Source organism: Balaenoptera musculus, chromosome 1 (genome assembly GCF_009873245.2).
Source record: "Balaenoptera musculus isolate JJ_BM4_2016_0621 chromosome 1, mBalMus1.pri.v3, whole genome shotgun sequence".
NCBI classification, from domain to species: domain Eukaryota; kingdom Metazoa; phylum Chordata; class Mammalia; order Artiodactyla; family Balaenopteridae; genus Balaenoptera; species Balaenoptera musculus.
In genome coordinates, this window is record NC_045785.1 from 89,046,534 (window position 1) to 89,118,622 (window position 72,089).

At 36.3% G+C, this 72,089-nt stretch overlaps 1 protein-coding gene across 3 annotated transcripts; it reads right to left on the reverse strand.

The window, feature by feature from the left end:
* Positions 1-5,115: 5,115 nt before the first annotated feature.
* DPH5 (diphthamide biosynthesis 5) lies at positions 5,116-41,598 on the reverse strand. Of its 3 annotated transcripts, none has more exons than XM_036834331.1 (9): positions 41,511-41,598; positions 40,795-40,952; positions 39,341-39,388; positions 33,327-33,451; positions 26,736-26,844; positions 14,133-14,253; positions 9,113-9,152; positions 7,528-7,631; positions 5,116-6,028 (listed from the first exon to the last, which is right to left on the reverse strand). In XM_036834331.1, the coding sequence occupies exons 2-9, from the start codon at positions 40,927-40,929 to the stop codon at positions 5,805-5,807; spliced, it is 906 nt and encodes a 301-aa protein (XP_036690226.1). In that variant the 5' UTR covers positions 40,930-40,952; positions 41,511-41,598; the 3' UTR covers positions 5,116-5,804. The 3 variants fall into 3 exon arrangements, with proteins under 3 accessions (XP_036690226.1, XP_036690217.1, XP_036690234.1); XM_036834322.1 differs by lacking the exon at positions 41,511-41,598 and adding an exon at positions 41,178-41,299; XM_036834339.1 differs by lacking the exons at positions 39,341-39,388; positions 41,511-41,598 and adding an exon at positions 41,178-41,299.
* Positions 41,599-72,089: the final 30,491 nt, after the last annotated feature.

Sequence of the window (72,089 nt, forward strand, 5' to 3'; positions counted from 1 at the left end):
CTATACATGAGACTACTACTTAGCAATAAAAAAGAATGAACTTTTGATACATGCAATAACTTGGATGAATTTTAAAAGCATTTTGTTTTGAAAGAAGCCGGTTTCATTTATATGACACGCTCAAAAAGACAAAACTATAGAGAAAGATCAGCTCAATGGTTACAAGGGATTATAGGTGGGTAGAGGGGTGAATATGAAGGGATAAGGCGAAGGAGTTTTTCTGGGTGATAGAACTATTCTGTGTCTGGATTATGAGAGTGATTTCACTGTATGATAGTTTAAAATAGCATTAAAAATAATAGTATTAATAGTATTAAAGGGCTAACAACTATTAAACAAACAAATGAATGTAGTGTTTAGGTGTTTCAACTTTAATGGCCAAAACACTGGCATTCCACAATAGTAGACCAAAACCAATATCATTCATCCTTTTTCTGCTGATGAATAGTGCACATTTTTCATTTTACAATTTCATTTAAATTGAGGTTAAATTACATACAGATTAGAGTTACCAGATTTAGCAAATAAAAGCACAGGCACTCAATTCAATTTCAAATAAATAATCTTTTTTTTTTTTTTAGTATAAATGTGTCCCAAATATTGAATGGGACATATTTGTATTTAAAAAAATTACTCATTGTTTATCTGAGATTCAATTTAAATGCGTACCGTTTTATCTGGTAATTATAACACAGAAAAATGCACAGATCCTATATCTATATAACTGAGTGAATTCTGATAAATGTTTATACTCATACAACCAAAACTCCATCAAGATACAGAAACTTTCCATGACCCTGGTTCCTTTCTGTCCCTTTCCAGTCACTCTTCACTCTCTCCATAAGTAACCACTATTTTCTTTTAATTAGTTTTGCCTGTTGCTGTACTTCATGTAAATGGAAGTGTACAGTACTATTTTGTATCTGGTTTCTTTCTTTTTTTTTTTTTTTAAACATCTTTATTGAAGTATAATTGCTTTACAATGGTGTGTTAGTTTCTGCTTTATAACAAGGTGAATCAGTTATACATATACATATGTTCCCATTGGTTTCTTTCACCTAACATGTTTTTGAAATTCACTCATGTCTGTGTGTGAGTCAATAGCTCATTCTGTTTTATGGCCAAGTAATATTCCATCGTAAAACACACAGTTTTTAAATGCATTCTCTTGTAATGGACACATGGCTTGGTTCCAGTTTGGGGCTATAAATGAATAAATATACAAAATTATAAACATTCACAGACTATTTTTTGTCATATGTTTTCATTTCTTTTGAGTCAATACGTAGGACTGGTTTTGCTAGTTCAGGGGGCAGTTGTATGTTTAATTTATAAGAAACTGGCAGTTATTTTCCAAAGTAGTTGTGCCGATTTATATTCCTACCAATACTGAGATTTTCAGTTACTCCATATCCTGGTAGCTTTCACTACTGTTAGCCTTTAAAAATTCTGACATTCTATTGGCTTTAATTTTCTTTACTGTTTGTTTGTCCATTTCCTATTTCACCAATTTCTGCTCTTATGTTCAGTATTTGCTTCCTTCTAGTTAGTGCTTAATACGCTTTTCTTTTTCTAGCTTTCTAAAATGAAAACAGATCGTTGACTTTAAAACTTTCTTTTCTATTCTAAAGCAATAAATTTCTAAGCACTGCATCTGCATAAATTTCTAAGGTCTGCATCCCAGAAATTTTCACATTTTACGTTTGTTTTTATTCAGTTAAAAATAAATACTGTTTTATCTCCAAGTATTTGGGACTTTTATAGACATCTTTTTGTCAGCAATTTAAAATTTAATTCCATTGTGGTCAATGGCCAAGTATATGGTCTACTTAGGTGAATGTTTCATATGTGCTTGAAAATAATGTCTAGTCTACCACTGTTAACTGTAGTGATCAGTTTGACCCAAATTGTTGGTGTTGTCCAATCAATATTTTTACTGGTTTTGTTTACTTCTATCAGTTGCTGAGAGAAGATTGTTAAAATCCCCAACTTTGTAGATTTGTCTATATCGTCCTTCAGTTTTGTCAATTTTTGCCTCATGTATTTTCAAGCTGGTATTCAATGCATACACATTTAGGATATGGCTTCATGTACTGCACCTTTCCTCTTTATGAAAAGTCTTTCTTTATTTCTAGTATACTCTTTCTTTTGAAGTCCATTTTGTTTTATGTTAATACAGCCCTTTGTTTTCTTATGCTTACTGTTTGTATGGTCTATTTTTTCCCCATTCTTCTACTTTCATCCTGTATCTTTATATTTAAAGTTTAACGCTTATAGACATTTAGTTGAGCCTTTAAAAAAAAAAAACCTAGTCCTTTTCATCAGACTACCTAATTTACATTTAAGCAATTATTGGTTTGTTTGAATTTAACTCTACCATTCTACTATTTGTTTTCTCTTTGTCCTATGTTTTTTGACCTTTATTTCCTCCTTTCCTGCCCTCTTTTGGTTAACCATATATCTTTCAGTATTCAATTTTAATTCCTTAATTTTTTCTTTTTTATTTCTGCCATGTGTGTTTTTTTGATAGTAGTTGACAAGGGATTACAATACATACCCTTATCAGTCTACTTACAGTTAGTATTCTACTACTTCAAATAAAATGTAACAACCTGCATAATTATAATTATGCAACTGTATAATTCCCTTTACCCCCTGCAACTTGTGTTATTGTTTGCATATACTTTACAGCTACATATATGCCACAATGCTATGTTAAACTGTCAGTTGTCTTTTAAAAACATGAAGCAAAGAAAACCTGATGATAGTCATTTATACTTACATACTTATTATTTCCTTCCTTCTAGCTGATGCCATTTACCTTCAGCCCAAAAATTCTCCCTTGGCTTTCCTTGCAGTGCAGGTCTGCTAGTGACAAATTCTGTTTTCATGAAGATTGCTTTATTTTGCCTTTATTTTTGAAGGATATTTTTACTGGATATAGAACACTGGATTGATAAGAGTTTTGTTTTGCTTTTGAATTTGTGTAAAGATTTTGTCTTTCCATTGTCTTATGACCTCCACTATTTCTGATGAGAAGTAGTCAATTTTTATTATTCCCTGGTGGGTTCCCCAATACCACTTTTGGTGGTTTTTAAGATTCTCTCTTATCTTTGGTTTTCATCAGTTTTAACTATGATGTGTTAGGTGTGGTTTTCTCTACATTTATTCTGCTTGGAGTTCACTAAATTTATTGGATCTGTATATTCATAGTTTCACCAAACTTGGGTAAACTTTGGCCTTTACTTACTCGTATTTTTTCTACCCTATTTCCTTTCTGTTCTTCTTCTGGGGATCCAGTTACATCTTTGTTGGACTGCTTGATATTGCCCCACATGGCACTGAGGTTCTTTGCTTTTTTTTTCCTTCCCTCCGACCTTTTTTCTTTATTCCTCAGATAGATAGCAATAATTTCTATTCATCTATCATCTGCACTCTGTTGTTAAGTCCAACCGTTTGGGGTTTTTTGTTTGTTTGTTTCCAATTCTCTGCTGAGAGTACCATTTATATTAATTCATTACAACCACTTTTCCTTTTCATCCTCAAACATAGTTCTAATAGCTGCTTTGAAATCCTTGTCTGCGAATTCCAATATCTGGATTATGTTGGGATCTCTTTTTACTGTGTGCTTTTCTCTTTTTGACCATAAGTCATATTTTCCTGTTTCACTGCATGCCTCATAATATTTTATAGTATTCTAGGCATTGTCGATATATTGATTCATTTTGTTATGTTCCGGAAGTAATAAGCTTTGTTCTAGTAGGCAGTTAAATTATTGGCTAATCACCTTGATTTTATGGAAGCTTGATTTTACATTATGTTAAAGATTTTGTCTTTAGTTTTAGCACAAATCCTCAGTGCTGGGCACAGCCTTTACTGATAATACACAACCATTCTAGGGATTTGAGGGAAAGCCTAAGGTACTTACCAAGCCTTCTAGCTTGTTGGGATTCAAACTCTGTTTTCTCTTGCAACTGAGAGCAACAATCTTTGCTTAGCTTTTTCAGCCTTCCAGCTATGGCTTTCCACCTGGTTCACTAGAATCTTCCCTGCACATGCACAATGCAGGAGTTAGTCAAAGACTTAAGAGGAAATCATACGCAGATTGGAAGTCTCCTCCATCAGTGCCACCTTCGTTTCTAGAATTTCCTCCTTCAATTTACAGCTCCTCAAGCAGCCCCCAATTCCTCCAATACCTCAAGTCATTAAGACTGCAACTTTCTCTTCAGTTCTAGCCACCCCCTCACCAGACAGACTGGTGAATGCCTTGAGGGAAAAGTCATATAAGCATAGTTCTCAGGCTGCTTCTGGTCACTTCCCAGTGCCTTTAGACACTTATTTATTATATTTTTCCAAGTTTATAATTGGGAGGGTTTGTACATTACAAGCTATTCCACCACTACCAAAACCAGAAGGCCTTCACCTTATAATTCTTCATTGTTTAATTTAACACCTTAGAAAAAAACAATACAGAACTGGTACTTAAATGTCCTTGTCTCTCTCCTCTTTTTCATCCAACAGAGTGAAAATAGAATGTTTCACATACATTAAAATATCTTTTATCTCAAATGAAATGAAATAACTCAAAATAATCTCTTCTTAATTGATGCTTCCAGAAAGTAGGGAAGTAGTTGCTCAACTTCCTATGAATCTACTGAACAGAGTTCAGATAAGTTGATTAGGCCATGAAAACACAGTTGATTGACCTTGAACAATGTCAGGGTTAGGGACACTGACCCTCCATGCAGTTGAAAACATCCCTGGTTCCACATCCATGGATTTAACCATCTGAGGATTCAACCAACCATGGATTGTGTAGTACTGTAGTATGTATTTAGTGAAAAAAAAATCTGCGTATATGCAGACCTACACAGTTCAAACCTGTGTTGTTCAAGGGTCAACTGTACTCAGAGTTAGACCAACTAAACTAACATGTAGCAAAGTTATTTCTGTTATAAACTGATAAAAGTATGAGACTTCATAGTCATGAAACATAATAAATGGAGTGTGATTTACAACTAGGAAGAAGAATGTGGCTACTTGCATACATACAGAGGCATATTAACTGTTAAGTGATATGATAAATCTTGACCAATCCACTGTTGTTTTCAAACCTAAATTTTTAAAAATTTTATTTTGCAGTCAGCAAGTTTTCCATTTGTCAGCTTGGATGTGAAAGATGCTATTTAAAACCAAACAGCAACTCTACATGGCTGGCTGAACATTTATAATTCAACAGTTATATAACCTCCAAAATACAGCAGAATATGAGGCACATAATTAGGATGTCAGCTAAACAAGACAAGGCAATTCAAAAGGATGTCATTTTGTGGCATGTGCTCAGCTGAGCTTTAAGTAAGTAGGGCTGTTGGGTGGGGACTTATTCTTCCCACCTCTGTTTATATGCATTAATACCAAATGCTGTCAGGACAACTTATCTTGCAGTCAGGACATCTGACTTTTTAAGAAAGAAGAAAGTTCCACCTTGTATAAACTGATTTCATAAACAAAAATTGCTTTTAAATGATTCTGTCGATGGATGTCTATCTGTAAGTTTTCCAGCTTGGTCTGCTCCATGTATGTACATCCTGAAAAACTGCCAAAATAGCAGCAAAAACTGATGATATCATAGGGAAAAAACTCACTGACAAAGGAAACCAAGCACTGTTGAGTCAGCATCTTTCTTCTTGGTCACTCGTTTTATACTTATTAGGTAAACCAAAAGACCTGTTTGATTTGTTACACAAATATGTGTATGTGCATATATAACTGAAATTAACATCTAACAATAGAAATGCCTATGTTCAGAGTCCATCAGTGCTTTGGGATTCTGAGCTATTTTCTGGTACAGAAAACAGACTTAGCATCTCCATCTCCAGTGGATGTAAGCTGCCTCCTGTGATAATCAAGGAATGTAATGGTCCTCCCAAGTCCACAGTACACATTTGCTGCAAAGTGCCTGCTGCAATTTTCTGGTCTTCAGCTCCAACCCTGGCTAAGCCAACACAGAGTGTCTCCTCGGTGACTGCTATTAAAACAAAAAAAAGATACCACCATTCAATTCAGCAAATGCGTTATCCTGAATCCATTCAAACTAACACTAGTACCAAAAATACATTTAAATAAGACCCAAATATATTAAATCCCCTTAGTCACTCATTATGGACACACTATCTATTGATTTATCTAAGGCTTTTCTAAATTATTTGTACTACCTGACATATAAAGTAAAGTAGTACTTCCTAACTTTACCCTTTCAAAATTCCAAAGACTTACCTTAGTTTAAATTTTTAGGACTTGAATAATTCCTGTATCCATACTCTATTGCATAGCATATGTCTTTAAGTAGATTCTGAGTGAACAATGTTTATTACATGCTTATATTTTAAATAAAATGTTTGAGATATATTCACATTGGCCAAGATATACTGGAAAAACCAGGGGATTATGAGCTAAATACACAGATTTGAGTCTGTGCTTGGCCACCTAGCTATGTGACAAACTTCAGTTTTTTCATTTATTTATTTTTTTTAGTGGAATACTATCTGTCATAAATGGTGGTTTAAGGGCTAAGATAATAGATATGAAAGTACTTAGTAAAGTACATAGCCCTTAACAAATAATAGGCATTATGACATTCCTTATGCTTTTAAGTTCAAAATAACCAACATTAGTGAACTTTAGTATTATTCACTCTGGCCTGACAGCTGAAGGGCTGACCCTCTTGTGGTTTTGTTTAGCTGGGAAAGCTGTCCTGATTGAAAAATGGTCAAAATGGGGCAAATGATTTCTACAAGGACAAGCAGGCATGTAAGGCACTCTGTGCAAAGGTGTGGATATAGAGCACCCTTGCAGATTATTTGTTGCATGACTTTAACAAGGCCTACTGAGGCCAATGTTATTCAAGAATCTCTTCATGTATCTTTTCTATCAAGAAATAGGTGCTCAAAGCCAGTCAGCACCTTACAACAGAATATAATGACAGATTCATTTAAGAACGTCTCAATAAAAATCTACTGACGATGAACATTTTATTATATACCACATCTATTAATACTATGTCTAGATATTAGGAATATAAGTATAAATTCTCTTGTCTTTATCCTGAAGAAAACTATACCTGGTCTCAGTGTTGAGAATGAGAAAAAGTAGAATAAGTATACTTTTACAGGACAGAGTTTACCATAGATTTGGGCTAAAATGGAAGTTCTGTATTTTACCAAAATATTTATATGTTAACATATTTACATAAAAGCTGATTTATAGTTAATTTGTAAAAAATCCTTACTTTCTAGAATGATATTAATTTACTAGACGCAACTCCATTATTTTTCTTTCAGCAGAACATTCAGCTTATGAGATTTAAGGTGAAGTTGAAAAAAGTGACAAGGAAAAATACAATGCAAACACACTGACTCTCACTTCAGTGGTGTTGGAATATATATGTGTGTGTGTATGGCAGACGTTACATACGCATCTCAGTGTAACAGTAGGGGATACGAGAGCCCTTTTAAGGTTCTTCAGTACCTGGTTCTTCTCCTCGTATTCGCTGATTCTGAACAATCTCCAGAAGTTGCTGGGCCGCTTGGTTTACACTCATATAACGAGGAGGTTCATAGATCTTTCTTCCCCTGTAAGTGTAAAACTAGATGCCACTGTTCTTAGCCATGAGATTACACAATACATTTTTAACACAGTTACTCCCCCAGGTATACTCAATTACCATAGTCTACATTATGTTTGAAGCAGTCACTTGTTACCCACTTTAAGTATACATTAAAGCATGGATACAGTGATCATTTATCTTAAGTTTCTTAAGCTTTTTTCATTGTTCTACTTCAAATGCCCTCTCATCTCACTGAAATGCTGGCAGAAATAAAAGTCCACCAACTTAAAAGATAAATGTTTAAATCAAAGTTACTTTTATTCAAAGTGATACTTCAGGCAAAAATAATTCAAAATAAGTGGCAATTTGTTCTATACCTTAGTTTAATCAGGTTCCACAGTGTTCATTTTTATTACCATGTTTAAACCACATATCCCTCTTTTCACATCTTCCTCTAAAAACAGTAAACTAAAGCGATAAATATCTCAAAATCTTGGAGGATAAGATATGTTTACTTCCATATGCCTCAAAAGCCTACCACATTTGCCCAATGATCAAAATAAAAACACTGTTTTTGCAGTTTACAAAACAGTTCATATAGATTATTTTACTGACTCTCAGAACAATTCTATAAGTCAGCACTCTCCAAGAGGAATATAACGCAAGCAGTAAACATAATTTAAAATTTTCTATAGTCTCTACATTAACAAATGTAAAAAAAAAAGAAAAAATTAACTTTAGTATGTTTATTTAACCCAATAGATCCAGAATGTTATATTTCAACATTTATTCCTATAAAAATTATTAAAGATTGTTTTTGTACTAAGTCTTTGAAATCTGGAACGTATTTTATATTTTAGCACATCTTAATTCAAATGTTAAATTTTCATTGGAAATATTTGATCTGTATTTAGATTTCATAAAATTCATGGTTGTAAAAGTAGATTTACATACTGAATTGTTCTAAATATACTTAAATGTTTTCTATTAACTAAGTTGAGTATGTTTTAATTTAATTAAAATTAAATTATAAATTCAGTTCCTCAGTTACATTAGCCATACATATTTAAAGTGTTCATTAGTTACATGTGGGTAGCAGCTACTGTATGGGACACTGCATCTATAAGCAAAAGGGGTTAGTACTCCCATTATACAAATGAAGAAAATACAGCTCAGAAATGGAAGTAACTTGCCCAAGAGCACATAACCAGAGGCCAACTCAAGACTCAAACCCGTGTCTTCTGACTCCCAATTAACTCATTCCACAAATATTTACTGAGTGCCTATCAGGTGCCAACCACTGTTCTCAGTACTGACCCAAGAAATCTATTGCTGTTTCCACTCTATCTATCACACTACTTATCATTTCATAAGACTGAAAGTATTTAATTTTGCACTGTTACTGAAAACTGATTTTCAACAATCTTTAGAACTCATGTTATTTAAGTAGAACTTATTGTTCACGGAATTAAAGTAGATGTAAGCATTCTCAGAATAAGAACTTACTTGATTAGATTTTCCAAAGACTGCTCCTTTACTTTGATGTCTGTAGGAAGTAAAACATAGTTCTCTTTTAATTAACTACTTTATCCAAAATCCTACGTGTAAACTTCAACTGAGTCACCTAAGTTTGTGGTAGACATTATTCTCAAGTCTCCAAAATGCTAATTTGATTGAGTCTACGACAATCGTTCCTCACACTTGTATCTGGCCACTTTTTAAAGGAAATATGAAGAAAAAGGGAAGCTTGTGGTTGTGTAAAGGTCATTAGTTAGAAAACAAACATGAAGTTGGCCCTGAGACCATCCTGAAAGGATTGAATTTCCTCTTGGAAAAGAAGACACAGGAAAGAGTTAGATAAATATTGGCATATACACTACCAAACAGCTAATCAAAATTTTTGTGTTCATTTCTATTAGGTGGTAACTGCATAGAACCAACTGAAAAGTCTTGTTATGTTCCTCTTCTTACCTATTTTCCAGGCACTAGAATATAAGCTTCAATGCATGTAACATAAATAAAAGAAAATTCTTACCACATTTTGAAAAGAGACTTTTGCTTTCTTGTGAATGGTAAGACATGCCTAATAACTTATGAATAATACCAAGTATTCATACTTTAATTGGGATTTCCTGAGCACTGACGGGTAGCCAGGTACAGGGCTACCACAGCGGCCAAAACCCACGTAGTCTTTGCTCTAATAAAGCTTTACAATGCAAGCATCACAAAGATTTGATCCTTTACACTTTTTAATCACTGATGCTCAGCTAAACAATTCAGTAGAAGGTAAAAAAGCAGAATCACTCTACATCCTCACAGGAACTCAGCACACAACAGCAAGAGCGACAGCTGCTTCCTGTTCTACATGCTGAAAACAAATGGTTCGGTCAAAGTTTGTTTTTGCAAAAATAAATATAGTGCAACTGAGGGGTCTTTCTGATAGACTTCTACAGCTTTCCCAAGTGATTATAAAAGTTTTTCTTATAAAGGATACTAAGTATTTGCTTGGAAAATACTCCAGAGATAATCCCTTACATGTATTTCTAAATGTTCTTGGAACCAGCAGTGAATATATTTTTCAGGTTCGAAATATCATTAATTATTTAATATTTCCACTTGTCTGGCACATATAGGAAAAAAATGTATATCTGTTATTGAAATATGGCCTGCAATACAATTAATGATATATAAGTCAACTTTGAGCTCCTTTACTCAATAGTTGTAATATTTTTAAAAAATTAAACACATTTATTAATGTATTCACCTTGAGCTTCTGAAATGTTGTCATACTTAAGTTTTTAATTTAATGTCTGCAATATTTTTACATTTTTACTGATATGCTCTACAGAATTTGATTTTAAAAATTAAGCGGGTTGGGGAGACTTTTTACAGGCAAATGCTTTTTAATTGAACATAAGACTGCATTAGTGAATTAATCTCAAGCCAGACCTATCTTGATACTTTTCCCTTGTCTTCACACAGGCCATAATTATTCCTTTCTACTTCTACTTGCTAGAATGTAAGCTTCTCCTATTCATCTTAGTACCAGCACCTAGCATAATGCGAAGTACCTAGTAGATACTCCATAAATTCTACTGAATAAATTTGTTCACATGGTTCTACTACCACCAGCCCATCTTAAACTATCTACCCCTTCAGTAGAGTAAAAGTCCCAGCTCCTTCAGAAAGCCTTTACTGACTTCCTCTTAAATGCTCTTTGTCCTCTGAAATATCCATACAATTAATGCTGTATTTTATTAATCTCTAATTACATTATATATATCAGTCTTATCCTTCCAAGTAAATTTTAAATTCTCTATGGTTTCTTACCATGACATAGTCTCACTAATCCCTACAGGGCATGGCCCACAGCAGGCATTCAATAAATACGTACTAATTTGAATAATGAGAATTCCAGGTGATTAAATGATGAGATCTATGGTTTGAGAATTTGGAATCATGATATCTTATACTTCACACCTTGTTCCTGTTTTTGTTAATGGAGCAAGGAAGATATATTGTTTAACCTTGTTTGTCTTTTCCCAGGAAAGCCAAGAAAAGAGGCAGCTCTTAGAGAGAGTTCAAGAGCCAAAGTTCTGGTTTGTCCTTCCTGCCTCTCCATACAATAGAACTTAACTGTTCTATAAACTTTCATGTACACAGCACATTAGTTCCAACTAGATTTCAAAACCCTGAGGGCAGGACCTATGTCTAATACTTCCTTAGTATTCCAGAAGAACCTAACTCCACATTGGGCATACAGTAAATACTCAATAAATACTGTAAACTGATTTTCTGTCCTTCCAAAGCTTCCAAAAGATAAATCCTATTTTTCCTCCTTTCCCCCATTTTTTATGATACATGAAGATGTTATCAGGTAGCTTGCCTCTTAAGACTACTTTTCTCCCCGTTCTGTTTTAAAACCTCTCAGTTCTGTTGTAAAACACACACACACGTGCTTTTTAGTACCTGAGCTCCAATGAATCCCTATTTTTTATCCCTCAGTTGCATATACTTCTACTTCTGCCTTTAATAAAAGTCCTTTTAATGGCTGTCCTTCTCACATCCTTCTACATACTGCTGGCCTTAATTGGATCTAAGTTTAAGATAACATGATGGATATATCTAATGGCATATTCCACATGAATTAACAAGTGTGTTACAGTCGGTCTGCCAGTAGGAACTACAAAAAAAGGAAAACTAGTATCTTTCCACATGGAATATCCAAACATAAAACTATAAAGCTAATTAATAATGAATTACTAAATTGCCCTGATAATAAACTAAAATAAGAAAACATTATTATACCAGTTAATTGTGGGACATAGGCATAAGCCAAAAAAATGTTAGAGAAGCATGCATGGCCTGATCTAGATCTAGAATTAATTAGGTGTCAATGTTAATGGAGTAAAAGGAATGTATTCCAGCTGGAACTGAATGAGCTAGCAAGAGTTAAACATTTTCTGTGCCAATGGGTAATAAGATCAAGTCTGAGAAAATACGCTAAAAGTAAACTTCAACCAATTACCTTCCATTACATATTTGTTGAACAGCTACACTGTGCCAGACTTCTAGACATTTGGAAGAGGGGAATGAGCAAGATAAAGTCCCTGCTCTTATGAAGCAGGGAAGAAAACCAACAAGTTAATAAAACAATTCAGATGGATGGTAAGACTTAAAAGAAATAATACAAGGTAATGGGAAACAGAATCACTGGGGGATACAGGGTGTACCACATCAGATTAGGTAAAATTTCACTTTAGATCAGGAGTCAGTAAACTTGTTCTGTAAAGAAGTAGGTAGTAAATATTTTAGGTTCTGAGGGCCACAAGGTCTCTGTCAAAATTACTTATTGCTGCCAGTGGAGCATGAAAGCAGCCACAGATAATACATAAATGAAGTAGCATGGCTGTGTTCCAATTAAACTTTATTTATAAAACAGGCAGTAGGCTAGATTTGATCCACGGGTGCTAGTTTGCTAACCCCTGCTAGATAATTTCCGATTTCTACCCTATAAGAAATGCTAACCATTAGTAAAACTTTTCTACAGTCTTCTCTTTTAAAAGAGACATATTGATTGAGGTTCTGATAATGTACAAATTATATATTATTGAATAATAGAGAACTGTCTATATTATACAAATAACCTAAATGCCTTTGGCAAATAGGAATCTTTTCTAATGTTCTGAATATCTGTACTTACTACAGAGTTCATCTTTGCCCTGATTCTGTGCTATGTGGCAGACATTCTTCTGCTGTGACTTCACACACAGTATCACTAAAACAGTGCAATTCAATGTATGATCCGAGGACTGATGCCAGTATGTGAGAATTTTGTTCCCAATAAATGATAAAAAAAAAAAACTACAGGAGTGAGAAGAAGTGTTTACAAACACTTGCAGTAATTTGACTTTGACACAAAAGATTAGAAATTTAAAAGTAAATAAATATATGTATTTATTTTTACATATATTTATTTTATATATGTGTGTGTATATACACACACACATATAAAAATAAAAGAACAAAACTTGGTCCTTCATCACAAATAGTTTGAGAAGTACTGCTTTAAACACTTCCATGAGGCAAGAAAAGATTATTCCTATTTGATAAAAATGAAGGCAAAGGTAAGGACTGTTTACAATATTCTCTATCTAGTATATAGTAGCACTCAGATTTTGTCTTCTGATTCCAAGTATGTGTCATTTCAAAGTTATCAAAGATGCCAGTTATTTCTTTTCTGTTGACCAGCCACAGATTAAAGCTCTGATTATAGCATTTTTACAACACACACTGTAGAATAGGAACTGATAGCAAATGTGAATCAGTACAATTCCAGTACCTCTGCTGACAAACGCAGCCCATCCCTTCTGAAGCTCTATCAGTACCACCAGCTTAGTGTACAAAGACAGTGATCCCAGCCATTTCCACACTAGGTAGGAAACAGAATTTGGCAGCATAATACAGTGAAAAGAGCTGTGAATAACAGGCTATTTGGATTCTACGAATTCTGCAACTAATAATCTGGGTGACAGTGGGAAAATGATTCAATATCTCTGGGCCTCAACTTCATCTGTAAAATAGGGCTTCAGTAAGATGATCTCAAGAGTCTCTTTCAGATCTATAATTCTGTGATTCTGATAGCATTTATACTGCAGTATTCAAAGGACACCTTAAGGAAGACAGGATGGAACGTGGTAAGAATAAATGCTCAATACGTCTACTGAATTGCTGTAAATTGACCAGAACAGGGTCTTAATGGACAAATGGGTAAAAGATGGCATGCTGGAGAGGATCTGTTAGGGCATAAGTAGGCACCAGCATGAACTATGGCATGTATGTAGGAAGAGCCATGCCGTATTTGGAACAGAAAATTCATTTCTCCACAGAGTACGGGGGGAGAGCATGCCATGCATAGAGTAGCTAGCCTGTATCCCACAGAACAGTTTCACCTTCACACAAAATCAAAATGAGAACAATATGACTACTCCATACTGTCACCCGAAAGAAACTCCACAGCCCTTACCTAGTAAGCATAATGTGTGCATGCCGTTTTGTCTGTTCTTCTTCACTTTGTCAAAGAAGCTTTCTGGTCTCCAAGTGTCCGTCCAAAAAACAACAGACACTGTCTCTCCAAACCTATACAACTAGAAAAAATGAAAACTAAAATTAATTAATGATGGAACAATTCACTAACTACTATTTCATAGATAACAATAAAAATAAAAAGCGAGAACCAAACTTGAGATGGACTGGGGATCAAGTCTGTCACAAAAAAAAAAAGGTAATAAAAATTCTCTTTGATCCACAGCAGCTGGTGTCATTCTGATGCCCTTTCAGTAAGAGATTTCTAGTATTTCTGCATTCAGTATGGGAACATATGTAACTACTTCATGATTTAGCTAGGTAGCTGCTAAAAATACTGAAATACAAAGAACCCAGAAGAAAGCCAAAAAAAAAAAGCCTTTTGAGCAGTCAGAGCACAGTTCACAAAGTTAATATTACCCTCACTTTACAGATGAGTCCACTGTCAAGATCAACTGACTTGCCTAAGGTCACACAGCCAGTTAGTAGTGAAAAAGAAACTCAAACCCAGGTCTGAGGAAGAGCTCCTTTCTACCATGACGTCTCAGTAAAATTCAGGCACTGTATACTCACTGCAGCCGTATCCCAAAACCTACTCCCTTACTTTACCCACTGTTTATTCCCTCACTATAGAGTTCAGTGATAGGCCTTTTCCCAGACCTCCTCCTTTCCCCCCAAGAGGCCCACCCACTTCACTTGACCATCACACAACCAAGAAGCTTGCTTTGTTCCAACTTGCTTCCAGGCTGGCTGCACATCTCACTAAGTGAGTCCAACTCCAAATCTTATGCTGAGAAAATCTAGTTTTGAATTTTGGTTCCTCAACTTGTTAGCTGTGTGACGTTATTCTTTCTAAGTCTTAATCCTTAAAATAGGAACAGTGATAACATATGCCCTTCCGACCCATAAGGTTGTATGAATCAAATAACATGTAAAAAGTTATTCAAACTGTGAATAATATGCTTATATTAGTTCTTATCTAGGTACTGCACAAAGGATTTTATTTTCAAAGACTTAATATATGGTAAAACGTAACACTGAAGTTGTTATGTAAAGATTTAATTATTCAACTTAAAGAGTGCCTGAAAGAATTTTTAATAGAGCTGGAAAGCACTAAATGCTGGAAATTACATCTAGTCCTCTGCCGTAAGTTAGCTGTGTGATTGAAACAGCTATGTGACTTCAGGAAATCACCTAACTTTTCTAAGCCTAAACTTCTTCATTTCAAAAATGAAGAAACTGGTCTGGAGAAGGGATTATTGTCCCCAGGCTTCTCAGTTTTCAGAAGCTGCTGCAAGAGGCATATAGGGAGGAAAGAGAGAAGCTAGGACATTCAAAGTCCTCCATCCCTCCATCACTAAAGAACCTCAACTTTTCTCAATTTTTATATGTTGAGGGCTTAAAAACTATCACCGATACTCATAATGGTGACTTTGAGATCCCAAGGGAAGGTTCATCATATTCCTTATATGGCCACAACCTCCAACCTACCTACCAATAGGCTTTATTCCCAAAGTCCATTTGAAAATTGTATGAAAAGGTATTTTCCCAGAGAAGCCATGCTATCCAGTGGCAGTCGAATTCATAGATTAGTGTACAAAGACCCATGTAACTCTCAGAATTCAGTCATAAACCTTCCAGCCACACCTAACATGGTTTCTCTGTAATAAATGTATTTAGAGTTCCAATGTAAGATCCCTGGAATACATTCACCCAAGCTACAAGGACTAAGCCTAGCTCTGTTGAGGGCTTCTGTTATTGCTGTTGTTCTATAAGAGGCAAATCTGTCCAACAAATATTTATTATAAATCATCCACTATGTGCCAGGCATTACGCTATGCACAGGCATAAAGTGAGAAGCAAAGCAGAGCTCCGGTCCTCACGAAGTATGCAGTCTCACTTATACCTTACATAGCAGGCAAAAGCTCTGGAGTCATGGCTCTGGTTCCTACTAGTTGGATGATCATGGTGACTAGTTCGGTGACTTTCAGGAGGAACCCCCTTGCAAAATGGATATAATAATTATAAACCTAATAATGTGTTTTGTTAAGGATTAAATGACATACTGTATGTAGTGCCTAGTGCCATAGTAAAGACTCAATAAATGTTAGGAATTTGATAATGTAACAACGATAATGTTTATAATGATGATATGAAGATGTTCTAAAATGCTGTGTTGTGCTATAATCCAACTGCTCTCCTTACTGGAGTGAGCTCAAAAATATTACCAAACATTTGAAACTATGTTTATGATTTAATTCTGACAAGTTCAATCGTTTACATTCTTAAAAGGATTTTTGGCATCTCTGATCAGATTTTAAAATATTAACATTACTCTATTAAAAAAAACTTTAAAGGAAAACCATTAAAGAAAATTTCATATGCAACCATATATAAGTACTTTAAATATTTTTATACTAAATATTTTTATACTAAAATACTTTTCAATATTTTAAGAGTCATGAAAATATAGTCATGGAGGTAAATTCTTCATTCAAAAAGAAGGGGATAGATGATTTAAAAGAGAATTGAGATGCTAGTCACATATAAACATTAGTTGAAACACTTTATGTAAAAGCCTCTTTCAATTGTCTAATTTGGGGGATTAAAGAAAACCTCACATAAGCACTGCTTCCTAGGACCCTGATTTATAGACTGTAACCATTTCCATGGCTGTGGTACAAACTTCTTCAATGAATTCTGGAACATTATGCAAACAGTTTCACCATTTAGATGTCAGTACCTCAAAGAACAGAAGGGCCAATTCCTTTGTGTTTCACAATTCAAGGACTTACCAGTAAATTACAAAAAGAAACTGGAACAAAATCATACAGTGACGAGAACTGAGGTTACAGAAGCCTAAGCACCTACCATCCTAAAAATGTAAGCCTTTGTGCTTGTGATCATTTTCCCCCAAACCATTATTGATGCAGATCTACATTTAAAGATTACAAAAAGAACTGTTTTCAAAAACAGTAGGTAAATACAGGCTTTTTGTGTGTGTTTTAACCTAGAGTAAGTTACAAGGAAAGCAGTTTATCTAACTTGATGCTGGATCATGTTTTTTATCAACTGAAGACAAAAACTCAATTCAAAATGATTTACTTAATTATATATAAGGCACTAGTTAAGAGTGAAAAGATGCACAAGACAAATATGAGGTAATTAATAATAATAAAAAATTAGATATAGATTGTATAAGAGTTCAGCATTTCCCCCACCGAGAGCGCACCTGAAGGTAACTTCTGAATAGACAGGATATAAGCTGGACCTTAAAGGACGGGTAAGATTTAGCCTGGGGAAGTTGAACATGCAGAAGAATGAGATGATGTGAACAAAGTAACAGAGGTGGGAAATCCTGGGCAGTATTTACAATGGCATTAAGCAAGTATCTAGAAATAAGTATCGCCTCACTTTGCCTCTAACAAGTATCTCTAATTCCTGACACCTTACCAGGTACCAATTCCTGTCAATTCTAGCTCTACAGTTTATCTAGAAACTATTAATTTCTTTTCCCTCTACCTTAGTTTGAGTTCTCAGTACCACCTGCCTGAATGACCTTAATAGTCTTAATTCATCTCGCTGCCAGTATTTCCTTTCTTTCAGAAGCACAGATGCTTTGTAAACTCCATTTTATAATTAGATTTTAATGCTTTGGTATTTTATATTCAAATGAAAATATTTTGTGATTTTTAGGTTAAAAAGTATCTTTTCTGGATATGGAAAAATTAGAAAATTTAATTTGCTAAGAACTCTATCAAGCCCATGTATCTTTTATATATGTATATCCTAATCAGATCACTTAAATCTGTGAGGTAAAAGAAAGCTGAGCCAGCAGAGTTGTCAAAAAATGTACCACAAAACCATATAATCAAGAGTTACTAGTTTTTTATATAGAATACTTGCTGTTTTTAATCTTCACATGCATTTTGCTTAACATTGATAAAACACTGACTTTTGCTAACAGTAAGAAAGATTATACACATGGCTACACACTAGGTACACAGATAAAGCTGAATGACTAGACAGAAGAGCAGCTAGATTTATATTTTCACATATAAATGAGAGAACCCACATACAAATTAAGTGAAAGAATTACAATTTAAAGCATACAATTCCAAAGACAAGATCCAACTTGGGGTAGGGGGTGGGGAGGGGGGAATAAATAAATAAGCAATTCAACTCAGCAAATATTTGTCACACATTGATTATATGTGCATGGCACTGCAATAAAGTACCATGGAAGATGTGAAGATAAGTAAATTAAGGAGTTTATAATATGGTAAGCACATAAACATATGCAAGCAACTGAATACTCTTATAGGATAGAGATTTACCAGGATTGTTTGAGTAGAATAACGGCACAATCAGATCTACAATTTAAGCAGAAAACTATAAAGTGGAAGAGAATGATGGGAAGGTGGCTATTAAACTAGTGACTAAAAAAAGGAAATGGAAAGGAAGGAAAAAAATTTTAACCTGCTCATGATTTAACAGGTGGTCAAAAATAATTCCAAAGTGACTAAAAGAACAGAGAACTTATTAGATGAATTCTTCTAAGGTTACATAGTAATGTAGAGCTCTAATACCCTTATTACCTTGTTAAGTGTTCTTTGTACTCGTTAGGTTTTATCATTTCTACAATAGTGCCTGGACAACAATGAAAGCAATTTAATGCTTCTGAAAACTAACAGTAAGAACTACTACAAGGTCAAAAATGCTGACTATCACAATGAGTGTTGTGTTATTTAAAAAAAAGGAAGGAAATGAGTTCTTATTTTTTGAAAGTAATATACATTTTTTCCCAAAGTAGATATGTATTATATAAACAGAGGAACATATGGCAATAATCAAGGTCACTCACGCAACAGTCAGCGAAAGTGGAAGAATTTCATAATGATGAGAAAATTATACAACCTTTTTCCCTGAAGTCAGCCACAACTGATAATGCAGTTTTTAATGCAGAAACCATTGCTACCTGGTTTCAAACTGTCTTATTTATCTTTCCTTTAAAAATGTCTCAAAATCATTTCAGTCACCAAACTTTTACAAAAGAATTAACACATTCTATCACACAAATGGCTAACAATAAATGAAAGTACCATGCAAAAAAATTATTTTAGGATCTGTAATTCTTTTTTAGCCTGTCAGATTCAGGAGAATGTACACACAGTAAGTGCTAAGTAAAAAGACTGAAAGAAAACATACCAAAATGGTAACTATGGTTACCTTCAGGTGGTGAGACCACGGATGCTTTTATTTTCTTCTTTATACTTACTGTATTTTCCTGATTTTCTATGCGTATATATGTCACTTGTTATCACGAAAAAACGTTATTTTGTAAGTGGCTCTTCAAAAGCAGCAACAATAATAAAAGCAATTCTGATTCTGCATGATTAAGCTGCTAAATGCCTAACTTGAAGATTTCAAGAGAAGAAGGACTTGTTCCTCTTGTCTTTTGTGTACTGAGAAAAATCCTTGACTTTTCATTATCAGGAATGTCTAAATACAACCACCTTGCCTGGCTCTCGACAAATAAATGGATTTTTCTTTGACTAGAAAAATCCTCAAAATACAAATAAGTGTTAGAAATATCTGTTACTTAGGAATTTCAAGTAACATGATTTTAAAGTATACGTGTTTATAACTAATATTTTAATTGCAAAATATCTTAAAATTAACTCAATGAAAATTTGAGTATCTAATATATCTTGGTCTATGTATCCTTTGCCTAAAGCTGGAAAACAGGCCCGCTTTTTTTTTTAATAAATCTTTTTTTTTTTAATTATTTATTTATTTTTGGCTGCATTGGGTCTTTGTTGTTGCACGTGGGCTTTCTCCAGTTGCTGCGAGTGGGGGCTGCTCTTCGTTGTGGTGTGCGGGCTTCTCATTGTGGTGGCTTCTCTTGTTGCAGAGCACGGGCTTTAGACGCGCAGGCTCAGTAGTTGTGGCACGTGGGGTCAGTAGTTGTGGCTCGCGGGCTCTAGAGCACAGGCTCAGTAGTTGTGGCGCACGGGCTTAGTTGCTCCACAGCATGTGGGATCTTCCCAGACCAGGGCTTGAACCTGTGTCCCCTGCATTGGCAGGTGGATTCTTAACCACTGCGCCACCAGGGAGGTCCCAACAGGCCAGCTTTTTAGCTTCCAAAACTACAGGATATTAGAACTTAGCTAGTTTAGTATTCTTCATACTTTTTAGTGACAAATCTTTTTTCCAAATGAATTCTTACATAGAACATCACTGATGTTAAAAACTGAGTTAAAGATAATGACCTGGCTCCTCAGGGATTTATCCTTTGTGTTTTGGTGTCAATTACTTCATTATCTGCAGAACCCTAAAGCATCTTCATAAATCATGGTGCACTTTGAAAGCCACTAGTTTTGTCCAACATTCCTCCCTGTTCCCACCTCATCCCCTTGTAGTTAAGAAACTTAAGATCCAGAGCAGTTAGATGACTCCTTAGTTACCACCTGAGCAAAAAGTAAAACCAAAACCTTTTAATTTACAGTTAAACTCTAAACCTTTTCCATTACATCCATTATACCTTTCCTTTACTAATTCTTCCCAATATGTAGTCAGTTTTTACCCAACATATGTATTTTAAGTCTTGTGTTAACTAATCTCTAGATAGCCAAGGTTTCTGTGGTATGTATGTATGGATTCACTCGTGTTTCTGTAATACCTTGCAGATGCCCCAAAGTGCCTCCATGACTCTCTAACTCTACCTTTCTCGCTTTTGGGAATGTCTTTTAACTTCTTGTCCATCTAGAAAACCCCTTAGAATTCCTTTTCTAAACCACTTTATTGAGGTATAATTATCATACCATAACATTCACCCATTCCAAGTGTACATGAAATGATTTTTAGTAAATCTAAGTTGTGCAACCATCACTATATCCAGTTTTAGAGAATTTTTATCACTCCAGATCCCTTATGTCCATTTCTACTTAATCCTTGTTCTCATCCCCAGCCCCAGCCAACCACTAATTGCTTTCTGTCTCTATAGATTTGCTTTTTCTGGACACTTTATGTAAACGGAATCATAAATTATGTGGTCTTCTATGTCTCACTTCTTTCACTTAACATACATACACTTATTATCTATGCTGGGACTACCAACTGTTCATAAGAAAAAAAGGAGATACTTCAGGGAAACATCATGCCTTTGAGAGTCTGGGAATAAGACAAACCCAATCCTATTCTTCTACATAATCAGTTCTAAGATTGATAATGGTCCTGAAAGCATAGGAAGACTGGCACAGGGTTCTTAGGACAGGAGGCAACTTCTCTAGAAATGACAAGTTAACACAACCAAGCAAAATGAGAGAACACCTGGGCAATGGTTTTCGGAGGGTCCAGCCCCATGGACAAGTCTATGGGGGTAAGGACCATGATAACTGTGGTAGTGAGATGGTAGGATCCATTAGCATACAGAGTCCGTTTCCTTTCCTAGGATTATCAGTAAGGCACAAATGGCTCTCTACATCTCCCTAAATCTCAATTCTCTTAATAAACACTGCTCCTATGTATCTACTTCTTTTAATCGTCTACTGCACCCTACCCTCTCCATGAAGTCCAAGCCCCCATCACCTCTTCTCTAAAAGACTGCAATAAACCTACTAATTGATTTCCTCACTTCTAGTCTTGCCTGGCAGAAATTCAATCTCCACATACCAGCCAGAGATATCTTTTTAAAACACTTACCAGATCAAGTATTTGCTCTGTTTAAATCCCTCTAAAGGCAGTTAGTCTATATCACTTAGAATAAAATCCAAATTCCTGACAGTGTATTAGTCTAGTGGTCCAACCTTACCCACCTATCCAGCCTCAGATCACTCCTCTCCTTGCCTACTACTCTCCAGCAAGCCTTCCTTTGGTTCCTTTAACAAGCCAAGCTCATCTCCGCTTTAGGGTCTTTGTCCAAACTGTTCCTTCTGACTGGGATATGGTTGTTCCTTCTTGATTCATATCTTAAATGTTACCACCCTGAGAGACCTCCCCTGACTACCCAACTACAGTAGTGACCTAGTCACACTCTAAACTAGCAGTCTACTTGAATTTCTTATACTTGCCACTACCTGACTTTATTTTTTAAATTTGTTATTGCCTCTCTTTCCTACTAGAATGTAAGCTCTTTGAGAGCAGAGACCTTCTTGGTCAGGTTTACCACCATATTCAAAGAAACTCAGTAGGCAAACAATAAGAAGACAAACAGTATTTGTTGAATAAACAGATCACTATTCCGACTAATGATGTCTAACTTGGCAACCTCTAATATACTTTGCATATAACAACAAAACCAAAATTTCATTAGGTATATGGGGTTTGTGGTAAGGAACTGTATTTATGGCATGCCTAGAATAGAATGCATATCAACTGGCTGTGTGTGTATGTGTGTGTGTGTGTAGAAGTGTTAGTCTATGCAACTACTTACCTTCATAGATACTGATAATCAAGAATCTTCTGTTGGTTAATAAACTACAAAGTTAATAAAAAATACTCAGTGGTCGATTCTGAACTATGCTGCTTTAGAAAACAACAAAAACAAAAAAGATAGTTCAAAAGGAGCTGATAAATGATAGCTAAAAAAATTGTACCCATTCTCAGGTTAGGAATTTCATACTACTCCTCTTTAACCTAAGGTGAAGATGTTGGAAAGTATATACTGTTCAGGTCTGTAACCTTACCCAAGTAGAACTTCTGTTTAACAACTGGATGGCTGTTTTTCAATTCATAGGAAAGCTCTTTCACATAGATGACAGAATGCCTTTCGAAAGTGGTGCCCACTTCCTTTTTAGAAAATTGAGCAAGAGAGCATGGCAAGGTGACCTGTTAACACTCTACATTGAGCAAGCATATTTCTGGGAACTAAAATCTACTTTTCCAATTCTGCCATACTAAAAGAATGACAGTGCAGTTTTTAACTTTCTAAGAAATTTTTTATCTGTCTAGGTTGATGAATCTCAAAGTGTGGTGCCTGTACCAGCAGCTTCAGCATCACCTGAGAACTTTTCAGAAATGCAAATTCTCAGACCCCTACTGCAGATATACACTGTATCAGAAAATCTGAAGGGAAGGCCCAGGAAACTCTTTAATAATCCCTTTAGGTGATTCTGATGAATACTAAAGTCTGAGAATCACTGGTACAGGTTATTGTTTTTTCCATAAATGCTAGTCCAAAGAGTAAAGAGAAAAAGACTAGCTATTATAAGGAAGGGGACTTGGCCAAAATTTTTGCATTATGCAGGATATCCATATACATTTATTTTAAAATTTAAGTGTGCTATGCATATGATTAATTTTTTAATGTCTTTTATCTTAGAAAGCTATACAAAGGAATCAATAATTACCTCCTTCTCCTGGGATATGAATACCTTGGGTGGTACAAGAATTACACTTTCATAGAGATTTCATAAATACGAAAAACAGAAAATAGAAAGGTACTTCCTGTTTTTCACACTAGTAGTAAGTCATTTCATATCCAGATTAGGGAACAGAACCAAGATGGGGAAACAGCACTTTGTGGCTGCTTAGAGAAATCCCATATAAAACTGAGAGAAAGCTAAATTTAAAATAATAATAATATATGTAAATGTGGATATGATTTTGGGGGCTTATATGTATGGAGACCGTCAATTATCATAGTAAATTCCCTCTCAAATACCTTCACCCATTTTAAATATGAGAACAATAATACCGTACTTCTTTATCAGTGTAGGGGATCAGAGGGAAAGCGTCACCCTAGTCTAGCTTTACCCAGTCTGGATAACAGATTTACATAATAAAGACAAAGATCTTTTAAAATTTTTATGCCTTATACCCTGAGAAAACCATAATTCAAAAAGAGTCATGTACCACAATGTTCACTGCAGCACTATTTACAATAGCCAGGACATGGAAGCAACCTAAGTGTCCATCGACAGACGAATGGATAAAGAAGATGTGGCACATTTATAAAATGGAATATTACTCAGCCATAAAAAGAAACGAAATTGAGTTATTTGTAGTGAGGTGGATGGACCTAGTGTCTGTCATACAGAGTGAAGAAAGTCAGAAAGAGAAAAACAAATACCGTATGCTAATGCATATATATGGAATCTAAAAAAAAAAATGGTTCTGATGAACCTAGGGGCAGGACAGCAATAAAGACAAAGACACAGACACAGAGAATGGACTTGAGGACACGGGGAGGGGGAAGGGTAAGCTGGGACAGAGTGAAAGAGTAGCACTGACATATATACACTACCAAATGTAAAATAGAAAGCTAGTGGGAAGCAGCTGCATAGCACAGGGAGATCAGCTCAGTGCTCTGTGACTACCTAGAGGGGTGGGAGGGAGACGCAAGAGGGAGGGGATATGGGGATATACATATGCATATAGCTGATTCACTTTGTTATACAGCAGAAACTAACACAACATTGTAAAGCAATTATACTCCAATAAAGATGTTAAAAAAAATTTTATGCTTAAAAAGCAAAAAACTCTAAATAATAGATATTAGAAGATAATTTAGAGCAAAATATGATGGAAAGGGGCTAACTAACCTTCTTCACCAGAAATAAAAATTAAACCAATATGAAAAAATATACATAGTCTCTTATATATAGTCCATTAGTTTAAGATTTATATGTCTTTGTCTATCACATAATTTATTCCTCTCTTTTTTTCCTTTCTCCTGGCAATCATTCTTAAATGATTAAAAGAGAGAATGTCTAGAGGAAAGAATATTGGACTGAGAATCACTCAAGAATCTGAGAGTCAAGAATTCAATTTATTCCAACACAGAAATGTTTGGAAAAAATTTTAAGTGTAAAAAAGACTTGAATTGGCAAGGTTTTTTTTAAGTATGCATGTTTTTAGAAGACAAAACAGACAGCAAAGTTCTTTGCCAATTTAGACGTAGTCATAACTAAGAGGAAGTAATGAATACTGAAAGGTGAATCATTTATACTTTTTCTCTGGTTCTTCAGAACCAAAGGCAATATTTCTGGGATGCCTGGCCAGGATTAGTCAATTAAAGTGAGCTATTCTTCACAGGTAATACAGAAAATACAGGTCCCTCTAAAGCCACAGACACAGCATTGGGTACCAAGGCTAATGTAGCTTCTTGCTGTAAACAACTATTTCTTTTTTTAATGGATGAATTAAATAGCATTTTATTGATCCTCAGAACAAAAGAAAAGAAAAAGTTGTGTTTTTTGAGATTTCCTATATATACAACTAGCAATTGAATTCAGAGTCTAGGTGATCCACTGGCTGTGAGTTGTCTCTTTGCGCCTAATAATCAGCAGCTCTTATTCTGTGTGGTATCACACCTTTAATTTGGGACACCTAATTAGTGTGTAGAAAATTAAAAACTGCATTTATCAGAATAATCATGCCAGTACTTCATAACTGATAGTAGCTTTTATCCATGGGCTTCACTAAAGCATAGAAGTATTAATTAAATTTTATGGGATTATATTTCCTTTAAAATACATGCGCAGAAAGGATCAAGCTATCTTTATATTTCCCAAGAGATTGGAAATACATAAATGATTCTCAAAAAATCTTTACTATTTTTTCTTTTATTTGATTTTGAGAATATTTGAGAGACTCTTGACTACTTTTCTAATGTACTCTCCATATATATGATCAAAATATTTAAGATTTCATTAAAATAAAATGCCTGTTTCATATTCACAGAGAGGAAACCAACCAATACAGGCCAACAGTTCTCAGTTCATGCTGTCCTTTACTTTGTAAACAGCCATTTTAAATTATGCATTCCAGGAAGATATATGGGAAATACCTATTTCATGGATTCTAAGATGCAAATTTTTTCCTGTTATAATACATCTGAAATAGGAATGTGTCTTAACAATCAATAAAGTCTTAAAACTACTGTTGGCCACAAGCAGTCACAATTGTCATGGATTATATATGTGTGAACATCAGAACACAGATATCAAACTTGTAAAATGAATGTCAGCAGCCTGGAAGAAAATATTAAACACAGTTATGGAGTGCTCCTTTAACTCCTCAGAACCAAGATTTTTGGGTTAAAAACAACTAACTTTACATATTAATAATTGCAAAGCTGGCTTAAAAGCCTAATATCACTGGCTTTTAGCTCTTTCATGGATTATTTTAAGAAATGCTGCATCACTGTGCTCTCAATAGCACAGAAAACAATATTGGGTGGAAAAACATGGGCCTCAGCAATGCAGAGTAAGTCATTTGGAATAATTTAAAAAGGTTTTAGGAATACTTAACCAATTTAATTGGGTTATATTCCCTTTTTTGTACATTACAATTTGGATATAAAATTAAAATCTTTCTCTAGCTAAATTTCAATGATCTATTCCAATGAGGGGGAAAGAAGTCTAAGCTACGGGAAAATTATTATAAAAAAATCTAGTATTAAAAAACTTAATACACAGTCTTATATAAAATGATAATGTCTTATAATTCATGAAATACAATAAAATCTCTGGAAATTTGTAGAAAACTAAAACATTTTTGCTAAATACCATTAAAAAAACCCGTTCTTTTGTAGTATTACCTGTAAACCGCAGCAGCCTACAGCATTCATTATGGAAGCATTGTGAATAACTCGGTAAGGGATTCCCAGTTTTGTTGCTCTCAGAATAAGATCGCTATGTGTTGTAGCTCTGTAGTGAGAAAAGATCAGGTTGGATTAAACTAACCACGGCTAACTTTTTAAGACAGTAAAGCCACAACATTTCATGAGCTCAAGTCAATCAAAGGGTCAAGGACACTGCTTTCCCTCAAATATTTCGAGGCACCTGCATAACACTTTCATCTGGGCTTTTGGGCAAGAAAAGTGTAAGTTTACACAGGCCCTGTACAATGCTGAACTGCACCTTTAACACTCTTAAAGCAGCCTTGGCAGCTACAGAAAAAAGGGAACTTTTAACTTGCTCTTTTCGTCCTGTTAACACCTGCAAAAGACATCTGTGGAATATTACTCAGCAACTGAACTCCTGAGTAGCAGTTCTCAAATGTTTTGGTCTTAGGGTCCCTTTAAACTCTTAAAATTTCTGCTACAGAGTTCCAAATTATGGCACTAGACTTCCTCCTTGATTTCTGCTCTATTTTGAAGGCTTTGTTTCTGTATAAGGCACAATTTGCAGAACATTTTCACAGCCTGTAGATCAGCGTTCTGACTGATACATTCCTAGTTGGATTTTATCTGTCTAGCAGTCATTTTATTTATAACTGTTTTCAGCCTGGTTGTTACCGTGCATAATTAATATGTGTAAGGGTGTGCCTATTCTGCCTGCTGCCTTCCCTTTTTTGAGATAGATCTAAAGATTATAATTAGATAGACTGGGGTAAAGAGAGAATACATGTAAATATAAATATGGATACTGTGAAACTTAACCCCATATCAATTTAGAACTGCATTATTAAAGGCATTTTTCCCCCTTGATGAAAACTCCAGGCCCTACTGGGGAAAGCAACATTAGCATGTTTGAGAAACTACATACAAACAAGCAGAACCTGTCAACTGGTCAATGCATACCAAGTAGGAAGATCAAGGGCTTTCACCCCATGAGGCAGTCAGAAACAGATTAAAGAATGCCCACCAGGGAAGTCTGTTTTAAATCACACACGTAAAATACAAACTACTATAAAAATAATCATGAATTTGATTTAAAGTAAGCTTTTAAAAAATAATATAAATGCCAGTTATAAGTTTTTAATATCACTTTCAACAGAATTTCACTATTTAACACTAAGCTAAGGGAAAACTGAATTAGTTACTTGGTGAGCTATTTAAGTAGATGAGCAGAAAGAAAAACTGGTTTAAAATTATTCTCTTTTTATCACAAGTTCATTTAAAACGACCAGATGTGGTTGGTGTACTATGAAGATTTAATGACCTGGCAAAGTGATTTGGTTTTGTGAAACTGATATAAATGTGATTAAATTCGCCTTTCAGATTTCTGCTATGAAAAACTGTGATAAAATTGGTATTTTATCATCACAATTACCTAGATTATATTGCTTCATTAAAAAAAAAAGAAAAGAACTGTACGAACCATGGGCTTAACACCCTTATACTGGGCATTCCTCTAGGTCCGTGGCTCATGAAAATGTTTCACTGTAGTGACTGGGAAAGTGCGTGTGTGCGTGTGCACGCATGTGCACTGCCGTGTGTAAAGACAAATTTATTACTATTTCTGGGCATGTGGCTCTATCTAAAATCATATATACTTATATACACACACATATGGTTCTAGATAGAGCCACATGCCCAGAAATAGTAAATGTTTCTTAATAATATACTTGGAATTGCTCTGAAGGCAATTTCAAAAGAGGAGATTCTAGAATGTTGTGATCAATGGAATCAATAAAACGAAGTTCATAAAGGTGACAATTTGAATGTATAAGGCTTGGTATGTCTATTTTAAATTTTATTTTATAGTAACATTAATTTGCAGAATGGAAGCAATTAAATGATCCACATTAAGGCACATAGGAGACAGGGGAATAAAGGTATATTTGTGTGTGTGTATGTGTGTGCGTGTACCATGAACATATTACAGAGCATATTAAAATAGCGAATGGAATAAAAACAGAACCATCTTTAGAAAGAATTTGTTTTTTGTTTTTTAATTTATTTATTTTTGGCTGTGTTGGGTCTTCGTTGTTGCGTGGGCTTTCTCTAGTTGCAGTGAGTGGGGGCTACTCTTTGCTGCAGTGCGTGGGCTCTCATTGCGGTGGCTTCTCTTGTTGCGGAGCACGGGCTCTAGGCACACGGGTTTCAGTAGCTGCAGCACACGGGCTCAGCAGTTGTGGTGCATGGGCTTAGTTACCCCGCAGCATGTGGGATCTTCCCGGACCAGGGATCGAACCCGTGATCCCTGCATTGGCAGGCGGATTCTTAACCACTGCGCCACCAGGGAAGTCCAGAAAGAATCTGTTTAATGATGACCCTGTTCAACTGCTCTTTATGGGGACAGAAAGCTTAAGACTGTCATCTCTCACATGACTGAGTCAGATCTACTGATGCAGTATATTTTTAGAGTCATTTACGTTATTTATGTGATTAACTTCCACATTCCTTTTAATAACCTAGATAAAAAGGCAAAGATGAGAACTACACCAACTGACTTAACTTACTTTCAATTACCTTCTCCATGAATTTAAGATTGCTGGAGACAGATGGTGCTGATGGATGCACAACAGTGTGAATGTTCTTAATGCCACTGAACTGTACACTCAAAAACGGTTAAAATAATAAATTTTTAAATATTTTAAAAATATTAGAATTTTAAAATATTAGAAAATTTTTAAAAATTAGAAAAAAGAATTTAAGATTGAGTAAACAATTTTCCCTTCTTTTTGAAATTTTTATTCAAATAAGTAGAAAGGGGCTTAAAATTAAACAAAGTACATTTTTTTGATCATATATATACATGGAAGAATTTCAGTGCCTTGTTGCATTGTGTATTCCCTTCCTGGTTTATCCATTTAATTAATTCAAATTCTAATTCTTCAAGGCCCAATTAAAATTTACACATTCCTTACCACCCTGTCTCCAGCTACTATATCCCAACAGTAATCCAGCGGATAAATGAAAAATAACTACAGTTACAGTAAATATTACATAAATCCAAATACAAGGTTATGTATGATTAGTCACTGACACAGGGAAAATTAACTGGCTAGAAGTTTAAAAAAAAAAAAAAGCACTTACTCCTGAATAAAATAAGGGAGGATTCATGGAAGAGGTGGCATCTAAGCTGGGTCTTAAAGAATCTACTATTTCACTAAATAGAAACTAGGAAGAACAGTCTGTTTAAGGAAAAAGCATGAGCAAAGACATGGAGAACGAATACTGCAAAACATTTACAAAATGGCAAAGTTATACAATTTGGCTCTACCACAGTCAAAAAGAAGAGTAGCCAAAGGAAGAAGTAGATAAACTGTTAAAAGATTTAAGGCCACGAAGTCACTGAAGGATTCTGAGTAGCGTCACAGCACTTTCTCTGCGCCTCAGTTTTTTCATTTACATTGAAGTTTCCCTTCCACCCCTCCTTCCACCCAACCCCCCCCATCCTACCCCACAATCTTACCCCACAATCTTCAACTATTAAACCAGACCTTGCTCAAGGACCAACTCCTCCATAAAATAAAGCCTTTAAGTTTACACACACTTTTCTATCCTCATCTTCTACTTAACCTTTCAGCAGTACATCAAAGCTGACCACTCTTTCTTTTCTAAAACACTCTGTTTTCTTGGCTTCTGTGACAGCACACTCTATCGGTTTTCCTCCTCCTCTGCTCTTGAGAGACCATGAAATGCCAGTTTCCTAGGGATTGATCATCCTAGGTCTTCTGTTCTTGTTCTTGTTCCTTCCTAATGTGATTCCATCCACTACTCAGGTTTTAAATACCATCTAGATACTGATGACTTCAAAAGTCATATAACCAGGATAAATCCTCCCTTGAGCTCCAGTAGCAGATATCAAATTGTCTGTATGACATCCAAAACTTAAAACATTTCCAGAACCAATTCTTGTTTCCCCCAGCCCTTTTTCCTGCTGGTTTTCATCATTTCAAAAAATGGCATCATCAACTACTCAGTTACTAAAGCCAGAATCCTTGAAGACTTACTTCTTTCCTTTTCCTCATCTACTATATACATCCGAGCATTTTTCCTTCTAAACTTTTCCCAGTTTGTCTTTTTCTTTCTTCTACCAGAGCTACCCTTGCCTCCCTAAAACCCATTCACTCAAGCATTTAGAGTGATCTTTTAAGAATGTCAATGAGATTGTGATTATTTGCTGCTTATAATCCTCTAAAAGTTTACCACTGTACTTCAAACAAAACCCCTACTCCCTCCAAAGGCTTACATGTCTGGATCCCACCTATCTATTTAACTCCTTCTCAGGTCCCTTTTTCCTTCACTCACTGAGCTCCAACCACTCTGGCCTTTCAGTTCCTTGAATACATTCTTGCTGTTCCCTCTGCTTAGAATGTTCTTCCCTTCTGCTTTTCCTTTTACTTTTTAGATACCTGCTTGAATATCACCTCCACATGAAGGATTTTCCGTATGACCCTGCATAAATAAGTCTGTTCCTGTTAGTCTCTATTTTTTTTTCCTTTATAGATTTATTGATTTTTTTAATTTATTATTTTTTCTTCAACTAATGTCAGTCTCCCTTACGAAACTGTAAACCCCATGAGTTATCATCTAATATATATCCAGCACATAGGAATGCCTGTCATGAGATAGGTGCTCAAAAGATATTTGCTGAATGGATGTCAGTCCAAATACACCTGGTCCTCCTTTGTCATGACCTCAGGCAAAATATTAACAATTCTTTCAATTAATATTTAATTGATGCCTACTATAAGCCAAGTATTGTGAAGGAAGCTAGGGAGATAAAAATGTGAAGGACAGCCTACAAATCTAAAGAGTAAACATACAAATAAAAAAATACTTTGTGAAGTAATATATGAAAACTAATATGAATAATATGTCAGCAGTTAGGAAGAGATATAACTTCTGGTTGGGTTAATTAGGAACTATATCACAGAGAATGTGATGTTTGAGTTGGGCTTTGAAAAATGAGTAGGTTTCTGACAGTCACAAATAGGGCAAAGGGCATTACAGATGAGGAAAACAGTTTGAACAAATGTGTGATGGTGAGAAAGCATGACGATCAGGGAAGGGCAAACTGGTTGGCGTGAGTGTGGGTTTCAGTACAAGACCGGCAGGACACCAGTAGAAGAGCAGGCTAGACAGTATTTTTCATGTCTGGCCAAAGATGGAGCTAATAATAGTCTAATTTTGAGCCCGCGTGAGATTTTAAAATTGTGGATCTACAAACATGAATTTGATCACAGCAAAGGTAATGAGTTAAGGATCTACACCTGGACCAGGTAAAAGGCTACTATATTAAATTAGTATAATGAGAGCTTGGATTAGGTAGAATAGTGGCTGCCACAGAGGAAAGGAATGAAAGGATATGAAAAACTTGGTAAAACAAAAGTCAACAGCAGTGCTTCTCAAACTGTGTGAAAGGCCAATATTTTTTAAGTTCTAAATTGTCATGGAACATTAGTTTTGTAAAATGCAAAAAAATTAACTATTAGAAAAATAAAATATAAAATAATACAAAATACAAGCTCCAAATTTTTATTATTAGTTTCAGCAGAGATAAAATTATTTTGTAAAATTGCTATAAAAGTTTCTAAATGCTTACTTTCAGTTTCTGTAGTTATCTCATCATGGACTGGTAAGTTTGTGGGCTGGCAATAGCCTGCAAATCTCACTTCAAGCAGCATTGGTTTACTGGACTTCATCAGTGACTGGATACCATTTGCAACTAAGTATAATAATGATACATAATCTCTGGCACCTCATATTGATATAAATTACTTTCTTTTTGACAGACACATGCACATGTAACTCCATTGTTTTGAAAAATATCCTTGGTGGTGGGCTCACAGTGATTTAATTGTCCTTATGTTCCTTAAACCTGTGACATAAATCCTGGGTCACCAGCTGGAGAAAAAGAACTGTTCTGTTTGGCTTGACATTAGAGATTGATGATGCTTCACTAGACAAGTATAAGCCCATCTTTTTAGTAATGGGGAAGAACAGAGCTCCCAATGGATATAAGAAATTGAAATCTGAGGCTTGATAAATAATAAATTCAAGGCAAGTAAAGTGACAACAGTATTGCTAAATAGTAGATGATTAAAAAAGAAAAAAAAAAGCCTAGGACAAAGCAAGCAGAAGATACTTGCACTTACCTGCAAAATAAATGGCAGGTACAACTCTTGATAATGTAATATACTTATTTAATAATGATATACTAGTTTAGGTTGATGCCCTAAGTGACTTTCTAAAAAAATAGCTGAAGCAACAATATAAACTTTAGAGTTGACACTTGATAATCAATGTAAGTGATGCATGATGACATCCTTCCCAAATAAAGTTTCTTCATTAATATCAAAGATAATGAAAGTTTAAACTACAAAATTTTAGACAGAGCCTAGGTAAACAGTCCCCTATCAGGACCTGGAAGATAAAGTTTTAAATGTAATAAAAGAATTCTTAATGATTAAAAAAGTAAATAAATTAAAACTCAAAATATCTCCTTTGACTTACCCAAATGGATCACCAACTACAAGGAATGCGACATCACTGATATCAGCATCCTTTAAAATATTATTTGCTTCCTGTTCCACTTCTTCTCTATCAGCGAGAATCAATTTTCTTCCATAAAACTCTTCCTATAGATTTAAGTCCAATATAAAAATGAGACACAGGTGACCATTTCAACACACACACACACACACACACACACACACACACACACACCTCTCTCACACACACAAAACAGTCTTTGTCTGGGGCCAGTGCAAATCTTGGCAACCATCCAAACAGAGATCATTGACTACAACTCTTCAATGAGCTAGCCCTCTGTATCATGTTGCAATTAAACTCTGTCTTTGGGGCTATCTTAATATCCCAAGAGGAGGTAGACCTCCTAATACCTCAGGCTCTTTGCATTTTAAATTAACCTCTAAATTTGGGTCCAATAGACCAGGCCAAACATTGTAGGATGAATAGAGAACATGTATGCATGAGCCTGACTTCAGAAACACAGTACTGCAGAATAAATATATTAAACAATAATTATACACATACATGGTAGTTGGGTTTGATTAAATTTTCCTTAGGAAATCTATGGGACCTTGACTAAAAAAAAAGATAATTTCAATGAGAAACAGTAGAAAATTAAGATTTAGTTGTTTACAGAACCAGCAAACATTCCTGCATAATTGCAGGAAAGACTAATTTAAAACTGTATTTCCTAGTTCCTGCTAAAAAAGGCAGAGTTGCAGGAGCAAGAAAAGAATTCTGAATATATAATAAGTCTCCATACAAACTGCTTTGTGAACGAATCCCCAGAAGTTCAACTCTAAAGCACAAACCCAGGAGGCTGACCTTAACTGGAATGGCAGCATGTAAGTAAGAGTGTGCTAGTGGTCACGGGGCAGTGGTTACAACCTATTATGCAAGATCATGAATCTTATAACTGATTTCCTGTGGAGTAACATGTTGAATATAACTCAAATATAGTAAAAGTGGATGCACAGATAAATAATACTATTTCTTACATGCTGAGAAGTTTATTTTTGCCATAAGGATTATATCATATGTCAAAAGTTATAAGGATTGCTGTAATGGAAGAGTATCTGCTACTCAGTAATATTTGTCAAGCAAATGAGTAAATGAACAAATGATTAAGCATTTGAAGATAAAGGCTATAGTTCCAACTGTGATAATTATTTCCTAATACTTAACTAGAATCTGTTCCTCAAATGTGAAAAAAGATTCTTTCCTTTTCTCTGAATATCTTCTTAGAGATAATGTTCCAGAAGTTCCCAATGACAATGATGTTTTCATAGATGAAAATGTTTTATTTTCACTTGTACCACATATTTTTTCTTAATCCTTCATTTTTATACATCTTACTTTAATTTTGTAAGCCCAATAAACTTAACAGTTGCAGAGGGGACTTCCCTGGTGGTGCAGTGGTTAAGAATCCACCTGCCAATGCAGGGGACACGGGTTTGATCCCTGGTTAGGGAAGATCCCACGTGCCGTGGAGCAACTAAGCCCATGCGCCACAACTACTGAGCCTGTGCTCTAGAGCCTGCGAGCCACAACTACTGAGTCCACGTGCCACAACTACTGAAGCCCACACGCCTAGAGACTGTGCTCCGCAACGAGAAGCCACCGCAATGAGAAGCCCTCACACTGCAACCAAGAGTAGCCCCTGCTCGCCGCAAGTAGAGAAAGCCCGCGTGCAGCAACAAAGACCCAATGCAGCCAAAAACAAAACAAAACAAACAAACAAAAAACAACTGCGGAACATTTATATTCACATATGTAAGAGAACACACATATGATTACTGAAAACTGAAGGAAACAATGTTCTTTTCTGAACTTCTAACATTTCTTAAAAATCAAGCAGTCACATGTTACTAGGTTAATGCTGGCAGTAATCCTATCCAATATTTTATAAATGACTTAACAACAGAAAACCCACTCTCTCCTCAAGACTTTTATCATGATCACTTCATATTTATTACTTACCCTAACCCAAGAAATATTTCATTATCTAATTGAAACAACAGATTATTTTTTTAAAACATCCTCCTTAAAGAGAAACACACATTAACACCTCAATATAATCAAATGGTTGATCCTCTTTAAAAAGAATGTTTAAAAAAAGGAAGAGATTGCTAAAGCAGAAATAGACTGGTACTACATTATTTTTATCTTAACCACTTATTTATGTATTCGTTCATCCACTCATTTGAAAAATATTTCTGTGTACGACCTCCATGCCAAGCTCTATGCATGATGCTGGGAAACTGTGTGAATGAGACACACATGACCTCTGCCCTATAGAGCATAATGTCTAGTGGGGAATTAACTACCACATTATATGTGCTATAGGAACATCAAAGCTAGTCAGGGTCAGGAAAGGAAAATTTAAAAAACAAGCAGCACCATTTAACAAATGATTTTAAATTTATACTATATATTATCCAATGATTGATTAGACAGTTTTTGTACAATCTCAGCTCTAATCTTCTCCATTCGTGAAAATGAAGGTAAAACTCAAAATTCGTTCTTAGTTTTACATTGGTGGGCTTTGTATATCGGGAAGAAAGTAAAAACTAACAGCTAAAATTACTTTTGGGTGTTTCTGGAAGGATACACAAGAAATTAGTAATGATTGCCTCCAGAAGGAAGAACTGGGATAGAAATCTTTTGATGTATATACCTTTTAGTATCTTCTGAGTTTCAAACTATTTAACATATTACCTAGTCAAAAAGTAGAAGAGCAGAGGCTCAAAGTAGCATATGGAAACAAATGCAAGAACAAAATCTTAAAAAGAAAACAAAAACACTAACATTTAAAGTAGGAATGGAAAAGTAAGGAGCTTACAAAGGGGACTGAGAAAAATGGAAAAGCAGGAATAAAACCAATAGAGAGCCATGTCTTGAAAGTCGGTTTCAAGGAATAGTCAACTATGTCAAAAGAAGTAAACCAGACAAGAATTCAAAACCATCCTCTGGAGTTCTTGCTACTAAATAATTGTTCAACAAACAGAAGTATTTCAGAGAAATGGAAGTCAGCTTGTAGGAGTCTTGAGACATAAGGGGACGTGGGGGGACAAGAGAAGTATACTGCTTTTTCAAAAAGCTTTGGAAAAAGGAGAGAGAAACAGAATAATAACTATGGGGAAAAGAGGTTTAAAAAAGGAGAGTTTTCAGAATGGACAATACACTTGATCCTTGAAGAATGCAGGGGTTAGGGGTGCCGACCCTTCACAAAGTCAAAAATCTGAGTATAACCTATAGTCAGCCCTCCATATCCGTGATTCCTCCATAACCGTGGATTCAACCAACCTCGAATCAAGTAGTACTGTAGTATTTACTATGGAAAAAAACCCCAAATATAAGTGGATCTGTGCAGTTCAAACTCAAGCTGTTCAAGGGTCAACTGTATTTGACCCTTGAGAGGACAAAAGGATATTAATATAGATCAAACGTAAAGAAGAAAGAATAATTGACAGGAGTAAGGTTCCAGAGGAATGGAGAGAAGAAGTTTGAAAGAAAACCCATCTAGATGGCATTAGACTTGAACAGGAAGAGAACCTCATCTTACAAGTCATTTTCTAAGACTGGAGGGAGGACAGATTCAGATTTAGGGTAAGGATAAATAGGAAGCTAATAAAGGTCATAGCTGATGGCCTCATTTTTCTCAATGCAAAGTTCTTTACTGTTCTCTCCTATCCCTCCAATCTCAACCCACAGCAGTTAGATAGGAGGACAAGGAAACAGAGTTGGCTGGTATACCCAGGTGAAGTAGGTTAGGAAGAAAAGAGAAGGAACAATGATAAATATAATTAACACTGCTGTACTCTACATATGAAAGTTGTTACAAGAGTAAATCCGAAGAGTTCTCATCACAAGGAAAACAATTCTTTTTCTTTTTCTTTTACTTTGTATCTATATGAGATGATGGATGTTAACTAAACTTATTGTGATCATTTCATGATGTGAGAAAGTCAAATCATTATGTCACTTATACACTTTAAACTTTTACAGTGCTGTATATCAATTATATCTCAATAAAACTGGAAGGAGAAAAAGTGGGAAAAGATACACCAGAGGAAAATGAAAGTTATTTCGGTGTTGCCCAAGAACAAGTTATAGCAAGTATTTGTTTTTCTCCTCCCTGCTTTTGCTCACTATTATTTTTTCTTCAGCAAGGAATGTTCTTTCTCTTCCCCTTATCAAATCTTATCTATAATAATAACTATCTCTTGCTCTTCCCTTTATCAAATATCATCTATAATAACAATATCTGTAATAATACATTTACAATGGGCTTACTCTGTGGTCTTCTAAGAACTTATGCATATGAATTCATTTAATCTTTACCACAATTTATGACATAGGCACTATTTTTATTCCTGTTTTACAGATAAGAAAAAGAGCAAAGAAAATTTAAATGACTGCCCAAGGACACAGAACATTAGTTGATTGCAGGACTTCACAGAACTGCAAATGGGGCATAGACAAGCAGAGATGAATGATCTCCTCTGCTTTATGCAGGGTAGCTAGGGCCCCAAAGTTAGTCCTCGCCGGCCATGAGCAGCTTCCTCCATTTATCCTGAAGAGCTATACAAATATTATCATTTTGTATTTGGACCATGATTTAAACAAAAGAAACAAAACAAAAATAAAACAATTGAGATGTGTCGTTTTAAAACATAGCTCAAATTCCATCTGTTCCATAGTATTCCCTGACCAGCACAGCCTGAAGTGACCTTCTCTCTTACATGTACCCCAATTGTAATTAATAACTAGTACCTATTTGAGATAGCTTCTACTACTTAATTGGTGAAAAAGTGTTGGCTTAAATAAAATAATCAAGTTCTTGTCAGCAATATAATTTTATAGTTTCTCTCTTCCACTACTGTCATGAATTGTTATTTACATCTTCCAGTATTATTTAAGTTTTCCTGGGTAAACGCAGATGAATCATGACCCACTTGAGAACAAAGATCATAGCTTATATCTCATTGTATAACGTATATAGGTGCGTTATATCAGATAGGCACATAAGATAATAATTTAGCCACAGAAAGTGCCTAAAGAAATCCAAACTGTATATACCAAAACTAAAACTCTTTCCTGGATTCACTGTCTCTAGTTTAATTAACTTCTGAATAATAGGGAATATATAAACGATACTACCCATCTGGCAATTTGAAAATAATAGCTTTCAATGTAAGAACAGATAAATTCTAGATTTCTTTAGCAACATCCATGTGTGCTTTTAAAAAAATTATTTTGTGTAATTAGTGATAAAAGAAAGCATATATTCATTACAGAAAACAGAATTTTCCCATCTTTTTTTCACTGTATAATAACTGTCTAGACTTATTGAGACCAGATTGTACGAGCACATCTTAACAACTTTTTAAGTAATTTGTTTAAAGAAGAAAGAAAAGGTAGAAATTAAAGGAAGAAAGAAAGTGGCTGAAGATAAAGTGGTTCTAAAATTTTACTGGGCAATATAAGGCATGATAGTATTTATTTATACCTTACTTTATTCCAGAAAGGATTCATTTAAGGTGGCTGATGTATGGAAAGTTGTTCAGGGAAGAACATGAATTGAGGACCCAGAGGGGCTCATGGAGAGCAGATCAGTGGAATTTTGTGACAGGGAGGGATCCAGGATTGACCACTTTACTTGAATTCTAACTTCTCTGTAGGTGTTCTGTGACGTTATATTTTGTGAAGCTATTACCTATCCCTAGGAGTACAGAGACACAGTATGGTCAAAAGTGGTGGATCTCAACTGAGGACTGCTTTGGCCCATATTCTGGCTCTATCATTCACTATCTGTATGACCCTGGACAAGTTTCTCTGTGCCTCTAAAACTGTGAACAGTAATTAAAGAGTAATAATCCTGTTCTACATGTAAAGTGTTTAAAACAGTGCATAATAAGTGTTCTAAAAATATTAGCACTTTTTATTGTTGAGGAATAGAATTCTAGTACCTTAACAAAGTACATATGATTTACCTGTGAGGTTGAGCTCAGCCCCAGATCTTGACCCTGTATGTAGTAACTCTACAGATATGTTTTTGGGGAAAAAATATAATACTTAAAAAAAATCATAGCAACCGAAATTAACATTTAGCTAGCACTTAAATTTGCAAAGCACTTTCACATACATCATCTTAATAAATGATATAATCTTAATAGCCTTCCAACTGATTATTATCTCCATTTGACAAATGAAGAAAATGAGGTTTAGAGACGTTTGGAAATGTATCTGTTAACAACTCATGTTTTCTGAACACTTTTGTGCCAGACGCTATGCTAAAATCCTATAAGGTAGGCATTTCTGTCCTCTTTTTACAAAGTAAGAAACTACAGTTAAAGGGCTTGTCCAAGGTCACATGTTAACATGTGACAGAGCAAAGACATAAAACCAGGTCCAATTCTATAAAACTACTGATTTATTTGTCTATATTCTCTAAAAAGATTTTAAGTTCATTCTAATTGTCCTTTACCACTAGAGAGGAACATTTCTATCATCTTGAACTTGGATATTTTGGCTCCATCCTAATAAACTGGAGCCAACAAATCAAAGCTGGTCATTAGACACAACTTTTATTTCAATGCATGGCCAATCAAGTAGCAGTCCTTCTTTAAGATTTTAAAGAAACTCTGAGACCTTCAGAATTCTCTGGGCTGTGAATCTGAGAGGCCAGAAGACCTGAAATTCTCTAGGTCACCTTTTTCTCTGGAAGACTTGATACACCAATCCTAAAATGTTCTCCCTCCTCCTATAACATGTCCATCAATCTTTTCATCTTAATTTACATTCTATTTGAAATTTGACAATGAACCTGAATTTGACCTCTCCTCCAAAATTTACTGAGCCCTTAGCAAAGCCAGGTAAATGTATGATATACTAGCAAATTCTACGGTTACTAAGTTCCAGGCTCACTCAATACATCCAAGTGTATGAGTATAAGCCTTACTGGGAGATGTCTATTCAAAGGTTAGATCTCTCTGGATATGATACAGACAGAAAGGCGATTACCACTCCCTATGGAAATACTTCAAAGGGGGGAGGTTTTCAGCTTGGTTCCTGAATACCTAACCAGCTCATTAAGGCTGTGTTAGCACCTCATTAGCACTCAACTCAGAAAGGATTTCTTGGCTATCTCATGAAATATGGGATTCTGATAATTATCCCCAGGAGTGTAAAATAACTTTCCTATTTAATGGAGAAAGCTACACAGTTAGACTTGTAAAGTAAGAAAAAGCACGCTTTCATTTTCCAAGTCACTTGGTTAGTGTGTTATTTCCATTCTTGTACTCCTCAGATTCTTAATAATAAGCAGGGCATGTGTTTTAAAGGGTTTGAACCAACAGACCTGAAAAATTCGGCTCAGCTTGGTGTAATAAAAACCAGCTGTTAAATATCGTTCTTCCCAGGAGGCTGGAAAGCCTTAAGCACCTACCAGAACTTCCTTCCCTACAGTCAGGACTGAGGTATAGGCTTCCAGATACACTCGACTGCAGCGTCTTACAACTTCCAGCCCCTTGACTGTGATGTCCTTGGCATCTCCCAGGCCCAAACCGATCATGTAAAGCATTTCAAAGTCCAGGGGGAGGGCGACTGCAGGACGAAATGAATAAGAAAATCAAGTGTCAGCTACATAGAGGATGCCTAAAATCTAGTGATGAACACTTAGACGAAAGCCAAAATAGCACGAGGAGGGACGGCATGTCACAAGGAGGGAGGTTTAAGAATCTTACTTCAAGCCTTTTAAATAAGGATTGTATTGTTTTTAAACAACCCTACTCGCTTTCTCTCTTGTTACACAAACCTAGGAGCAATTACCCTTTGAGAGAATCGTAGCTGGATCACCGTCCTCCCCAAACTCCTATCTGCCGCGGTTTCCCAGAAACAGCTGCCCAACCGGAGGATTTGCGCGGAGCGAGGATCCACGCTGCAGCCTCACCTACGGTGCCGCAAAGCGCCGGCGCTGCGCTTTGCGGCACTTTACGACTAGCTGGAAGGGATGGCTCGTTCCGGCACCTGGCGGGGCGACGTTGTCCAGCCGCGACTAAGAATGATACGCAGGATGCTGGGGCGGGGAGGCGAAAGGTTAGCCGGTCAGAGGGAGTCTGACCAGTGCCCCCAGCATGACATTTGGGAAGGGACGAGGCCTGCCTGCGATCCCCTATGTTTAAGCCCGCAGCCTGGGACCGGCTAAGTGCAGGAGCTCTTCGCTCGCGAGGAGAGCCGGCCGCGAAGTTGGCCCGAGGAGCCCCACGCCCTCCCCCTCTCCTCCTCCAGACACACGAGGGGTTGGCGGGTGGAAGGGGTTTCCCTAGTCTGCCCTGGGATTGCCCAAGTGCTCAGGTTCCCATCCTCGCCTTTTCATTCGGCCGTAGTTTCACCAGCTGCCTCCCTCGTGAGCTGCCAGCTTGGCAAACCCGTTGGTGAGTGTTAGTTCAGATTTCCCAGCGGGGCGGTGATTCCTTGGGTCTGTCCCCAAGACCTCATTCTGGAGTGCCCCAAGGGGCGTGACGGGAATCTGCCTCAGTCATCGTCAGTGTCGGGAAGCCCAAGACCCTCCTGTGCCCCGAGAAGTGACCTTTAAGAATGCTCAGGGATTTCAGACCTCGTCCCAATGCTTCCACAGGGGGAATTCTTAAAGTGGTTGGTTAAATGGCAGTTCCAATGTCGAAATGATTTGTTTTGACTGAATATGCTCTTCCTAAGGTCACTAATGACCTCATCCAAGTTCAGAAGACAAGTTCCATTGCTTATCTCAGTAGACTGTTGATTATTCAGAGTTTTCCTTGTGCTTCTCTGACAATGCCTTGTGTCTTTTTTGCTCAACTCCGCTTCCTTTAGCCTAGGCTTATCCTTTCTCCCCGAATTTCATCCATCTTTTGGCCTTCTCATTGTGTACACTCTTAGTGATTGGTTCTATCCACTCACATTATATCAATCCATTCCTCAATAAACAAAAATAAACTCAAAATGTCTCATAGATGTAAGTGAAAAACTTGAAACTTCCAAAGGAAAACAGGAGAAAATATTTGTGACCTTAGGCAAAGATTTCTTAGGTGCAACACCAAAAGCATGATGCAGAAAAGATAAAATGAAAAAATGATACTTAAACAAAATAAAAACTATGGTCTTCAGAAAACACTGAAGCCACACACTGGGAGAAAATATTTGCAAAGCATATATCTGGTAGAAGACATATTGAGAACATACAAATAACTCTCAAAACACAATAATAAGAAAACAAATTAAATTTTTAAATGGGGAAAAATTATGAGCAGACACATCCCCAAAGAAGTTAATATGAATAGCAAATAAACATTTGAAAATATGCAAAACATCATTAGACATTAGGGAAATAAAAATTAAAACCACCATGAGCTACTACTACACACCTGTTTGAATGGCTAAAATCAAAAACAAAAACAAAATCCCAAATATCCAGTCTCACGATTTCAAATATCTCTTATGTTTTGCTGACTCAAATTTCAACCTCCCATTCAGACCTCCTCCTCAGCATCCTGTATTTAACTTCCTTCTGGAAAGCATCTAGATAACCCAGAGGCATGTCAAATCCAACACATCCAAAGCTGAATCCATCAGCTTTCAACTTGGCTTTTCCTTCTGTGTTATCTACTTTGATTGGAAGACGTTGTTATCTATTGACTCTTATCCAATCCAGACACCTAGAAATCACCTCACATTTTAATCTGACAGTCTGCTGGTCTTTCTCAGTAGAAACCACACCTACCGTCACAATCTTGATTCAGGTCCTCATTATGTCACTCCTGCAGCTGGTCACCATGTCTCCCTCACATTCATCCTTCTGTCAGGAGCCAGGGAGATCTAGCTAAGATACAATCTGAAAATGTCACTCCACTTCTAAATCCTTATCAGGCCAAGAGAAAGTCCAGGCTCCTTTATATACCCCACAAGATCATCCATGATATGACAACTGCCTACCTCCATAGCTTCATCTGTCTCCATTACATACCATGAGTTTTTCTCTAACAGTACAGTTCTGTGCCCACAACATGCTGCTCTGTGCCTTTAGTCAGGCGGCCACCTCAGCATGGAATACCCTCTCCCATTTTCTCCTGCCTAAATCACTGCTATACCCATTCTTTAAGACTAAACTCAGCAAGCAGTCCCAGAGATCCCCCAGCTAGGTTAGGTATCTCCTTTTTCTTACAGTAACACTCCACACATATACTTATTGGTCAATTTAAGTGTTTTGTAATTGTGTATCTTCTTTACCAAACCGTGAATTTCATGAAGTCAGGGACTGTATTTCATTTATATTCTCATCCCTAAGCCTTAGCACAGTGTCTGGCACATGGTAGGTATTCAATAAATCTTTATTAAATAGGTCATTATCCACTACTAGCTGAGCAATTTCTTTGAGATGATGTCTTTTTCTGTCTTTACGAAATGCAGGGAGTGATATGCTTTTGATGATTACCAAAAAATCATCGATGGAATTATCAAACATAAAGATGCCTTGCTTATGACACTTTAGAAAGTCATTTATGTTGAAAGGCTTATGACACATATCACATATACTTTATACGCACAAAACATACATACCTAAGCATATAGCTGATTAAATGATATCATATTTAGTATGTAAATTTTCCAATGTACTGGTCATTTTTTAACATGTTTTTGTTTTGATTTTCTTTGAGTGATTTCAAACAGCTTCACAGGGAAAGGGCATTGCCAAAAAGAATAATTAGTAATCCAAAGGAAGGTATACTTTATCTCCTTTCAGGAAATCTATATTGAAAATGAAGTTATTCTGAGTAGGTAAAGAAATATTGTATTTTTAGATACAGAAGTAATTTCAAGTCTTACTTTTCAAAATTCAGTCAAAGGAACTTACTCAATTATAATTATATAATTATAATTATATAATTCTTGAACAAACAAACCTTTCTGCCTGCCTTCATTTCTCAATAGCAGTGTGAATTTGGAGGACTTTTCTGGAGGTAGATTGATAAAGGTGTTATGGCAGTCTTTTTCCTCCTCAACTCAGTATAAGCGGCAAAAACTGGTCTCATCTTTTTTTGCAGAATTATTCTGTGTGATTTGGTTTCTCCCTTGCCATGTAAAACAGGTTTCAAGTATGATTGCATTTTCCCCAACAATTTATCGTTAAAAATTTCAAATATATAGAAAAGTTAAAACAATTTTACAGTAAATGTCCATATAGTGACCTCCTAGGTTCTACAGTTTTAACATTTTGCTGTATTTTTTCAATCATATATTTATCCATCCACTCAGCTATCAACACATGTTATTATTTTGTTGCATTTCCAAGGGAGTTACAGACATAAGTATACATATGATTGCATTTTGTGTGAAAGATAAACCCCTCATCTAGGTAACAGATTAACAAAACAAACATACCTAAGCATATAGCTGATTAAATGATATCATTTCTTCATCTAATTTCGGCAGGGCCTTGAGAATTTTGCTTTAAAACAGTTTCAAATTAGTTTTTAATCAACACTGTAACATTATTTTGATGATAATGAAAGCAAATAGAATATTTATTTCTAATGTCATAGCAAATATGAAATTTCATACGTAGCAGAAGAGAGGGGCATGGTTATAGAGAACCATTATTCTAGGGGAAAAAAAGGGGGGTGGGTAAAAGCCTTTTTAGTGTAAAGAATAACAAGGATACATGGGGGGCTTGAAGAGTTTTCTGCTTTCTATTTCTCCTTTCATGTAGGACAATACCAAATCATCCCTGAGGGTAAACATTCATGCCTTTCCTGAAAGATCTTTAAGATGCTTTTATAACCTTTGTTAGTAACTCATTTTTAGTACCTTCACTGTCAGAAATTGTTCTTATAGCTAATCTAAGACCTTCAAGCAGTAGTCATAAAATGTGAAAAAGAGATGCAGATAGTCATAAGAAGTTAATGCTGATGGGTTTTCCATTCCATTGTCATAAACACATCATATAGTAGTTTTATATTAAAGTGATAACAGCATAGTTGAGACACTGCATTACATTATGAACAAATTGTAATTACCTTTCATCTGAAAGGACTCATCCTTCAATTTTCCTATTTGAGTTCATTGTGTGTCTTTTGAAAAGAAGATATCAGGGCTACTGAGTAAACTCCATCTGACCTTATTGTGAATAGAGAGTATTATTTTACTCTGAAGCTGTTCCCAGAGATTGCCTCTTTGTTAGAGGAAATTTTGATTAATATTCGTAGAGCTTAGAAACCCTGAATTGATTGATAGTCATTATTTTCTAACAATTCACAAATAAGTTATAATTAAAGATAGCATTGCTTCAGAAGACAGAGTTATATTTACTAAGATCAAGAAAAGTTCTGAAGTTACATTATTGTGCATTTGCTTACTCAGGGGGCAAAAGGGTAATTGTTTATTCAGTGATCTTGCTCATCTACACATTTTACATGATGTGATCGTGTAAAATGCACAATAATATATTTTTTTTAAAAACCCTCCATATCCATAGTGATTTTCTGTGAAAAATATGGAACTTTTACTGTTATTTTTAACCCTAGCTTAATAGATTGAAAGAGCAACCGTGTGGACTGATTGTAAGAAAATCACTTACAGCCCTATATTTTTGTGTCAAGTAACTCCCCAAGATGTTTCCCTGTGTGTGTAAACTTTATATATGTTGAATGAATGAGTGCATATCTACATATGGTAATATATTATAAATACATTTTTTATTCATAAGGGAAGAACTGTGCAGAGAGAAGTTTGCATAATTATTAAGAACTCAGGTTTTCATGTCATTCAGACCTTGGTTTAAGTTTAGGTGTTTTCTGTTCAGTAGTGTTACTGAACCAAACTTGGGTCTGCTTACCTGCGCACAATAAAGCCAATCTACTGACAATGAGTTGTGGTGATGGGAAGTGCAGCATTTATTGCAGGGTGCCAAGCGAGGAGAACAGGCAGCTCATGCTCAAAAGACCCAAACTCCCCAATGGCTTTCAAGGAAGGGGTTTAAAGGCACTGTGAGGGAGGGGACTGCAGGGTACATGATCAGCTCATGCGTAGTTCTCAGATTGGTTGGCATCAAGGTAAAGTTTCAAGCATCATCAACCTTTGGGTTTCAATGGGTCTAGGGTCTATGTGCGGGTGGTCAGTGTTTTTTCAACTGGTGGGGGTCTGCTTCCTCTAAAAACAACGTAGGAATGTGTGTCAGGCCTTTATATCTTTTAGGGAACTGGGAGTTCAGTGATTCTGCCATGTGGCAGATTTATAGTCTAAACTGTTACCAGTTTCCCAGCCCAATGGCTATTTGTCTCTACATCTTCACATTTCCTAATCATTAACTCTTGAGTCAGCCTTTTGAGACTCAAGGGAGGCCTGGGAAACTAAAGCAAAAGCCTTTTACTTCAAAGGACAGGGACACAGGGGCTTGTATATGGTTTCAGTAGTTCATTCCCTTTCTAAACCTCAGTTTTCTCATCTGTGGAAATAGAGATAATAATACCATCCCTCATAGGATTATTGTGAGGATAAATGAAAGAATACATATTAAGGACTTAGCATAGTGTCAGGCAATTAGGAAAGATTCCGTCAACACTGGCAGATATGGAGTTTGAAATTAATTTTATAGTAATCTACAATGTCCATCAGATTATGAGAATCAGCCCTTATCTCCCACCTAGATTGGTTCTCATTCTTTTCCTCATTCACAATAGTCCTCTGAAATCATTACATAGTTCATTATAGACCAGTCCTCTAGATGGACTATTTTATTGATTCACAAAGGGTCATCTTAAGCAAACATTATTATTATACTCTGAGGTACTCTTTCTGAGAAAAACTTTGTTTCTATCATTTAATTGAGTTTATCACTGTAAACTTGATTGACACCAAATAAATGTTGCTTGGCAATATGTTAATACTTAAAATAGAAGATGGCTAGCATGCAGATGGACTTTGTTCCTTAGTATTCTAGTAAACAAAATCTACTGTTGAGCAGAGAAGATGTTCACTTGGGTTCTAAACAATTAACTTTTAAAAATTTTAGATACTCAACAACAATTAAAAAAATAATTGTGGTACATTCATACAATACAATATTATACAGCAATGAAAAAAATGAACTACTGCTACATAAAACAACATGGATGAATCTCAGAATCTCAACATGGATAAGTAAATGAGTACCTTGGAGATGGGATATAGCTTACATACAGCAAAGTCCACAAAATCTTAAGGGTACAATTTGATAAATCTGCTCTGAACATTGTATCTGACTTTTGTTGGACATAAGCACTCATTTCTCTCGGTATATACCCAGGAATTGGAATTGCTAGGTTATAGGATGCATGTGTTTTTACTTCAGCAGATGGTGCCAAACAGTTTTCCAAAGTGTTTGTACAATTTACATTCTCACCAACAAGAGATGAGAGTTCCTGTTCCCCCATTTCCTTGCCAGTACTTGGTACCGCAATCAGAGAAGAAAAAGAAATAAAAGGAATACAAATTGGAAAAGAAGAAGTAAAACTGTCACTGTTTGCAGATGACATGATACTATACATAGAGAATCCTAAAGATGCCACCAGAAAACTACTAGAGCTAATCAATGAATTTGGTAAAGTTGCAGGATACAAAATTAATGCACAGAAATCTCTTGCATTCTTATACACTAATGATGAAAAATCTGAAAGAGAAATTAAGGAAACACTCCCATTTACCATTGCAAGAAAAAGAATAAAATACCTAGGAATAAACCTACCTAGGGAGACAAAAGACCTGTATGCAGAAAACTATAATACACTGTTGAAAGAAATTAAAAATGATACCAACAGATGGAGAGATATACCATGTTCTTGGATTGGAAGAATCAATATTGTGAAAATGACTATACTACCCAAAGCAGTCTACAGATTCAATGCAATCCCTATCAAATTACCAATGGCATTTTTTACAGAACTAGAACAAAAAATCTTAAAATTTGTATGGAGATACAAAAGACCCCAAATAGCCAAAGCAGTCTTGAGGGAAAAAAACAGAGCTGGAGGAATCAGACTCCCTGACTTCAGACTATACTACAAAGCTACAGTAATCAAGACAATATGGTACTGGCACAAAAACAGAAATATAGATCAATGGAACAGGATAGAAAGCCCAGAGATAAACCCATGCACCTATGGTCAACTAATCTATGACAAAGGAGGCAAGGATATACAACGGAGAAAAGACAATCTCTTCAATAAGTGGTGCTGGGAAAACTGGACATCTACATGTAAGAGAATGAAATTAGAACACTCCCTAACACCATACACAAAAATAAACTCAAAATGGATTAGAGACCTAAATGTAAGACTGGACACTATAAAACTCTTAGAGTAAAACATAGGAAGAACACTCTGACATAAATCACAGAAAGATCTTTTTTGACCCACCTCCTAGAGTAATGGAAATAAAAACAAAAATAAACAAATGGGACCTAATGAAACTTAAAAGCTTTTGCAAAGCAAAGGAAACTACAAACAACAAGAAAAGACAACCCTCAGAATGGGAAAAAATATTTGCAAACGTTTCAACGGACAAAGGATTAATCTCCAATTATATAAACAACTCATGCAGCTCAATATTAAAAAAACAAACAGCCCAATCCAAAAATGGGCAGAAGACCTAAATAGACATTTCTCCAAAGAAGACATACAGATGGCCAAGAGGCACATGAAAAACTGCTCAACATCACTAGTTATTAGAGAAATGCAAGTCAAAAGTACAATGAGGTATCACCTCACACCAGTCAGAATGGTCATCATCACAAAATCTACAAACAATAAATGCTGGAGAGGGTGTGGAAAAAAGGGAACCCTCTTGCACTGTTGGTGGGAATGTAAATTGATACAGCCACTATGGAGAACTGTATGGAAGTTCCTTAAAAACTAAAGTTAGAATTACCATGTGACCCAGCAATCCCACTACTGGGCATATACCCAGAGAAAACCATAATTCAAAAAGAAACATGCACCCAAATGTTCATTGCAGCACTATTTACAGTAGCCAGGGAAGCAACCTTAATGCCCATTGACAGATGAATGGATAAAGAAGATGTGGTACATATATATAATGGAATATTACTCAGCCATATAAAGGAATGAAAGTGGGTCATTTGTAGGGACGTGGATGAATCTAGAGACTGTCATACAGAGTGAAGTAAGTCAGATAGAGAAAAACAAATATCACATATTAACACATATATGTGGAACCTAGAAAAATGGTACAGATGAACTGATTTGCAGGCAGAAATTGAGACCCAGATGCAGAGAACAAACGTATGGACACCAAGGGGGGGAAGCAGTGGCGGGTGGGGGTGGTGGTGTGATGAATTGGCAGATTGGGATTCACATGTATACACTGATGTGTATACAATGGATGACTAATAAGAACCTGCTGTATAAAAAATAAAAAATATATAATTCAAAAGTTCAAAAAAAAAATGAACTACTGATTCACATAGCAAGATGAGTGAATATCAGAAACATATTGATCAAAAGAAGCCAGACACAAATGGATACATATTGCTTGCTCTCATTTATGTGAAACTAAAAACTGAGCAAAACTAATCTATGGTGTCTATGGGGAGTGGCACTTGCCTGGAAAGTTGCTCTATAGAACTTTTTGGGGTGATATCTTAACTGGTTGTTGGTTACATGAATTTATGCATTTGTCAAAGCCTGTCTAATTTTACACTTATTTCACTGTAAGTAACTTTACTAGAAACAAAAAAAATCAGCACACACATAACTTTCAGTGAAAACATTCCTGAAGCTAACCCAAAGTGCTTGCTTAACACTAGTTACTAGTACCTCTGTAAACCATTGTACATACTACAGTATTTTTCAAAATGACATTTTATTTTATATTGTGTGATAGGATCTAAAATCATTTCTTTTCTAAATAGAAAGCCACTTGTCTACGCCTTCATCGTAAATTAAAAGCCTATCCTTTTTTTTTTTTTTTTTAAAGCCTATCTTTAAATGCATTACAAAAAACAAAGAATACAGGAGATCAGCATCAGACTGTCAAGTCAAAATCAGGATCACAGGAGGAGTCTTGCTAAGAGCTTGCTACAAGTTAGGTGTTTTATGTTCATTAGTTCAGTTTTCTTTACCATAATCCTGGTAAAGAAGCATAAGGTCCATTTTACAGACAAGTATATTAAGGTTTAGGAAGGCTAAGTAGCTTAATCAAAGACACAAAGCTACTAAATGGTAGAACACAGATTTGAACTTAGTTCAACTGACTCCAAAACTTAAGCTCTTTCCACAGTACCCACTGTTTCAGGTTTCAGCAAGGAAGGGATGGAAAAGCAGCATAGTTAAGATTTCCAGGCTGTAATACAATAGAGTCCAGTAGACTGATCACTCCAGTGAGGCCTAAGCATCTTGACTTCTTGGCTGCCCCTTTAGATGTCTCTTCCACTGCCTGACCCAGGCCCCCAAGTAATCTCTGTAGCTCATCTGTGTCCTTTGGGTACTATGAAAGTCACGGACTGGCCCATTGATCAGTAGTTCAGTTACAGTTCTACCAATACCGAAAATAGAGAAGAGCCAAGGGGAAGAGTGAACGTAAGTTAGTGCAGTACATTCTTCAAAAGCAGGGCAAAAGACTGTGTCCCTGTATTGTGGTGCAGAATAGCAGATGAGAAAAAAAGAGCAAAAGAGAAGGTAAACTCAAAGGCAACTGTAAGTATACTGAAAAAGTTGTATTCCCCTTTAAGTTTAGCTTTAAAAAAAACTATATTCTAGTGAAAATATAGGAAAGGATTATGTTAGTTGTTGGCATTGAAACAAGCAATTGATATTTGTGCATGTCTTGAAAAGGCAGTAAAGAAAATTGTGGCATATTGTTATTTTCGTAAAAGTAGTATTGTCTGATTAAAATTTTTGAATGCTTAAGCCATTATAAAATAAACCTTAGCAGGCTTTCTGGAAATGCTTAGTTCTCAGAGTGACGACTGGTCCCCTCTGTTAAATCATTCCAGATTTTAGTCCTAACTTGTCTGATCACTAGCTTTACCTTTAGACAAAACTTGTCCGCTCACTTGCCTTAGACATTCTTTTGGAGTTTCAGCATTTTCATCTAATAAGTGAGAGATTTAGACTAGATGCTTTATTATTATTATTATTTAGGAATAGTAATCACTAACTTTTAAAAATCTTCTGTCATATGATAGGAACTGTACTTTGAAATGTTTTGAAATAGGTTTTCTCATTTAATTGGCACAACAGCCTTTTGTGATATATGTGATATTGCCTATTTTATAAATGAGCAAACTAGAGAAAAGAGTGTTTAGGTCTGGGATTGAACCCTGACTCCATTTGGTCCAAAGATTTTAACCACTATGTTATCCTGCCTATCTATGGGTCCTTCAACTTTAATATGCTTAGATTCTATTCCAATCAGATCAATAAATAGATGTTGAATTAGGTGTGAATCCTTGAAAACCAGAGAACTTGATTTAGTACCTTACTTTTCTCTTTATCTCCAATGCCAAGCACATTTTAGGCCTGGCTGAATTCAAGCAAAAAGAACAAAACAAATTAATCATCTTCTTAAGGAGAGGGATTATATTCTATTTTTTCACTCTGCTGACCACTCTTCCCTCTTTCCACTGTATTTAGCATGGTATTTTGCACATCATACACATGCAGTAATTTTTGACTCACTACGGGTGGAAAAGATTCAACAGTGATCAATTCTGCTTGGTAAAAAAAAAAAAGTTATACTCAAAGCTTTCATCTAAACCCATCTGTTTAACATAGAGGAACTGATAATAAGCCAAGGGTCTGAGGTTAAGAGTGACCTTTCAGAGAAAAACAAATATCATATATTAACGCATATATGTGGAACCTAGAAAAATGGTACAGATGAACCAGTTTGCAGGGCAGAAATAGAGACACAGATGTAGAGAACAAACGTATGGACACCAAGGGGGAAAAGTGGTGGTGGTGGGATGTTTTGGGGGATTGGGATTGACATATATACACTAGTATGTATAAAATGGATAACTAATAAGAACATGCTGTATAAAAAAATAAATAAAATAAAATTCAAAAATTCAAAAAAAAAAAAAAAGTGACCTTTCAGGGAATTCCCTGGCCGTCCAGTGGTTAGACATCGGGGCTTTCACAGCAATGGGCCCCGGGTTTGATCCCTGGTCGGGGAACTAAGATCTCACAAGCTGCGAGGCACAGTCAAAAAAAAAAGTGACCTTTCAGAGCCAGGGAGTCTGCTGCTGCCACCCATGACAACAACGATGGCTGGAAGAAGAACAGTTGATGCCGCCTACCAGTGCGCCGGCCTGCAGGACAAACAATACCTCCTTCAAAGACCAAGTCTTAGTTTCTCTGATGGTGAAAACTTCAGAACTTTCGGCTATGATTGAGAAGCTCTTCCTGCATTATCCCTCCACCTTTCCACTTGACAAGGTCACCTGGGCTCTTTATCACAGGGGCACTTGCCCTGCCCTGGGTTGTGCTCCTGGATAGTGTTTGTTCTTACTGTTACCTTTAAAAAGTATTTCTCTTCCTTTTTTAAAGTAATTTTATTTCATGTAATCTTGTATCTTTTACTTTTAAATGGGAAATAGAAATTAGGGGCAGCTCATTTATGAAAGTATTTGCATATATTGGGCCTGCAGAAATATTTATTGAATTAAATAAAATCTTCATCAGCAATAAAACCATATATATCATAATTAGCTTATAAATTAAGTGTAGGTCCTCTATTGCAATACCAGTGTTAAAAAATAAATATTTTGTAAAATTTTGGCTTTAACTTATAGGTCCAATGGCCTCTCTCCCAAATGCCAACAGAAGCCCTTCTGAGAGTAGTTTTAGTCTCGGAGAGGCACAAATAATTTGTATTTATATTATTAGTTAAGAAACACAATTAAGATTATTATGTTCTCAAATAAATATGAAGATTACATGCTAAACAAATTTCTAACAAATGTGAAATTCCAATATTTTAGATGGTATTTTCATTCCAAGTGATACTTCTCCTGGGCTTCACAGAGACAAACTAAGAGTTACCTTGATAAACAACCCACTTAAGTTCTATTTAACTATCATAATGAAATAATTCTATGTGCCCATTTCTTATAAATGCCCTCTTTATTAAGTGTGCTTATCTTATTCAGTCAAACTTTAAATATGACCATTGAACAAAACTGGACATGTGACAGATTGAATCTTTTCTGGTACCAGAAAAGTTCATAGATTACCAATTATTTTTTTAAGTAATATTTAATAATGAATTCATTCACATTTCTTTCTACCAAAAAAAAAAATTAAAATTTTTCTAGGGATTTGATTCCCTTATAGCTCCTAGGAGTATTACCAGAATTTCCAATGTAATGTCTAATTTGTCGTCTGTGACATGAAGTTAATTTCCATAACGCCTGGCATCTAAACAGCTGTGACTGCACCTGTTGTCAGGTGGCCCCTCAGGGAGTGGGTTTAGCCTTGGGGAAGACCCAAATAATTTGGTAGTGGGGAGGCCCCAACTGAAGGAAGGGGAAAACGTTTTTTGGAACATTTCAATTATTGTTTCTACTAATATGCTGCAATCAGGGCTTTACTTCCTCAACTCCCTTTCACTTTTCAAATCACTGCAATCTTGCTCCCTTCCCTAAATTCCACTGAAACAGATATTACTGGGGTCACAATTAACTACTAAATGTTAAGTTCTGAGAATAGGTTTCAGCATGTGACCCCTGCACAGTGCTTGATACTTTTGATTATATTCTTAACGGTCTCTTCTTTTTCGACTTCTGTGATCCCTTTCTTCTACCTCTCTGACTACTTGTTGGTATTTACAGACTTATGTTTTTCCCTTGATTGTTGGGTGTTGTCTTCCCGCCTGTATGTGTAAACTTGGCTACTTTATAGTATACCATTATTTAATCAAACACTAATCTAGATGCTGCTGTCAAAGTATTTTGTAGATACAGTTAACATCTATAATCAGTTGACTTTAAAGAGATAATGCGGTTGGGCCTCATCTAATTAGTTAGAAAGCCTTAAGAGCAAAAACTGAGGTTTCCTGGAGGAAAAGAAATTCTGCCTCAAGACTGTAACATCAATGTTTCCCTGAATTTCTGAGTTTCCAGCCTGCTGGCCTGCCCACCCTAAAAATTTCTGACTTGCCTGCCCTTCAGATTTCAGAACGCCAAGCCCCAACAAGCACGAGCCAAGCTTTGAAATAAATCTCTTTAAAACACACATAGAGACTCCCCTGATGGTCCAGTGGTTAAGACCCCGTGCTTCCCATGCAGGGGACACAGGTTTGATCCCTGGCAGGGAACTAAGATACCACATGCTGCACAGCGTGGACAAAAAAGCAAACAAACAAAAAACACATACACACACATCTATTGGTTCTGTTTCTCTGGAGAATTCTGACTGATTACAGATCACTTTGTCATTTGTCATGTTCCATATAATTCATCCATTTCACTTCTTCAACTATGTCCATAATACATCTTTGACCCCAGAATATTTATCCCAGGCTCTTGTCTGAACTCGTAATTATATTTCCAAATAGTAAGCATCTCTATATCGTTGCCTCAGTCCCATCTAAACCAAACATGTCCAAATAGAACCTCAACCCCTTTCTCTCCTTTTTTCTATCTCAATTAATGCCATATCTACACCTAATCATCTTATTTAGAAATCTCAGAGTTGTTCTTGATTCATCTCTCTCTCTCGTCTTGTCCAACTAATCAGCCCCTAAACTTGGACAGTTTTTTCCTCCTTGGCAACCCTTGAATCTACTCCTTTCTTACTTCTTCCACTGCCTTAGGTTAGAACTTCTAATCACCTCTTGCATATTCTTGATCTTGTTCACCACTGTCTTTTTCTTCTATATCATTATCCACAGATCCACAAAGGTCCTTGTCTTGTCAGAGCTATTGCATCATATTGTAATTACTTGTTTACATGCCTTGTCCTCCCTTCTATACTGGATGTCATTTATAACATTTGTGTTGAATGAATGAGCATGATGGGCACAATTTTCTTTACAAAAAAGATCTAGTAATTTGCTGCCTGTAGCAGAAATTATATTTTCCTAGAGAATCAATTTAAGGAATCAAATTAGACTATTGAATCCATTTTTTTCTTATTACTAGTATATTTCCAATTCTTTCCAATATTTCAGTTCTTTCCAATACAGGTGTTCTTAACTTGGGATCCACAAATGGACTTCTAAGGGATGCCATGAACTCACTAAAATTTTATGGAAAACATTTTGCATATTTTTCTTTGGTGAATGACCATACTTTTCACCAAATTCTCAAAGAAGTCTGAGTTTCCTAAATGCTTAAGACTCATTGTGCTTAGTGAAACTGTGTGGGTTTGTATCCCAGCTCTACCACTTACTGACTGTGGGACCTCAGACAAGTTATTTAACCACTCAGGGCCTTACACAGCTTTCTCATCTTTAAATTGTGGCATAAAAATAGTAACGGCTTCATAAGGTTGTTGTGAATATTAGCAAGTTAATGTATGTAAAGTGCTTGGCACACATAAGTGGCTGTGTGGCTCTTACTATAAAAAATGCCTGTAAAAATAAAAATAAAATAAAACAAAATACAGAATTTAAAAACTATTATTGTTGAAAATGTAGGAGCTAAATCTCAAAAGATAAGCAAGAGTTGAAGATTTAGGTTCCAAAATTACCTACATAGAAGCAGTAGTTGAAATCACAAAAGTAGGAGTGGTTCTATGGGATAAAGAATGAAAAGAAGGGCAAAAAGTTTTGGAGTAAACTCATAGTAAGATAAGCCCGTAGTAAGGTGAAAACAGAGAAAAGAGCTCATGAAGATGTTAGTAGAGTGTTCAGCTCCAATGAAGGAATTTTACTATCAAAGGTACAAATTAAGCCTTCCTTAAGTCAAGGAAAAAGAGGAATAAAGAGACGACTGGATTTTGTGACTAGGAGGATCTATTAGCTTCCTAGAAACAAACTGCTACAAACTGGATGGCTTAACACAAATGAAATTTATTCTGTCATAGTTTTGGAGGACAGAAGCCCGAAATCAAGGTGTCAGCAGGGCCCTGGTCCCTCCAAAGGCTCTAGGGAAAAATCGTTCCTTGTCTCTTCTAGTTTCTGGTGGTTACTGGCAGCCCTGGGTGCTGCTGGCTTATCACTGCATCACTCTAATTTCTGGCTCCTTTTTCTCATGGCCATTTTCCCTCTGAGCATCTGTGTCTCTGTGTTGAAATTCCCCTCTTTTTATTAGAACATTAGTCTCTGGATTTAAGACCTACTCTAATCTAGTATGTTCTAATCTTAACTTGATTACATCTGCAAAGACCCTATTTCCAAATAAGGTCACATTCACAGGTTCTGGGTGAGCATGAAATCTGGGGGAATACCATTCATCCCAGTACAAAGAACTCTAGTTACTTCAGAGAAGTGGTAAAGTAGGAGGCTATACTGCAAGGTACTCAGAAATAAGTTAGTGAGTGATTAACGTGGAAATGACTTTTTCCCCCTGGAGATTTCTTACTAAAAGAAAAATAGGGTTGTAGTTTGAGGCAAGAACTACATTGAGGAAGAGAGACATGGTGATAAATTATATCAAGACAGAGTCAGAAATAGAGATACACACACAGAAACAGATGTAGCTATAAAATGTAAGAATAGTTTTTAGGCATAAGTGGGGGTGACAGAAGGAAAGGTTATCAAGTATAGTGGTGGTAGGTTAGCTGGAAAGGAGACAGGATAACTGTTTCTGAGATAAGAGGACAGACTCTATTTTGCAGTTCCAGTAACAGCTTGAGAAACAAATGACTGTTATTAATCATACAGTCTTTAGAATAGTATGCACTGTTTTTACATTGTTTTGTCTATTTTCACCTTGTAGATGTCAGTTATATATTTCTCAACAAGATTCTTTTTTTTTTTCAAAGCAAATCCTAAAAGAATCGCCTGTAATTAAAATTGAATGTAACCAACATAAACATGTTTGAATCCAAATTGTTTTATAGTTTTCTTAACAGAGATATCTTTTTAGGCACATCAGGGTTGGAACCTATAGTTTCCTACTATATTAAGAGTAAGCAGGGACTTCCCTGGTGGTGCAGTGGTTAAGAATCTGCCTGCCAATGCAGGGGACATGGGTTCGAGTCCTGGTCCGGGAAGATTCCCACATCCTGCGGAGCAACTAAGCCCGTGCACCACAACTACTGAGTCTGCACTCTAGAGCCCACAAGCCACAACTACTGAGCCTGTGTGCTGCAACTACTGAAGCCTGCGAGCCTAGAGCCTGTGCTCTGCAACAAGAGGAGCCACCGCAGTGAGAAGCCCATGCACCGCAATGAAGAGTAGCCCCTGCTTGCGCAACCAGAGAAAGCCCTCGCGCAGCAACGAAGACCCAACGCAGCCAAAACTAAATTAATTAATTAATTTTTAAAAAAAGAGTAAGCATATTTCAAAATGATCCTTTTAATAAAAGTACTTACATAGTTGGATCCTAGCCAATAACAAGATGTGTATGTCTAAGATGGCATGTGTTGTTCAAAGCTTTGGCAGTGTTAAAGTGCCATTTCAGGTTCTTCCTTTTCCTGGTTAGATTCAATGTAATATCACTTCTGTGGGAATCTTCCTAAGACAGAGGAGAGCTTAAATAAGTGAAGTTTCCTTATAGTGAAATAGCTTTGTTTCTGTGGATCCTGATTTAGTTTTATTCTTTTATGCAAATTGACTAATAAATAAACATGTATGGAGACTAAAAGTATTAAGATTATACATTTATTTATAAAAACTTCCTTTTTAGCTTTTTGTTTTCTTTTTCTTTTTTTTTTTTTACATCTTTATTGGAGTATAATTGCTATACAATGTTGTGTTAGGTTCTGCTGTATAACAAAGTGAATCAGCTATATGTGTACATATATTCCCTCCCTCTTACGCCTCCCTCCCACTTTCCCTATCTCACCTCTCTAGGTTGTCACAAAGCACCAAGCTGATCTCCCTGTGCTATGCAGCTGCTTCCTACTGTGAAAGAATTCCCCACGTCTGGTTAATTAGAACATACATTACCTAACTTTTTTTTTTTTTGATGAGAAAATTTAAGTTCTGTCCTTTTAGCAAATTTCAATTATACAATAGTGTTATCAATTATAGTCACATGTTTTACATTAGATCCTCAAACCTCATTCATCTTATAGCTGAAAGTTTATACCTTTCAACCAACCTCTCCCTATTTCCCTCACCACCCCCCAGCCCCTTTCAACCACTTTTCTACTCTCTGTTTCTATCAGTTTGATTTTTTTTCTTTAAATTCCACATATAATTAATACCATGCAAGATTTATCTATCTCTGTCTGGCTTATTTCACTTAGCATAATGCCCCCAAGTTCCATCCATATTGTTGCAGATGGCATGATTTCCTATTTTCTTATGGCTGAGTAATATTTTGTGACCATCATATACCATACATATGGTATATCATATATATGTCATATATATCATTATTGTATATATATATGTGTGTATATATATATCTCATATCTTCTTTATCCATTCAACCATTGATAGACACTTAGGTTGTTTCCATAACTTGACTGTTATGAATAATGTTGCAATGAACATCGGAAGGCAGATATCCCTCTGAGGTCCTGTTTCCATTTCCTTTGGGTATGCACTAAAAAGTGGGATTGCTGGATCATATGGTAGTTCTATTTTTAATATTTTTTGAGGAACCCCCATATTGTTTTCTATAGTGGCTGAACCAATGTACATTCCCACCAATAGTCCACAAGTATTCTCCTTTCTCCACATCCTCAACACTTATTGTTTATTATTTTTTTGATGACAGCCACTCTAACAGGTGTGCAATACTATCTCATTGTGGTTTTGACTTGCATCTCCCTGATGATTAGTGATTTTGAGCATTTTTTTCATGTACCTGTTGGCCATTTGTATGTTTTCTTTGGAAAAATGTCTATTCAAATCCTCTGCCAATTTTTAAATCAGATTGTTCAGCGTTTTTTTTTGCTATTGAGTTATATGAGTTCTTTATATATTTTGGATATTAACCACTTATCAGATATATGATTTGAAAATATTTCCTTCCATTCAGAAGGTTGTCTTTTCATTTTGTTTATGGTTTCCTTTGCTGTGCATAAGCTTTTTAGCTTGATGTGCTCTCACTTATTTATGTTTGCTTTTGTTGCATTTGTTTTTGGTGTCAAATCCAAAAATCATCACCAAGACTGATGTTAAGGAGCTTACTACCCCCTATATTTTCTTCTTGGAGTTTTATGGTTTCAGGTCTTATGTTCAAGTTTTTAATCCATTTTGAGTTGATTTTTGCTTATAGTACAAAATAGTGGCCCATTTCATTCTTTTTCATGTGTCTGTCCAGTTTTGCAAACACTATTTATTGAAGAGAATATCCATTCCCCACTGTATATTCTTTACTCCATAGTAGTGAATTAATTAACCATATATGCAAGGGTTTATATCTGGACCCTGTTCTGTTCCATTGATCTATGTGTCTATTTTTATGCCAATATCACCCTGTATTGATTACTACAGCTCTGTAATGGAGTTTGAAATCCAGAGGTATGCTGTCTCCAGCTTTGCTCTTTTTTCTCAACATTGCTTTGGTGATTTGGGGGCTTTTGTGATTCCATATAAATTTTAAGATTGTTAGTTCTATTTCTATGAAAATGTTATTGAAATTTTAATAGGGATTGCACTGAGTCTGCAGATTGCTTTGGGTAGTATGGATATTTTAACAACATTAATTCTTCTCATCCATGAGCGCAGATTATCTTTTCATTTATTTGTGTCTTCTTCAATTTCTTTCATCAATGTCTTACAGTTTTCAGTGTATAGATCTTTTGCATCCTTGCTTAAATTTATTCCTATGTATTTTATTGTTTTTGATACAATTGTAAATGAGATTGTTTTCTTAATTTCTCTTTCTGATAGTTCATTCTTAGTATATAGAAGCTCAACAGATTTTTGTATTTGATTTTGTATCCTGCAACTTTACTCAATTTGTTTATTAGTTCTAACAGTTTTTTGTTGGAGTCATTAGGGTTTTCTAATATAACAGCATGTCATATGCAAATGTGATAGGTTTACTTCTTTCTGATTTGGATGGCTTTTATTTCTTTTTCTTGCCTAATTGCTCTGGCTAGGACTTCCAGTACTATGTTTAATAAGAGTGGCAAGATTGGGCATCCTTGTCTTGTTCCTGATCTTAGACAAAAGCTTTTAGTTTTTCACCATTGAATATGATGCTAGCTGTGAGCTTGTCATACATGGCTGTTATGTTGAGGTATGTTCCCCCTATACCAACTTTGTAAGAGTTTTTATTACAAATGGATGTTGAATTTGTCCAATGCTTTTTCTGCATCTATTGAGATGATTATACAATATTTATCCTTCATTTTGTTAACGTGGTGTATCATATTGATTGATTTGAGGATGTGAATCAGGTTTGCGTCCCTGGAATAAATCCCATTTGATCGTGGTGTATGATCCTTTTAATGTAGTGTTGAATTCAGTTTGTTAATGTTTTATTGAGGATTTTTGCATCATATTCATCAGGGATATTGGCCTGTAAGTTTTTTCTTTTTATGTGCTTGTCTGGTTTTTGTGTCAGGGTAATCCTGGCCCTTTAAAATGAATGTGGAAGTGTTCCCTCTTCTCCTATTTTTTTTTTTTTTTTGGAAGAGGCATTTTTCACAGAAATAGAAAAAACAATCCAAAAATATGTATGAAACTGCAAAAGACACTGAATAGCCAAAGCAATCTTGATAGAAAAGAACAAAGCTGGAGGCATCATGCTTCCTGATTTCATACTATATTACAAAACTATAGTAATCAGAACAGTATGATATTGGCACAAAAGTGGACACATACATTAATGGAAAAGAATAGAGAGCCCAGCTCCATGGCAGTGGTCTTGGCAATTATTTGTTGGATTTGACACTAAAAGCAAGGGCAACAAAGGCAAAAATAAACAAATGGGACTACATCTCTAAAAAGCTTATTCACAGCAAAGGAATCTAAGAATCTAACAACAAAATGAAAAAAAGCAACCTACTGAATGAGAGAAAATATTTGCTAATCATATATCTGATAAGGGGTTAATATCCAAAATATATAGAACACATACAACTCAATAGCTGAAAAAAATCTGATTTTAAAATGAGCAGATGGTAGCCAAGATGGCAGAGTAGGAAGACCCTGAGCTTACCTCCTTCCATGGGCACATCAAAATTACAACTATTTACAGAGAAAGTATCTATGAGAATGACCTGAGGACTAGCAGAAAAAAATTTCCAAAACTAAAAATATAAAGAAGGAACCACAATGAGATGGGTAGGAGGGATGGAGACACACATATAGTCAAGACCCACAGCCCTAGGTAGGCAACTCTCAAATGGGAAAATAATCACAATTAAAGAGGTTCTCCCATAGGAGAGAAGGATCATAACCCCACATCGAGCTGACCAAACTGGTGGTCCTCCACTTGGAAGGCGAACCCCCAGAATGTCTGACTTTGAAGGTTAGTGGGACTTACATATGGAAGAGCTATAGGAAGGCTATAGGAAACAGAGACTCCACTCTTGAAGGGTGCATGCAAAATCTCACATGCTCTCTTTCAGTACAGAGGCAATAACTTAAAAGGAGCTTGTGTCAGACCTACTTGCTGATCTTGGAAAAACTTCTGGAGGGGCAGGAGGCAACTGACACTCCCCCTGGAGACATAGACAGTGGCAGCAGACATTTTAGGGAGCTTGTTCTACTATGGTGCTGGCAAGCACTATTGTGGAGTGCTCCCTCTAGCCTATTAGCAGGCCTGCACCAGTCCCAGAACCCCTCAGGCCATGCTGCCAGTCACACCAGGATCCACCGCTGCTGACTCCACAGCCAGGTATGCCAGGACCCTGCCCTGCCCACCAGTGGGCTTGCTGCCACCACACAAGGCAGGGCCTGGTAACAAATCAGGGCAGGGGCCAGCTCTGCATACCAGCAACACATGGTAGTCAACCCTGCTACAACTCATGCAGTCCACACAGGGATCATCCCTAGAGCGTAGAGCTCTGGTGACCAGAGGGAAGTGTGCTGCTGTCCTCATAGAACATCTCCTACATAAGGCCACATATTCAAGATTGGGAAATGTAACTGACATGTCTAATACATAGAAATAAACATAGAGAATTAGGTAAAATGAGGAGACAGAGGAATATGTTGCAAATGAAGGAACAAGACAAAACTCCAGAAGAAGAACTAAGTGAAGTGGAGATAAACAATCTACCTGGTAAAGAATTAAAGGTAATGATCATAAAGATGCTCAACACATGGAAGAAGAATGGATGAACACTGTGAGAAGTTTAACAAAGAGTTAGAAAATATAAAATAGAACAAAACAGAGCTTAAGAATGCAATAACTGAAATAAAAAATACACTAGATGGAATCAACAGTAGATTAGATGATACTGAGGAACAGGTCAGCAAACTGAAAGAGTAGTGGAGATCACCCAAGCTGAACAAAAAGAGAAAAAAGAATTTTAAAAAATGAGGATAGTTTAAGAGACCTCTGAGACAGCATCTGTGACTGAAAGTAAGGGGATGGAAAAAGGTATTCCATGCAAATGGAAATGAAAAGAAAACTGGGGTAGCAATACTTATATCAGACAAAATAGACTTTAAAAAGAAGACTGTAATGAGATGAAGAAGAACATTACATAATGATAAAGGGATCATCGGTCCAAACAGATCATTGATCCAATAGTTAACAATTGTAACTGTATATGCACCCAACATGGGATCACCTAAATACATAAAGCAAATATTAACAAATATAAAGGAAGAAATTAAGAGTAACACAATATTAGGGGAATTTAACATCACACTTACATCATTGGACAGATTATCCAGACAGAAAATGAGTAAGAATTGTGGCCTTAAATGACACATTAGATCCAATGCACTTAATAGATATATAGAGAACATTCCATCCAAAAGCAGCAGAATTCTTTTCAAGTGTACGTGAAACATTCTCCAGGATAGATCACAGGCTAGGCCACAAAACGAGTCTCAATAAGTTTAAGAAGATTGAAATCATATCAAGCATCTTTCCCAACCACAAAGGTATGAGAATAGAAATCAAATACAAGGAAAAAAACAACAAAAACAAACACGTGGAGTCTAAATAATATGTTACTAAACAATCAATGGGTCAGTGAGTGAAGATATAAAAAATACCTGGCGACAAACGAAAATTAGAAACACAGTGATCCAAAATCTATGGCCTACAGCAAAAACAGTTCTAAGAGAGAAGTTTATAGCAATACAAGCCTACCTCAGGAAACATCTCAGATAAACAATCTAACCTTACACCTAAAGGAACTAGAAAAAGAAAAACAAACAAAACCCAAAGTTAGTGGAAGGAAAGAAATAATAAAGATCAGAGCGTAAATAAATAAAGTAAAGACAAAAAAATAGAAAATATCAATGAAACTAGGAGCTATTTCTTTGAAAAGATGAGCAAAATCAATAGGGCTTTAGCCAGACTCATCAAGAAAAAAAGAGAGATGGTCCAAATCAATAAAATCAGAAATGAAAGAGGAGAAGTTACCACGGACAGTACAGAAATACAAAGGACCATAAGAGATTACTGTGAACAATTATATGTCAATAAAATGAACAACTTAGGGCTTCCCTAGTGGTACAGTGGTTGAGAATCTGCCTGCTAATGCAGGGGACACGGGTTCGAGCCCTGGTCTGGGAAGATCCCACATGCCGCGGAACAACTAGGCCAGTGAGCCACAACTACTGAGCCTGCGCGTCTGGAGCCTGTGCTCTGCAACAAGAGAGGCCACGATAGTGAGAGGCCCGCACACCGTGATGAAGAGTGGCCCCCGCTTGCCTCAGCTAGAGGAAGCCCTCGCACAGAAACTAAGACCCAACACAGCCAAAAATAAAATTAAAAAAAAAAAGAACAACCTAAAAGAAATTGATAAATTTCTATAAACATACACTCTCCCAAGACTGAATAAGGAGGGAGTAGAAAATATAAACAGACTGGTTACCAGTAATGAAATTGAATCAGTAATAATAATAATAATAAAAAACCTCCCAGTGAACAAAAGTCCAGAACCACATAGTTTCACAGGTGAATTCTATCAAACACTTAAAGAAGAGCTAACAACTATTCTTCTCAAACTATTCCAACAAATTGAAGAGGAAGGAATGCTTCCAAACTCATTCTACAAGGCCAGTATCACCCTGATACCAAAACCAGACAGACACTACACAGAAAAGAAAATTACAGACCAGTATCACTGATGAACATGATGTAAAAATCCTCAACAAAATATTAGAAACTGAATTCAATAATATGTTAAAAGACTAGTACACCATGATCGAGTGGGATATATCCAAGGGATGAAAGGATGGTTTCAATACCTGCAAATCAGCCAATGTAATATACCACATTAACAAATTGAAGAGTAAAAATTATATGATCATTTCAATAAATGCAGAAAGGCTTTTGACAAAATTCAACATCAATTTATGATAAAATTTGTCAACAAAGTGCATTAGAGGAAACATACCTCTGCATAAGAAAGACCATATAGGGAATTCCCTGGCAGTCCAGTGGTTAGAACTCCACGCCTCCACTGCTAGAGACCTGGGTTTGATCCCTGGTCAGGGAACTAAGATCCTGAAACCTGCATGGTGCAGCCAAAAAAATTAATTAAAAAAAAAAGAAAGAAAGAAATGCCATATGTAACAAATCTACAGCCAACATCATACTTAATGGGAAAAAGCTGAAAGCATTTCCTCTAAGATCAGGTACAAGACAAGGATGCCCATTCTCACCACTTTTATTCAACATAGTATTGGAAGTCCTAGCCACAGCAATCATGCAAGAAAAATAAAATAAAATAAAAGGAATCCAAATTGGAAAGGGAGAAGTAAAACTGTCACTGCTTGCAGATGACAAAATACTACACATAGAAAATCCTTAGGACACCAACAAACAACTGTTAGAACTAATAAATGAACTCAGCAAAGTTGCAGGATACAAAATTAATATACAGAAATCTGTTGCAGATCAGAAAGAGAAATTAAGAAAACAATCCCATTTATAATTTCATCAAAAAGAATAAAATGCCTAAAAATAAACCTAAACAAGGAAGTAGAAGACTTGTGCTCAGCAATCTATAAGATACTGATGAAAGAAATTGAAGGCAAGAGAAACAAATGGAAAGATATACCGTGCTAATGGATTGGGTAGTTCTGTACTACCCAAGGCACTCTACAGGTTCAATGCAATCCCTATAAAAATACCAATGGCATTTTTCACACTAGAACAAATAATTCTAAAATTTGTATGGAAACACAAAAGACCCCAAATAGCCAAAGCAATCTTGAGAAAGAAGAACAAAGCTGGAGGTATCATGCTCCTTGATTTCAAACTATAATGAAAGCTATGGTAATCAAGACAGTATAATAGGGTGGCTGGGCAAGATGGCGAAAGAGTAAGACGCGGAGATCACCTTCCTCCCCACAGATACATCAGAAATACATCTACACGTGGAACTGCTCCTATAGAACACCCACTGAACGCTGGCAGAAGACGTCAGACCTCCCAAAAGGCAAGAAACTCCCCACGTACCTGGGTAGGGCGAAAGAAAAAAGAAATAACAGAGACAAAAGAATAGGGACGGGACCTGCACCAGTGGGAAGGAGCTGTGAAGGAGGAAAGGTTTCCACACACTAGGAAGCCCCTTTGCGGGCGGAGACTGCGGATGGCGGAGCGGGGGATCTTTGGAGCCACGGAGGAGAGTGCAGCCACAGGGGTGCGGAGGGCAAAGCAGGGAGATTCCCGCACAGAGGCTCGGCGCCGAGCAGCACTCACCAGCCCGAGAGGCTTGTCTGCTCACCCGCCAGGGCGGGCGGGGCTGGGAGCTGAGGCTCGGGCTTCGGTCGGATTGCAGGGAGAGGACTGGGGTTGGCTGCGTGAACACAGCCTGAAGGGGTTAGCGCACCACAGCTAGCCGGGAGGGAGTCCAGGAAAAGGTCTGGAGCTGCCGAACAGGCAAGAGACATTTTCTTGCCTCTTTGTTTCCTGGTGTGCGAGGAGAGGGGATTCAGAGCGCCACCTAAACGAGCTCCAGAGACGGGTGCGAGCTGCGGCTATCAGCACGGACCCCAGAGACGGGCATGAAATGCTAAGGCTGCTGCTGCCGCCACCAAGAAGCCTGTGTGCGAGCACAGGTCACTATCCACACCGCCCCTCCCGGGAGCCGGTGCAGCCCGCCACTGCCAGGGTCCCGTGATCCGGGGACAACTTTCCCGGGAGAACGAACGGCGCGCCTCAGGCTGGTGCAACGTCATGCCGGCCTCTGCCGCCGCAGGCTAGCCCCGCCTCCTCCGTACCCCTCCCTCCCCCTGGCCTGAGTGAGCCAGAGCCCCCGAATCAGCTGCTCCTTTAACCCCATCCTGTCTGAGCAAAGAACAGACGCCCTCAGGTGACCTACACGCAGAGGCAGGTCCAAATCCAAAGCTGAACCCCGGGAGCTGTGTGAACAAAGAAGAGAAAGGGAAATCTCTCCCAGCAGCCTCAGAAGCAGCGGATTAAAGCTCCACAAACAACTTGATGTACCTGCATCTGTTGAATACCTGAATAGACAACGAATCATCCCAAATTGAGGAGGTGGACTTTGGGAGCAGGACATACTATTTTTTTCCCTTTTCCTCTTTTTGTGAGTGTGTATGTGTATGCTTCTGTGTGAGATTTTGTCTGTATAGCTTTGTTTTCACCATCTGTCCTAGGGTTCGGTCTGTCAGTTTTTTTGTTTTTTTTTTTACTTAAAAAAAATTTTTCTTAATAAATTTTTTCTTAATAATTTTTCCCTTATTTTTTATTTTAAAAAATTAAAAAAATTTTTTTCCTAATACATATTTTAATAATTTTTTTCTTATTTTTTATTTTAAAAAATTTAAAAATTTATATTAAAAAATTTAAAAAGTTTTTTCTTAATAAATTTTTTCTTAATTTTTTTCTTATTCTTTATTTTAATAGCTTTATTTTATTTAATCTTACTTTATTGTATTTTATTTTATTTTATCCTCTTTCTTTCTTTCTTTCTATTTCTTCTCCCTTTTATTCTGAGCCGTGTGGAGGAAAGGTTCTTGGTGCTCCAGACAGGCATCGGGGCTGTGCTTCTGAGGTGGGAGAGCCAACTTCAGGGCACTGGTCCACAAGAGACCTCCCAGCTCCATGTAATACCATATGGTGAAAATCTCTCAGAGATCTCCATCTCAATGCCAAGACCTAGCTTCACTCAACGGCCAGCAAGCTACAGTGCTGGACACCCTATGCCAAACAACTAGCAAGACAGGAACACAGCCCCATCTATTAGCAGAGAGGCTGCCTAAAATCATAATAAGGCCACAGACACCCCAAAACACACCACCAGATGTGGACATGCCCACCAGAAAGAAAAGATCCAGCCTCATCCACCAGAACAGAGGCACTAGTCCCCTCCACCAGGAAGCCTACACAACCCACTGAACCAACCTTAGCTACTGGGGACAGACACCAAAAACAACAGGAACTACAAACCTGCAGCCTGTGAAAAGGAGATCCCAAACAGAGTAAGATAAGCAAAATGAGAAGACAGAAAAACACACAGCAGATGAAGGGACAAGGTAAAAACACACCAGACCTAACAAATGAAGTGGAAATAGGCAGTCTACCTGAAAAAGAATTCAGAATAATGATAGTAAAGATGATCCAAAATCTTGGAAATAGAATAGACAAAATGCAAGAAACATTTAACAAGGACCTAGAAGAACTAAAGAGGAACAAAGCAATGATGAAAAACACAATAAATGAAATTAAAAATACTCTGGATGGGATCAATAGCAGAATAACTGAGGCAGAAGAACGGATAAGTGACCTGGAAGATAAAATAGTGGAAAGAACTACTGCAGAGCAGAATAAAGAAAAAAGAATGAAAAGAACTGAGGACAGTCTCAGAGACCTCTGGGACAACATTAAACGCACCAACATTCGAATTATAGGGGTCCCAGAAGAAGAAGAGAAAAAGAAAGGGACTGAGAAAATATTTGAAGAGATTATAGTTGAAAACTTCCCTAATATGGGAAAGGAAATAGTTAATCAAGTCCTGGAAGCACAGAGAGTCCCATACAGGATAAATCCAAGGAGAAACAGGCCAAGACACACATTAATCAAACTATCAAAAATTAAATATAAAGAAAACATATTAAAAGCAGCAAGGGAAAAACAACAAATAACACACAAGGGAATCCCCATAAGGTTAACAGCTGATCTTTCAGCAGAAACTCTGCAAGCCAGAAGGGAGTGGCAGAACATATTTAAAGTGATGAAGGAGAAAACCCTACAACCAAGATTTCTCTACCCAGCAAGGATCTCATTCAGATTTGACAGAGAAATTAAAACCTTTACAGACAAGCAAAAGCTGAGAGAGTTCAGCACCACCAAACCAGCTTTACAACAAATGTTAAAGGAACTTCTCTAGGCAAGAAACACAAGAGAAGGAAAACACCTACAATAACAAAGCCAAAACATTTAAGAAAATGGGAATAGGAACATACATACCGATAATTACCTTAAATGTAAATGGATTAAATGCTCCCACCAAAAGACACAGACTGGCTGAATGGATACAAAAACAAGACCCATATATATGCTGTCTACAAGAGACCCACTTCAGACATAGAGACACATACAGACTGAAAGTGAGGGGATGGAAAAAGATATTCCATGCAAATGGAAATCAAAAGAAAGCTGGAGTAGCAATTCTCATATCAGACAAAATAGACTTTAAAATAAAGACTATTACAAGAGACAAAGAAGGACACTATATAATGATCAGGGATCAATTCAAGAAGAAGATATAACAATTGTAAATATTTATGCACCCAACATAGGAACACCTCAATACATAAGGCAAATACTAACAGCCATAAAAGGGGAAATCGACAGTAACACAATCACAGTAGGGGACTTTAACACCCCACTTTCACCAATGGACAGATCATCCAAAATGAAAATAAATAAGGAAACACAAGTTTTAAATGATACATTAAACAAGATGGACTTAATTGATATTTATAGGACATTCCACCCAAAACCAACAGAATACACATTTTTCTCAAGTGCTCATGGAACATTCTCCAGGATAGATCATATCTTGGATCACAAATCAAGCCTTGGTAAATTTAAGAAAATTGAAATCGTATCAAGTATCTTTTCTGACCACAACGCTATGAGACTAGATATCAATTACAGGAAAAGATCTGTAAAAAATACAAACACATGGAAGCTACACAATACACTACTTAATAACGAAGTGATCACTGAAGAAATCACAGGGGAAATCAAAAAATACCTAGAAACAAATGACAATGGAGACACGACGACTGAAAACCTATGGGATGCAGCAAAAGCAGTTCTAAGAGGGAAGTTTATAGCAATACAAGGCTACCTCAAGAAACAGGACACATCTCGAATAAACAACCTAACCTTGCACCTAAAGCAATTAGAGAAAGAAGAGCAAAAAAACCCCAAAGCTAGCAGAAGGAAAGAAATCATAAAGATCAGATCAGAAATAAATGAAAAAGAAATGAAGGAAACAATAGCAAAGATCAACAAAACTAAAAGCTGGTTCCTTGAGAAGATAAACAAAATTAATAAACCATTAGCCAGACTCATCAAGAAAAAAAGGGAGAAGACTCAAATCAATAGAATTAGAAATGAAAAAGGAGAAGTAACCACTGACACTGCAGAAATACAAACGATCATGAGAGATTACTACAAGCAACTCTATGCCAATAAAATGGACAACCTGGAAGAAATGGACAAATTCTTAGAAATGCACAACCTGCTGAGACTGAACCAGGAAGAAATAGAAAATATGAACAGACCAATCACAAGCACTGAAATTGAAACTGTGATTAAAAATCTTCCAACAAACAAAAGCCCAGGACCAGATGGCTTCACAGGCGAACTCTATCAAACATTTAGAGAAGAGCTAACACCTATCCTTCTCAAACTCTTCCAAAATATTGCAGAGGGAGGAACACTCCCAAACTCATTCTTTAAGGCCAACATCACCCTGATACCAAAACCAGACAAAGATGTCACAAAGAAAGAAAACTACAGGCCAATATCACTGATGAACATAGATGCAAAAATCCTCAACAAAATACTAGCAAACAGAATCCAACAGCACATTAAAAGGATCATACACCATGATCAAGTGGGGTTTACTACAGGAATGCAAGGATTCTTCAATATACGCAAATCAATCAATGTGATACACCATATTAACAAATTGAAGGAGAAAAACCATATGATCATCTCAATAGATGCAGAGAAAGCTTTTGACAAAATTCAACACCCTTTTATGATAAAAGCCCTGCAGAAAGTAGGCATAGAGGGACCTTTCCTCAACATAATTAAGGCTATATATGACAAACCCACAGCCAACATCATCCTCAATGGTAAAAAACTGAAACCATTTCCACTAAGAGCAGGAACAAGACAAGGTTGCCCACTCTCACCACTATTATTCAACGTAGTTTTGGAAGTGTTAGCCACAGCAATCAGAGAAGACAAAGAAATAAAAGGAATCCAAATAGGAAAAGAAGAAGCAAAGCTGTCACTGTTTGCAGATGACATGATACTATACATAGAGAATCCTAAAGATGCTACCAGAAAACTACTAGAGCTAATCAATGAATTTGGTAAAGTAGCAGGATAGAAAATTAATGCACAGAAATCTCTTGCATTCCTATACACTAATGATGAAAAATCTGAAAGTGAAATTAAGAAAACACTCCCATTTACCACTGCAACAAAAAGAATAAAATATCTAGGAATAAACCTACCTAAGGAGACAAAAGACCTGTATGCAGAAAATTATAAGACACTGATGAAAGAAATTAAAGATGATACAGATAGATGGAGAGATATACCATGTTCTTGGATTGGAAGAATCAACATTGTGAAAATGACTCTATTACCCAAAGCAATCTACAGATTCAATGCAATCCCTATCAAACTACCACTGGCATTTTTCACAGAACTAGAACAAAAAAATTCACAATTTGTATGGAAACACAAAAGACCCCGAATAGCCAAAGCAATCTTGAGAACGAAAAATGGAGCTGGAGGAATCAGACTCCCTGACTTCAGACTATACTACAAAGCTACAGTAATCAAGACAATATGGTACTGGCACAAAAACAGAAACATAGATCAATGGAACAGGATAGAAAGCCCAGAGATAAACCCACACACATATGGTCACCTTATCTTTGATAAAGGAGGCAAGCATATACAGTGGAGAAAAGACAGCCTCTTCAATAAGTGGTGCTGGGAAAACTGGACAGGTACATGTAAAAGTATGAAATTAGAACACTCCCTAACACCATACACAAAAATAAACTCAAAATGGATTAGAGACCTAAATGTAAGGCCAGACATTATCAAACTCTTAGACGAAAACATAGGCTGAACACTGTATGACATAAATCACAGCAAGATCATTTTTGACCCAGCTCCGAGAGAAATGGAAATAAAAACAAAAATAAACAAATGGGACCTAATGAAACTTAAAAGCTTTTGCACAGCAAAGGAAACCATAAACAAGACGAAAAGAC

Excerpts from the sequence above, each read along its gene's own strand:
- DPH5 (XM_036834331.1), bottom strand. The coding sequence starts at position 40,929 with ATGCTTTACATGATCGGTTTGGGCCTGGGAGATGCCAAGGACATCACA. Across the intron at positions 9,153-14,132 it reads GCACACATTATGCTTACTAG|ACATCAAAGTAAAGGAGCAG; the intron begins GTAAGGGCTGTG and ends TACTTCCTACAG. Across the intron at positions 7,632-9,112 it reads TCTTTGGAAAATCTAATCAA|GGGAAGAAAGATCTATGAAC; the intron begins GTAAGTTCTTAT and ends TTACACTTACAG.